Below are 72,089 nucleotides of genomic sequence, written 5' to 3' on the forward strand. Positions count from 1 at the left end.
TTTCCAATCACATATTCACACAGAGTGATAAAACCAGATTTAATTCTTTTCAAGAATTTTCTAAGACTTACCATTAGATCAAGCTGCAGGCTGCCTTTTCTGTGTTTTTCAGAATAAGGTCCTTGTTTGAATATCCTCTTGGACTATAACTGGAACATTAGTCAATCGGCTTCCATGTCCAAAACATCATATCATCAAACATCATGAAATGAATACGCAACAAATAAAGTGCCAATGCATGCATTTGTGCATGTTTACACAGACACACAGACACAGACACACACACACACACACACACACACACACACACACGCAGATGCAGATGCAGATGCAGATGCAGATGCAGATACAAACGAACAAACAAAATCACAGATGCAGATACACACACACACACACACACACACACACACACAGATGCAGATGCAGATACAAACGAACAAACAAAATCACAGATGCAGATACACACGCACACACACACACACACACACACACACAGATGCAGATACACACATACAACACAAAAAAAGAAGAAATGTGCATGGTGCCAAATGCACTAGATTTCAATAGAATAAACGATCAAAACAGGAAGTAGCTCTATGGAGGAGCTCATTAATATAGACAGACAGACAGACAGACAATTCAAAGACTTCCAACAATACACTAAATGTCAGAAGCCCCTCTTCTGTTACAGGTGGGCGCGTGTGTGTCCATGTGTGTGTGCGTCTGAATATTTTCAGAAGTATCCTGTCCGTCTGCACACCATTATAATAATCTGCTTTATTTTAAAATGTCCTTTAATAATGTTAACCTCTACAGAATCATGCACAGAATTACATTTGAACAGAATGTCTCAAACCAAGGAACCTGTGACTTAATTACATTACACCTGCCTACTGGCTCAAGCTAAAAACATTCAACTGCTTCTCTTTGTGGGGTTGAGTTATCTTCTCACCACCTACATACATTCATAAGCTGATTAATCCTTGAAAATGATAACGTGTGTGTGTGTGTGTGTGTGTGTGTGTGTGTGTGTGTGTGTGTGTGAGAGAGAGAGAGAGAGAGTTATATACAAGGGGAGAGAGAGTTGAAAGATGAAAGCTGGTTTCCATCATTCAGCACGATAGCAGGATAGTAGCCCTCACCAGTAAATGGATTACGGTACCTTATCACAGACCTCTCGATGAGTGTGTGTGTGTGCTTTTCACAGTTGTCACTTAGAGATATGACCAGAGAATTATTCAGGTTGGAGGGGTACTGCTCTTGTTCACCTGTCCAACTCACGTGCCTCAAAATGATCACACACTGTACAGCCATCCTCACCCAGAAAACGACCGTATGGGTTGATTATGCAAGCAGCTTATAACAACCCACAATTAGGTTTCTTGATATGCGGTGAACTCTTGTGGCTGTAGTAATTATCGCAATGGCAAACGAGAAAAGTGAGGTGACAAAGTATAAGAGCATGAAATTCAAACAAATACAGGACTTTCACTCAGGAGACTGGGGTTCGTGTCCCATGTGAAACCTAAAGTCAACTGTCATTTTGAAATTGACCGAGTTTTGGTCTGTGACGCAATGGCGTACGTGACATCACATTACGTCCTCCTTTTAGTAGTTTTATGTGACTCATTTTAAGCCAATCCCTGATGTTTTACCACTAGCCCAACCATAACTATGTTTTTTTTGTTGCCTAAACTTAACTAGTCCAGTTTCACAATGTTTAGTATTGTGTTTAAAACTGCGCCTGTTACGTTAAATACCACCGTCACATGATTTCCCGACACCATTTGGCATTAAAAAGAAAAGTTTTTTTTTAAGTCTTTGGAAATCAATCTATAATGTTGTTTATTACATGAGGGTATGTTGTCATATACAGTGTTCTTTAAAGGAGAATTCCGGCCAATTTTTGCACGTTGCTGCAGCTACGTGTACAAGCGTCCACTGAGCTAAAACGGCAGTTGTTGGGGCAAGTTTTAGAGCCACATGAACAGGGCCCTTACGTGACAACAAGATGCGTTTTCAACTCAGACATTGTTTAAATTCACCTACCCTGTCTTGATCCTGCCGGTGGGTAGCTTGGCCTGTTAGCTGCTAGCTGTTAGCTGGCAGCTAATGTGTTCAGCCAAGCTTTTGTGAAAATCATCACGCAGCAGTTCCGTGTGTATTTGGAGCTTATCCATTTTGAGTGTGATCGATCTTGTGTTAGTGAGTAGGTGGCTTGTCAGTGTCGATCTGGGTGGTAGTTCCCTTAGCTGGGCAAGTAGCCTTCGTCCCCGCCTTCCGCAGCGGACAAAAATCCCCCGAGCGCCCGGTGGTCTGGTGGATGTCCTCCAGAGAACAGATCATGCCTTCGTGGCGAAAAATTGTAGTTTATTTCCCCCTCAAAAATAGGTAATTGAGCACTGTAGCCTGTAGCCAGTAACGCTATTACTGTGCAAGCCACAGACATCATTTATCCCGTTTCCATGTAGTTACATAGTCACTGATATGGTCATAACCACTACAATGCACAACCACAAATATGAACCTCGTGGGGGCAATAGAGGAAAAGTCAGGGGATCACCATAGTCATTAGGAATTTTAACCCCTGGGGACCCTGAATGTCTGTACATAATTTCATGGTAATCCGTCCAATATTTTCATCAAAATCTCTGGAGACCCACCTCTCGAAGGATGCTGATAGAGTGGCTAAAAACCTAACAAATACTATCATGGAATTAATTCCCTGGAATAAAGTTCTATTTGAGTCAGCTTTCCAAGCCCTTTAATAAAGCTCAGTAGTGCCTTTCAGCATCCTAGGACCATGACCTGGATTATCTTACATTTTAACTTGAAGTGAGTGATGCTGATGAACAAGATGTCCTTTCTTCTGTTAGTTTTAAGTGACCTACTTGCAAATCGAGAGCTATATAGTCACTATTTGACTTTTTTGTGCATGTTGTATATGCTGTGGTTGTGTTTAAGAACAAATATGAACAAAAAACATTAAACTTCAGAATTTGGACTGTCTCCCTATAATGGCAAACATTCTAGAAGTGATCTGACTTGTCCTGATTTGACTCACCTCACCATTACGAAAACATTAAAACAAATACTAGATAATGTGTAACTACTGAGGCCCTGATATCCCAGTGTGAGACGTCTAATCAAAACATAGTCTCCAGAGTGTGAACAAGTGTGGGAGACTATAAATAAACCAGAACCAAACTGACTGTCTTTCTTCAAACACACAGCCCAGGCTGGGATCGCGCAAGCGTGTCCAATCTAGAGTGCCTAGGCGATGCAAACATCTTTAGAGGATGACATGTCAGTCAAACGAACAGGAAAACAATGTAGCGCGATGAGGCATGGTGGAGACTGACTGGTTCAGGTGTCATTCAGCGCACATAGGACACAAACATATCCAAGACACAGATGCACGCAGTTGGAAATGTGTATATTTGCACCAACAAATGCATTTGCACAAGTGGTGTGCATAACTACATGCAGAAAAATGGACACAAATATTTAAATAATTGTACCCAACTCATCCATGTGTGCCATAACATTCACTCATGCAAATAGTGAAAGGAATGCTGAGAAAAGTAGCCTCTGGAAGGACACAAAATCTGAAGGAGATGGAGAAGAGAGGGTGGGGAAAGGCACAGGGCCAGGTAAAGAGACAAATAGAAGGAACGCTCTTCAAGAGAGAGAGAGAGATTGACTGTGAGAGATTGTTGTCACAATGAGAGAGAGGGAGTGAGGTACACAGTGGCAACAGGGATTGAATTACAAGGTTTTGTTTTGACTCCTACTCGCTGGGAATCCAGCAAACATCAGTGTGTGAGTGGCAACAGCACGGCAGGAGCAGTATGTGTGTGTAGTCCGTTTGTGCATATACTGTATGTTTGGATGCAGTATATTGTACAGTATGCGTGTGTGCTATTTCAGCATGGACTGAAAGCTCTCATGGTAACATAAAATAAATGACAAGCTCCATCTCCTAGCCAACACCTAGATCAGTCATCCTTTCATTAGTACAGCTAAGACAGGTGCGAGGATATAGGAGAGAGACAAAGTAAAGGACAGGAAAGCACAGGGGAGACCAAAAGAATAGACAGGCAGAAAGACTGTGATAAAAATACCAAGACAGAAACAGATAGAGACGAAGACAGACAGACAAATATTTATGTAAAAGAGAGATGAGAGGGGAAAGGAAGATGAAGCCACCAACCTGCCCTACATCCTCTTCTCAGAGTTTCATTGACAATTGAAAAGGGGAGGAAAAGTTGACGTTTCAAAGTAGACATCTGGTGGAACAATGTGTAAGAGGGAATAAGCAGCCGAGAATCAGAAAGAAAAAGGAGAGCACAGAAAACAGAGACTCCGGTGTGAAATTAAATGCAGGAAAAATAGCCATAGTGTATGGAACTCCTCAGATCTTACACATGACATACAGGAAGGTATGAACACTAGGATTTTAGTGTATTTAAAGCATTGATATGCTCATTTACTCTGCATCCAAGTCATAACAACAGTATCTACACTAAATGGACCTTGTGGTCAGATTATTTTTCTGGTTTTTGAGAAGAGACAAACTTTCATGTTTATCTGATTGGTATCTGGGTCATGCTTTCGGGTCCAATCCTGCATTTACTGAGACATTACTGTTACATATTAAATTACTACATTCATACTAAAACAACTATAACATTAGAAGATACTCACCTGATTTGTCTACCTCAGACAGTTTAAGCCTCAAATTGTGCATTAGAAAGGGATTTCTTCAGTGTGTACTGTTTCAATTGATATATAGGGACCTGATTATTGCTTTAAGACAGACTTGTAAAACATTGTGAACCTATCCTTTAAATCTGTGGTTGTGTATCAATTTGCTCCATTCTTGTTTTTAGCACCACTTTCACCAGGTGTATTGATGTATAAAATGTTATAACTTTTATAAACTTTTATTTTTCACACTCATATTTTATGTAAAACCCATGCCAGTTGCCTCAAGATCTACATGTAAACACACACATTGATATGTCTGACCTTACAAGACCACATTACCTGCAGCACTATGCATGACAAATGTAGCTGAATGGAGAGAATGTGGCACCAAAGGGTTTGCAGTCTATTTTCCGCTGGAGACAACCATGCCAGAAATATGGATTTGGCCCTGGTACTGAAAGGCATTTTACACTAATGCTTCCATGAAATGCCCTATGCTGTAATTTATTACGAAGACACCACCTTTTCTCCTTACTATGCCATAGTAATAGCAAGCTGAGAGAGATGTCCACAGACATGCGTGAAGAATAAGAAATGCAGGTGAAGAAAGGTCAAGGGATTAGTTAAAGTCGGGAGGAAGAAACGATAAAAGGAAGGTAGAAACGAAAGTAACAAAGGCAAGATCTTTTCTTGCCACTATTTAACATCTAATGTTTACATTTACATGTGGGTGAGGCAGAGCTAATCTTCAAGTGATGTCACTGAACTTTTTAATGGTAGCAGCAGAATTACAAACTCATTCATTTACAGCATTATACACTATCTGAGAGAGGAAGAGTAGCGTTAATGTAACACTAAGAGAGGCTAATTGTATCAGTAATTAAATACAGAAATATGCAAGCTGATGATGGGTACGCCCTGCTTGGATTTTGATATTAACAGCACAGGAAGGTCATTCAAATGAGCATTAACACGTTCAAAGGGGGAGTGGGGGTGATCAATAATTTCGAAATAGTGCCTTTCAAACTAACTGCCCTTGAGCATCCTTATCTGCTCTCTTTCTGCCTGAACATGATCACATCCCTGCAGCAGTCTAACCCTGATTAGCCCTTTAAAAGGAAATCTAAGTAGTTATAGCTGCCATGGCTAAAATTAGGCTGCTCTGTAAAAGGACAAGCTAGACAGCAATGTCTTATGGCAGTTTTATGGTTCTGCGGAGCTTTCGCCGTGCCCTTCGTAAGTGGCCTGATGTTTATACTTGTGCGCTAGTGTGTGCGTCAAGCCGGCGTGTGTGTGTGTGTGTGTGTGTGTGGTAGAGCGAGGTAGAGAGAGACAGTGACGGTGATTAGCTTCAGAACGAGTACCGACTCTAGAGACTAGGGCTGAACGATTAATTGCATTTGCGATAATATCGCGATATGTTAAAACGCGATTTCCTAATCGCAAAGGCTGCGATTTGGTCACATGACTCGCGAGAGCAATCAGTCTGCACTCCGCAGAGAAAGCATCAACTTAGCATGCTAACGCTACACTGTACCTTGAGCTGATTTCTGTCATTCAAACAACTCTGAGTTGTAGTTTAAAACTTTTACAGCCATTTTAATAGAATGAAGGGTTTTATTCTGGTTCGAGTCCATACGTGCAGTTAATGGATACAGACACGCAGAACTGAAGGCTCGGTTGGCAACTAGCTCTGATTAGCGGTTAGCTCCGGTTAGCATTATAAAGATATGGAGTGGAGGAGCTGCCACTGAGAGGGGTAACAATCAGCTTTCACAGCAGCGTGGCCGCGGTGTTTCAACGGTTTTATTAGTACAGTTAATCCCATGGCAAGAACACCAGCAACTAGCTAACGCAACGATAGCCTCTCTGAACAAGTGCACACGGCAGCACGCAACTTCACGAGGGGGAGGGGCTGGAGGCAGCTCCTCTCTGTGCACTGTAAAAAAAAATACACTGTTGTGTGTGTATGTGTGTGTATATACTATATTTTTACTTTTTTAACTGTCTAGTGTGTAATTGTGTGTTGTTCATACTATAAAATGATTTATTGTTTGTCTTTGTTGAATAATACAGAAGACAAAGAGCTTAAAAAAATAATCGAATCGAAATCGCAATATTTGGGAAAAAAATCGCAATTAGATTATTTTCAAAAATCGTTCAGCCCTACTAGAGACTCTAGTGAGAGAAACAACGTGTCTCCCCTGTTCTTTCTGACCACGGTGGGAAATCTTTAGCAGGAAAAGTTATGGAGAAGGAGAACCAGGAAATGAGTTGGGGGAAATGCAATGCTACCAAGCCACGGCCGAGCGACGTGCGTCGCTGCGATGTGTAGTTACATTTTTCGAGAGGTGCACGTCAGGCTACGGCGTAGGGTCCGACCATAGACTGTATAATATTAATGGACAGAGCATGTGTGACGTCACCCATTGGTTTGTGGAGATCAGCAATCCGTCCTCGAGTTTGCGTTTATGGGCGCAGCCATCCTGGTTGCGGATGTGACGTTTTTAGACGAGAGGGAGGAGTGAGGGAGGAGCCATAGACTGTTGGGCGGTATCTGACTGTGGAGTTGGCAACGCTGCTTACACTCTTCGTTACCTTACACATTCACTGGCAATCTGGATGCAACTGCTGCTGAAAGTTAGCATACATAATTCGAGGTAAGATATAGCTTTGCTAGGTTTTAAATATATCTTTGTCCCATAGTTATATTACATATAAGAGGAGTCACATTGTAAAGTAAATGTATCTGAAGTTACCATGTAAATTGTCTGTAACGTTAGCTAACCACTGGTAAAACATGCTAACGTTAATTTTCTGCAAATCGAAGTTTACCTAATTTAAACGTAGTGTCAGCGAAATGCAAAACGGGGATTGTCAATGCTTATCATTATCTAATCTAAGTATTAGCAAATGTATAACCAAGTTTCTTAGAACGTTTGGTTAACTGTAACAACCATAATGCACCAATAATGTCTTGCTACTGTTTGCGCCATCAGTCTATGGTTGGCGCATTTAGCCTTTTCATGATTTTAAGAGCTAACGTTAGCAGATATAAGTTCATTTAACTAAATCAAAGTTACACCAAAGAACAATAGACTGTTGTTGATTCATATGTATTCTCCCCCGATAATTAATGAAGTACAGTTACATGCTAGTGTGCATATATATTTAACTATGAGGGGCTCAAATGGAAATTGATGACTCTCTTTCTTTCAGAAATAGGAGTGTGGAGAGACACGATGGCATGTGCACCCACCCAATACCTCAGAAATAAGTCCATCTTCTCAGGCATCACCCAGAGATGCAGGTGGAGGGCTGTTAACAATCCGGGGAAAATCGACAAGGCTCGCAGGTTTTTTTTTCTTTTTCCACTGTGCATTACAGACAACCAAAAGACTGTCACACTGTGCTCACTGTAATTGTAAAGGCAGCTTTTATTTCTTTATCCAGGCATTTGGACTTGACTGAACAGAGTGCTGCACAAGTGCTTTAAGCTGTATATGTTAAGCTATATTTTTATATTGTGGTTTGTAATGTCAACCATTTCTACTGTAATTAACAATGTGGCACCAGTGATTCAACTACCTCTTTTTATTATGCAGACATGTCTCGTGACAGTTAAGTTTGCCTTTACCTTGACCCACAGCAGTGTTTGTGTGGGGAATTTACACTGGATTGTAAAAGGTGAACTACATTATTTAATTCATCAATTTAACCCCTAACATAATCTTAAAAATATTGCCAGTGTTTGTGGTTTATGTAGTTTTTGAAGTTAATGCCCATTTCAATGTGAAATAAAGGTCTTTCTAAAGCTACATTTGTTGTTTTTCTGAAGCAACTATAGGAACATACACAATATTGTAGTCATACAAGAAGACATTGGTAATTTGATAGAATTTGTAATTGATTAAAAGTGTCTATTTTGGCTTTAATCAACAAAAAAATGATTTCTCAAATGTTACCATACTTGAATGTTGACAAAGAAGGATCAGGGAAATTGTGCTTTTCTTGTGTGTCTTTATGTACTTGTCAATTTTAATCACCATGAAAACACTTCACCAAAATCCTTTCAGATTAATGTATAGGCATATACTCAATTTTGACATACATAGTCAAGTGTTTAGTAGGTAATTGAAAATGCACTAGGTGCTGTTTAATCTGTATAAGGTTATTGCAAGTTCATTATAACAAAAGTATTATCACAAATTGTTGGTTGATTGTGGTAGATGAGAGGCAGCTGGAACACAGACTCCCACACTCTAGACTCCTCTCCTGCAATAAGAGACAGACAGAGAGAGGAGAGACAGAGAAGCTACCTAGGAGCAGCAGGCCTAACAGTAACACAAGAGGACACATCTATTACAGGACTCACATTTTGAACCTCTAAATACCAATGACTGCTAAAGTGCTAAAAGTTGGTCTGTCCTTTCAGCAGCAGAAGCTGAACCAAAAATGATTTTCTGGCATCATTATAATCAGAACACATTTGAGAACTTCGGATGTGGTCAATGCAATCTGTTTTCCACAACAAGATGAATGGCACCAAATACGCTGCGCTATACACCAGGTCTTCCTTCTATAGGCTCTGGTCATTCAGTTTTCAGTGTGGATACCTTTGTAAAGACAAACATGTAGTTAAGGCATGGTAGATCACAATGAATTATATTACTATATGAGCTTGTACATAAAGGTATGCTTCAGTTGAGGACATGCAGTATTAAGTAAACATACTCCTACATGTCAAATTTATCTTAGACAATGTGTATTGTACGCAACACGTTTTTAGTGATATGTACATTTTAGTAATAAACAGAATTTGTAAATATAGATTGTAACATGTGACTCATCTTAAAACAGACTAATGTGCTGACAGAAGGTCTTCAAATAGATTAGCAGACACAACTACAGTAAGTGGAAGAAAGACATCAGTGTAACAGCATCAACAACAGTGGTTAATAACTCAGCCTGCTTGTTAGGTACATTAACGGTCTGAAATAATGTATTTAGAATTTTGAGAAAATAATATTGAACCTGGTGCTTTATACAATACATTTGGCTGCAGAACTGAAGACTTTTCAAGATAGAACACTTATGTAACTTTACAATAATAAATATATTTTTTCATGTGCGACATTTTATCGCAAAAACGGGTATTCTGGCCTACTGCCCAGTCCGTCGACGCGCTCCAGCGCGGCTTTGTCCGAGGTGAGGGTGACCTCCGGGTAACGTTGCCCAACTCTCGGGCGGGGTACATATATTTCAGTATATTCAAGTAAATGCAGTCTCCGCTTGTCCCGTGCGAATGCCCCACACGAAACTCAGATGTGAGGGGGTACTTTCTAAATCACACAGCGGTCCCAAAATGATTATACTCCCGTACGAATAGGGTTTATATGAATTTGCACTATAACGTTAGCTATATCAGGCTTTGACTTTAAGCTAACATTACCATTATATGCGCATCGATTAGCAATAACATCACATATGGTTAAAAACAGATCACCGGCGAGACCGTTGTGCATACCTACTGTATACGACTGTAACGTTAAATATATATATTTTAATCCGTTTATACGGTCTGGTCTGCATAACGTTTTTGTTAGCCCGCTAGCTTGGTTAGCAAGGTGCAATCTAGCTAGCTAACTGATATTAATTGGGATGCTAACGTTGGCTAACGAAAAACAGTATTATAACAAAATGTAACGTTACTTACCGGAAAAACTGAACTGCCGACTCCTTTGAGTGTCTTGTCGTACAACCGAACGTTGAACAAGACATTATTAGGCGACCAACTGTCACAGTCACGAAGACGAAAGCTGGTCAACCTCCAAAGTGAAGTTTACGTGCCATGGATAAGCTTTGCTAAACCTCTGTCATGATTGACAGGCCGCGAACTGTCAATCACATCATAGCCACGCCCTAAAACACCCCCTGCTTTATCGCCGATTTTAAAATCAAAGAGACCATAATTCAAAAAATGAACATCATTCTGTGTTGCACAAGACTTAAAACTAGCGATTGAGAATATAAACTCTTAATTGAAATGTTTACTGAGGTAATAAATCAAGTGAGAAGTGGGTCATTTCGCCATAGACTTCTATAGAAACGGACCTCCTTTTTGCAACCGCACGTCTCGCCCCCTGCTGGAATTCAGATAGAATGCAGGTTTAAGGCACTTCCGCATTTGCCGCATTTTGCTGAACCGGATGCTCTGTCCACTAATATATACAGTCTATGGGTCCGACGTAGGTTTGTCGCTTCATGTGCGTAGCAACGGCGTAGATTTTACACAGAAGTATAAATCAGCCTTAAGTCTTTGTTTGTGTGATGACTAAAGCAGTCAGAAATGCACTTTTAAGTTTGTTTTCTTACAATTACAGCTGCTGTGCATTCATTTTATCTATTATTTTTTTCAGCCAAAAGCCAGAGTACATTAAGTTAGGTATAACATTAGGATAGATAATAATGTGAGTATAAACAAAGTTTATCCCTAGAAACGGATGGTTCCCTTGGTGACATGGCAAGTTGAGGGTGCTATTCATTTCAGCCGCCAAGGTCAGGAATATAACACATTTTTGAACAGAAACTTGTTTGTGGATAATGCCATAATCCATCATCCTTTGTCTCTCTCCTCTCTCTGATGTACAGGACCATATCTTGGGAATAGTATGGATGAAATATGCATCAGGATGTGATCAGCATGTAAAGGTCTTAACAACCAACTGAACCAGTTCTCTCATGGTGCTCGAGACAAACAGACAATACATTTAGGATACTCACAGCAAAATAATGGTTCTTAAATGGTTCTTCAAAAGGTTTATTGGTTTCTACAATGAACCATCAACAATGTAAGAACCTCTTTAGTAGTGGTTCTTCTGTTAAGTCATATAGTTCTTCAAAGTATTAAAGGTTCTTCATTCTATTAGAGTTATTTGATGGTGGGTGATTGCATAAATTATGGTATTAAAACACTCATTTGGTTGGCTAACTTATTGAAGAATTATAAATTGGCCAATAAGACATTGCACAGATAACAAATAAATGCCAAAACTTTTCCAGCACAGATAATTATTAGGAATTTCACTAACACTCATGTGTTATGTCACTAATTATTATTTCAAAGAAATTATCATCTTTTTATCTCTCTCTCTCTCTCTCTCTCTCTCTCTCTCTCTCTCTCTCTCTCTCTCTCTCTCTCTCTCTCTCTCTCTCTCTCTCTCTCTCTCCCACTAAAACACACGCACACACACACACATACAGACAGTAGTTTATGCAGCTAGTTGGATTCATTTGGAGAAGTTGAAAATGGAATCATTATTGTGGTTTATAGAGAACATTATTAGCATGAATTAAATAAAAGAAATCTGGCATTTGATGTGCCAACTAATTTGCCATACAATGCATACCCGTATTTTCCCACCCCATGTGCTCCTTATTGTGCGGTTGCAAAGCTGCATGAACAAGTCTGCTAGGAGCAAAGTTTTAGATGTATCAAGCTATTTAAAAATGTGTCTGTCTTTATTTAAAATAATACAAGGAAGGATTGGAAGCAACCCACACTATAGCAACACCCTGGAAAGCAGACACAGCCTAATAAATGGGATTGACTAGTGGTACAGTGGTATAAGCCAATCCCTGGAGTGTTAAGCCACTGTTCCACCGGCACATTGTAGTCCTAATAGCAGGTGCTGCTTGAAAATGGTTGACAAATGTCAGTGGAAATGACAGTAAAATAATAATAATAAATACAAGCAGTAAAACAACTGGAGACTAACTCACACGAGAAATAAAATTGATGAAAAAGTAATAATAAAGAAAATAGATATAAATAACAATCAAATAGATAAAAGACAATAACAAAAAAACAAACAAATAATAATTAAACAATCATTAAAATAAATAGTGATACAAATTCTAATAGAGGATGGAGAGGACCAAATGAGCATTGGCCAGCATATTGCAGCGATCAAGTGAGAGTGCCAAAAGATGAGGCCCAATGTGGATATAATTTGCCAAAATCTTCAGAAAAAACAGAGCACACTACATTTGTCAACATACTACTGAAGTGGTCCTACAAGAATTCCCGTGCCTTACTATCCCAGTCGTGGTGAGTGTTTTAACCAACACCCAGCATACATGTTTATCCATCCATCCATGCATCCATCTTCTTCCGCTTATCCGGTAACGGGTCGCGGGGGTAGCAGCTCCAGCAGGGGACCCCAAACTTCCCTTTCCCGAGCCACATTAACCAGCTCCGACTGGGGGATCCCGAGGCGTTCCCAGGCCAGGTTGGAGATATAATCCCTCCACCTAGTCCTGGGTCTTCCCCGAGGCCTCCTCCCAGCTGGACGTGCCTGGAACACCTCCCTAGGGAGGCGCCCAGGGGGCATCCTTACCAGATGCCCGAACCACCTCAACTGGCTCCTTTCGACGCGAAGGAGCAGCGGCTCTACTCCGAGCTCCTCACGGATGACTGAGCTTCTCACCCTATCTCTAAGGGAGACACCAGCCACCCTCCTGAGGAAACCCATTTCGGCCGCTTGTACCCTGGATCTCGTTCTTTCGGTCATGACCCAGCCTTCATGACCATAGGTGAGGGTAGGAACGAAAACTGACCGGTAGATTGAGAGCTTTGCCTTCTGGCTCAGCTCTCTTTTCGTCACAACGGTGCAATAAATTGAGTGTAATACCGCACCCGCTGCGCCGATTCTCCGACCAATCTCCTGCTCCATTGTCCCCTCACTCGCGAACAATACCCCAAGGTACTTGAACTCCTTCACTTGGGGTAAAGACTCATTCCCTACCTGGAGAAGGCACTCCATCGGTTTCCTGCTGAGAACCATGCCCTCAGATTTAGAGGTGCTGATCCTCATCCCAGCCGCTTCACACTCGGCTGCGAACCGATCCAGTGAGTGCTGAAGGTCACAGGCCGACGATGCCATCAGGACCACATCATCTGCAAAAAGCAGCGATGAGATCCCCAGCTCACCAAACTGCAACCCCTCTCCACCCCGACTACGCCTCGATATCCTGTCCATAAATACTACAAACAGGATTGGTGACAAAGCGCAGCCCTGGCGGAGGCCAACTCTCACCTGAAACGAGTCCGACTTACTGCCGAGAACCCGGACACAGCTCTCGCTTTGGTCGTACAGAGATTGGATGGCCCTGAGAAGGGACCCCCTCACCCCATACTCCCGCAGCACCTCCCACAGTATCTCCCGGGGGACCCGGTCATACGCCTTCTCCAGATCCACAAAGCACATGTAGACTGGTTGGGCATACTCCCAGGCTCCCTCCAGGATCCTTGCGAGAGTAAAGATCTGGTCCGTTGTTCCACGACCGGGACGGAATCCGCATTGTTCCTCTTCAACCTGAGGTTCGACTATCGACCGAACCCTCCTTTCCAGCACCTTAGAGTAGACTTTACCGGGGAGGCTGAGAAGTGTGATACCCCTGTAATTGGCACACACCCTCTGGTCCCCCTTTTTGAAAAGGGGAACCACCACCCCGGTCTGCCACTCCTTAGGCACCGCCCCCGACTTCCACGCAATGTTGAAGAGGCGTGTCAACCAAGACAACCCCTCCACACCCAGAGCTTTAAGCATTTTTGGACGGATCTCATCAATCCCTGGGGCTTTGCCACTGTGGAGTTGTTTAACTACCTCAGCAACTTCCACCAGGGAAATTGACGACAATCCCCCATCATCCTCCAGCTCTGCCTCTACCATAGAGGGCGTATTAGTCGGATTTAGGAGTGCCTCAAAGTGCTCCTTCCACCGCCCTATTACCTCCTCAGTTGAGGTCAACAGCGTCCCATCCTTACTGTACACAGCTTGGATGGTTCCCCGCTTCCCCCTCCTGAGGTGGCGAACGGTTTTCCAGAAGCACCTTGGTGCCGACCGAAAGTCCTTCTCCATGTCTTCTCCGAACTTCTCCCACACCCGCTGCTTTGCCTCTTTCACGGCAGAGGCTGCAGCCCTTCGGGCCCTTCGGTACCTTGCAACTGCCTCCGGAGTCCTCTGGGATAACATATCCCGGAAAGACTCCTTCTTCAGTCGGACGGCTTCCCTGACCACCGGTGTCCACCACGGTGTTCGTGGGTTACCGCCCCTTGAGGCACCTAAGACCCTAAGACCACAGCTCCCCGCCGCAGCTTCAGCAATGGAAACTTTGAACATTGTCCACTCGGGTTCAATGCCCCCAGCCTCCACAGGGATGCACGAAAAGCTCCGCCGGAGGTGTGAGTTGAAAGTCTGTCGGACAGGGGCCTCCTCCAGACGTTCCCAATTTACCCGCACTACCCGTTTGGGCTTACCAGGTCTGTCCAGAGTCTTCCCATACCCTCTGACCCAACTCACCACCAGATGGTGATCAGTTGACAGCTCTGCCCCTCTCTTCACCCGAGTGTCCAAAACATACAGCCTCAGATCAGATGAAACGATTATAAAATCGATCATTGACCTTTGGCCTAGGGTGCTCTGGTACCAAGTACACTTATGAGCATCCCTATGTTCGAACATGGTGTTCGTTATAGACAATCCATGACTAGCACAGAAGTCCAACAACAAACAACCACTCTGGTTTAGATCAGGGAGGCCGTTCCTCCCAATCACGCCTCTCCATGTGTCTCCATCATTTCCCACGTGCGCGTTGAAGTCCCCCAGCAGAACTATGGAGTCCCCCACTGGAGCCCCATACAGGACTCCATTCAAGGTCTCCAAGAAGGCCGAATACTCCGAGCTCTTGTTTGGTGCATACGCACAAACAACAGTCAGAGTTTTCCCCCCCACAACCCGCAGGCATAGGGAGGCGACCCTCTCGTCCACCGGGGTAAACTCCAACGTAGCGGCGCTCAGCCGGGGACTTGTGAGTATCCCCACACCCGCCCGGCGCCTCACACCCTGGGCAACTCCGGAGAAGAAAAGAGTCCAACCCCTATCCAGGAGTATGGTTCCAGAACCGAGACTGTGCGTAGAGGTAAGCCCCACCAGACCGCACAAGTTCCGGCTCCTTCCCCCACAGAGAGGTGACGTTCCACGTCCCCAGAGCCAGCGTCTGCTGCCCGGGTCTGGTCCGTCGAGGCCCCTGACCTTCACTGCCACCCATGTGGCAGCGCACCCGACCCCAGCGGTTCCTCCCACAGGTGGTGGGCCCATGGGTTGGAGAGAGAGGTGCCACGTAGCTTTTTCGGGCTGTGCCCGGCCGGGCTCCGTGGCAAACCTGGCCACCAGGCGCTCGCTGACGGGCCCTCCATCTGGGCCTGGCTCCAGACGGGGGCCCCGGGCTTCCTCCGGGCAGGGTCACTCCATCTCTACCTCGTTTTTTCATAGGGTATTTGAACCATTCTTTGTCTGGCCCCTCCCCTGAGACCACTTTGCCTTGGGAGACCCTACCAGGAGCACAAAGCTCCAGACAACACAGCCCTCAGGTTCAAAGGGACACACAAACCTCTCCACCACGATAAGGTGATGGTTCCAGGCGAGGATACATGTTTATAGCATTGTTTTTAATATCAGGGAGTGCATCACAATTTCCTGGTATTTTTGTCTAATGACAATACAAGATACAAGATTAGACAAGTTTCTTATCTTGTTTACATTGGGTATAGTTTGATTATTTTCTAAACATAATAGAAACGTTTCTCATTCTCTGAATGGCAACACTGATCCCATGAGCAAAGGTAGGAGCAAAAGAGTAAGTTATTTATCATCCAGGATGTGGACTTTCACCACAAATCACAATGTGGCTGCCAGAGGAATCAGTCATGACTTTGCTGCTACCAATCCTTCTTGGTTTCTTGCCATTCTGATTGTGGGCCTGTACCTTCTGGGGGTGTTTCGACAGCGTCGACCTGGAGAACCCCCTTTGGATAAGGGGCTTATCCCCTGGCTGGGTCATGGTTTAGAGTTTTGCAAGGACACAATTAAGTTCCTGGAGAAGATGAAGCAAAAGTACAGCGATGTATTCATGGTACAGCTGGGAGGAAATTACATCACATTCATTATAGACCCTTTATCATTTGGGGCATTTGTAAAGGATAGTCAAGAAAAACTGGACTTCAACATGATTGCCAGGAAGCTGTTGCACCGAGTCTTTGGTTACAAATTGTTAGGGAATGAGCACAAGATTATCATGAAGAGCAGCTACAAACACCTGAGAGGGCCGGGACTGGAGGTGTTAACACATTCCATGATGTGTAATTTGCAGAATGTGATGTTGCAGAACATTGGCTCATCTGCAGTTCAAAAGACCTGGCTGGAAGACAGTCTGTATAAGTGCAGCTACAATATTGTTTTTAGGGCTGGCTACTTATCCCTTTTTGGCAATGTGTCACACACGTCTGAAGGAAGTGTAGAGAAAGACAAAGCTGAATTAGAAGCCTTATTTGACAAGTTCTGTCAAATATGTCTTATGGAATCCTGGCCCCAAAGAAAAAGATGGAGGCAGAGAGGCTAAAGGCATTCTTCTGGAACACTCTGTCAATGCAAAAGATGAAGAACAATGACAACATCAGTCGCTGGGTGTGGGACATGCAGCAGACCAGACAGGAGTTGGGTAAAAAGGAGTCAATGATCGATAGGTCCATGCTTGTGGTTCTTTGGGTTTCCCATTGTTATGGGTAGCTCCCTCTCCAACCTGTGTTGCGGGTTTTTTCTTTGTCTCTGTTTGTCTGTGTGTCTCTGTGTGTGTGGCCGTGTGTTCCCACTTGGAGTGCTGGAGGCGTGTCCTGGAGGAAGTAGGTCAAGGGGAGTGGCCGATTCACCTGCACAGCCGTTTTCTTCTCAGCTGCAGCTCATCTACTACAATCACCCAGCAATACTTAAGATCTGGCTGATTCCCCTGTCGGCGCCAGTTCGTTATCAACACTCAAGTGGTAACTTGGCTCTGTGTATCTAGCTCTAGTATCCTAGTTAGCTTTGTTGCGCTCTCCAGCTCTAGTCCTGATTTCCGTTAGTTGATACTTACCTTGTGTTTCTGTTGTGCAGTGTCTGCTCCAACCAGCTCCTGCCTCTGCTGTACCTACAACCTCCAGTCTCACCACCAGCCTAATTCTCCGCCTGTGGAAGCCACTCCAGCCCAACTCAGCCTGTCTGCCTTGATACTCAGCCTCCCTGGATCCTCCTCTCTCAGCTCGGTTCCGCAACTCAGACAGCCAGGAATCCCCTCGCTCCTGCATTATCCTCACTCTTCAATTGAGTATAACTGTTTGTTTATTAAAACCTTTACAAACCACTCTGTGTGTGTGTGTGTGTGTGTGTGTGTGTGTGTGTGTGTGTGTGTGTGTGTGTGTGTGTGTGTGTGTGTGTGTGTGTGTATAATCTCTGCGTTCTGGGTCAGAACAAACCCTAACACCCATAGCTGTAGTCATGTTATAATTGTGTGTGTGTGTGTGTGTGTATATATATATATATATATATATATATATATATATATATATATATATATATATATATATATATATATATATATATATATATTATATATATATATATATATATATATATATATATATATATATATATATATATATAATGGGCTGTCAAAATAACAAATTAGTTAATTTTGATTAATTAATCTGAGAAAAAATAACGCGTTAAAAAAAAATAACGCAGATTAATCCATTCCAGCCGTTCTAGCCACCATTGGACTGTAAAATGAAGGAGGGAGACGAGAATGTGCTGCCTGGATCATTAATTGGAACATTTACTTGTAAAAATCTTCTTCTTGCCAACCCTGGCTACCGAAATCTGGTGCCACTGATATGTCTGCGCTCTTCTCTCTGATGCTCTGAAACAAACTACAACACAAACACCGCTGCACGTGACGCTAGTTAACACTATACTCGACAGCAGCTAACGTTAGCCTACCGCTAGCTAGTAGCTGGATTAAAAACGGTTAAAATGCTGACCGCTAACGCTAAACGGTGTAAAGTTTGACTGTTTTAGCCGTAGGAAAGACAACACAGACGGTGCGTTCAATGAAACTGGTAAACTACAGCCTTGTGGTGCATTTGAAGTTATTGTAAATGTCTTTTCCCACCTGGTGGTTGTTTTTGTCGTTCAACAGCAATTTACTAGTGAAATAAGTTATTGTTATACATTATTATTAAATCATTTAATTTTGACCATATGGCCTTAGCAATAAACAAGGTGTTCTTTAATGTCACCAATTTTTTTTAATCAATTGACAGCCTATATATATATATATATATATATATATATATATATATATATATATATATATATATATATATATATATATATATATATATATATATATATATATATATATAATATGCAGCACTAGTGTCAGTGTTCAGTTTTTTAAGCAGTGAAAAGTACAGTATACTTTATTCAGATTCTAATAATTCTATTCAAGATGAGGCCTAGAACAAGTCTCCAGACCAGAGAGTGAGGGAGAGCATGCGGAGCATCACTCAACAAATCATATGGCTACATGATTGTGGTTAGTGTTCCTATAAAAGGGCCATGTCAGTAAAAGCGTGATAAGGAAAAAGATAGATGCTGCAGCCAATAGTATTCTTAATCTAAAGGTACATTTATAGAACTTATTCAGAAATCTAATGTTTCTTTTGGAGACATCTCTATCTTTGAAGGCTGAACGGGGGGGCTTTTTTCCAGATTAGAGCACTAGCCCCTCCAAATGTCTGTGCACGTCCCTGCTGTATAATGACAATCTGCGCAAACCCACAGTCATCGGTGTATCCCGATAATCTGAAAGCATTGCATCATCTCTTTGGATTGTTGGTGGTGGAGGAAATGGTTAATGTTGTGATCAAAATATCACAGAAAATCATACGATAACACAAGATAGAGACAAAATATTGATTTATTTTGGGCTGTTGAATTGCACGTCTGGAAGTAGTTCTCTCCAAAAGAGCTAAGCACTGTATTATGAAAGATTTTGAAGTACCTTTTTCCCATGCATTTTAGAGAAATGTAATTGAAAATAATGTAAATCATTTAATACGAAAATAAAGGTAAAAATGTAAACACTGTTTGATAGGCTGCAATGTCTTTAAGGGGTCATGCACTGGCACTTAGTCATCGGACATCATCTTAAGATGATTCAGCTGAACTACTTTGTGATTTCAGCATCTGATAAAACATGAAAGAAATATTTAACTTCCATTAGACACCTATTTAATCATCACCTTGTTACATAAGTTGGCAACTACACCGCAATTACTGCTTTGATTATACACAAATAATGTTTAAAAGGCTAACAGTTTCTGGAAACACCACCATAGAATTGATCCCAAACAGGCACATCATGCTAGTCAGTTAGTTAAATTCTGAGAGTGCTGGGTGCACAACAAATGAATCTGCCGCATAATTGTGTCTTTATAGTGACATCATCACTCCAATTACAGACTGCAGAACAGATACCTGCAGTCTTCAGATGGCTGAAAAGAGAGTCATCAAGGTAAATGAAAGGCTGTCAGTATAGACTGCTAGCTGTTGTGTCTTTATTCTATGTAGCTGGCATTAGTCAGAATAAAAGTTTAAAAAAATTCCCGGTGTGTCCAGACTTTTTTGACTGGGGTGGACCAAGTGAGGCACAGACTTTTGCAGGCCACTCCCTGGACACACCCCTGGTGATCAGATAGTTGAAGAACATTGAGTGGAAGTGGAACAGATAACCAAAACATACATAAAGGTGTTGTGATTTTAGAGAGGTTTTGTGGGTGGGATTTGATAAGGTTGTTCTTATAATATACACTTTTCATAATACCATGTATATTCACGTTTGGTTCAGTTACTCTGCAGACTCAGGCCATTGTTCTTGAAATAATAAGATCTTCATATTGCACCATCTCTGCTTCTTTAAGTAATTTGCCAACTTGGGGAACACTGTCACTGTTGATGTTTAAGGCCAAAGGATCTGGCTCCATCGTGACTGCTGCAGATGACCCAATGCTGATAGACCTTTGAACATTAATGATTGGACATGCCATCACTTTGCTATAACTAGCTCCAGTCCCCTTATTGGGTGAGAGAATTGTTGTCTTAAACTTGAATATGAACCATGTACGTGAAACTTTGACTTTAACAAATAATGTAGTACTGTATAGTACTATTTAATCAAAAGCCAGCTACCACTAAGCAGTAACACATTGTATTGTATGGTATTGGTGTCAGCAGAAATCGTCAAAGCCTGTGCTGGTGCAGTGCTGGTCAGACTAATACTGTAATAGAAAAATCCTCACTTTATTGTTTTGGAAGTTTGCCCAAACTGTAAAAAACATATGGGCATATATCTAATCAGACATTACCTGTCTGTGGCTCCATCTTTTGCAAACCAAGCTGCTAGTGTGTTTGTTTTTACTTCAGTAACCACATTTTCATAGCCTGACAAGCCAGACCCACATCAAGATGTTGGGTCTGGGAACTCACCATTGGCAGGGCTCAATCCGAGGGGCGGGATAAATGGTTGTCTTTCAAATTCCCTCTGCACGCAATAGGATAGCTAGTTGATAGATTAAACTTTTGCCGTATCCGGTCGGCAAAACTCCGAACACATCTTCCTTTTTTAAGAATGACTTCAGTGCCGTTCTTTATTCTTTTCTCAAAGAAAAGCTTAATTCCAAGTCTTCCAGAGTCGCGGCCAAAGCCGTTTCGAAAGAAAAGCCGAAAGCCATCTTCTTTGTTTTCTTCTTTGCCGTCATCATGTTAAGCCCGCCCACCGACTCTATACACGATGTGATTGGCCTGACTAGAGTTTGGTTTTTCCAGCTCGCAACCCAACGAAGAGATGCTAGATGACCCTGGCTGCAAATTACATTTGCTGCCGCTAGGGTGCGTCAAAAAATTTCTAGGCTAACATTTTCAATGTTATTAATAAAATCTAATGTCAGTCCTTGCTGAGATTGATCCCCTCTCCACAGTGGTGCTTTGTCAGATATGTGATAATATTTAACCATTTCAAACAAAATCTCCCTAAAATGTATTAAGGCAATACCACCCAAGTTGGATTTAAAAGACAGGCCTACCAGCCTTCAAGTCTGCCTGTTTTGGGTTAGTTTTCCCTTCAGTCACCTCCGTCTTCCCCAATGCCCACGCATTTCCTTGCCATCATTGCCATTCTTCTTCCATCCAGCAGGTGCCCTCGGACTTTTCCACCTATCACGGTGACCTGGCTGACTACATCCAGCTACTTCCTACTCTCTCACCTGTTTCCACTTTCCCTCATCAGCCCTGCAGTACATATACCAGACCGTTTTGCTTCATTCCTTGCTTTTGAGCTACATGTACCAGGAGGTTTCTTTACCTGTACCTAACTGGAATCTTTATCTGTCTGCACCTTTTTTATGCCCCGGTTCCTGTTTGTCTGTGGACTCTAACTTCTGTTTGGACTTTTCTCCCCTGCCAGTAAGCTCACTTACCTCTATGTTTGTTATTAAAACTAAATACATCCCAACAAACACAAATTTGGATGTGTGAAGTGTTCTACATACAGTAAAAATAAAAGTAGGCCGAATCTTCGGTTTCGGTCTGGCCACAGCACCTCTTCTACATTGCATACAATGTTCTCCCTGGTCAAGCAAAAGGGGAAGCTTCACCTACAGTAGCATCATACAGCTATATCTGCACACATGCATCTTCCGCCGTAACTTGCAGAAGAGGTATACGTTTAATGGAGATTGCGTTACTGTGAATCTGCTCAAGTTTGGTTGTACTGTCTGCCCAGCCTCCCTAATTGTTGAAACAGATGGCCCGACTCTCATCAGAGATTATAGCTCATCTTTGTCTTGCTCTTCCTCTTTCTGATCCTCCTCCTCTTACTGTACTTATACTCCTCCTGCCTCTCTCTATTATATTGGCCAAACAGAATAGCTCACCTGTGGCCCTTTTATTGCTAAAGCTTTGATTGCTAATTCAACAAATGTGCAACATGTGTTTGCCTATTGGATGAGTCAGAGTGGATAGTAGGAAAGTTTAAATTGTGTGTAGTGTTTTGAAAAAAGTGTGGTTTAGAACTTCAATCTTAGTGTAAAGCAGGAAATGTGCTTGTATTTTAGCAGAATTGGTTTAGGGGTATGGTACATGAGTTACAGGTTGTGGTCATTGTGTCTCTAGTATCTGTGTTTGTGTGTTAATAATTTTGAAAAACTGTAGTACACCAATTTCCAGTGTCATTTTTAAAATCAACAAAAAAACGATGTTACCCTTGATGACATATTGTTGTCTAATAGCATACAGCTTGAAACAGTATTTCTGTGGAATGCTTATGTCGATTTCCAAATTTGTCAGAACAAGAACGATGCATCTGGTTTTTTGCCAGATAAGTCAGAAGTTATGTTACAACCTTCTCCTGTACTTAAAATGGGTTATATACTCTGTCTACGGTAGTTTTCTGTCAAAAACTGTAGAGGAGTGTATTAAGTGAAGTGCTTTCTGGTCATGGTACTGCTATAACTGCAGAGTGCCATTTATTGTGGAGCAAATGAAACAAGCATCCACTTGAAATTATATTGAAAATCAAGTAAGACTTCTGCTGCTTTTTTTTATCTATTTACAACATGAAGCAAATGTTGTCTGGCACAGTCCACGTGCCCTGCCAGTCTTCTGTTGTGCTAAAATTGTTGGCCTGTAATTGACAGGAACAATATACTCTGATTAAGACATTGATGCAAATAAAATAATCTGGTAAAGGTGATATTTGACGGCTGCAATAATCAGAATATTGCCTCAGTCTGATTATAGTGCATGTCCACGTAGTTTCAGAGACAGAAATCTCATCAGTGGAAAAGGTAATTGTCAAACCCTGTAGATTATTATAATTTGTTTTATGAAAACCAATCTAAACGATTTAAACTTGACTTTAAGGACCCCAGGACAAATATTTCTCTCTTGGTCCATCCTCCATCTCTTTGTGCCTCATTTTCTAACCATCCTTGCCTTCATTTCTCCCCCACTTTGCCGCTTCTCCTCCCTTGCTACGTGTTCTGTCACTATGACTTTGTGTCATACTTGATCTGTGCTCGGTAATCATGCAGACAACTATATGTAATTAAAGCTACTTGTGTGGGAGAGGGGTTGGTGCAATACTCAGCCTGGGCCCAGGAAGCCCCAGCTTTATAAGGGAATCAAACAGGAGATCAGAAATGCAGGTCAAAGTGGGGGAGGTGGTGTGGAGAGGAAAAGAAATGAGAGACATCATCATCCGGGATGGTGTTAAATGAGTGTGTTCAGCTCTGCTCTGTCACAATGTATCAGTGGACTGGAAAGATGATAAATAGTAGCTTTTGCTACAGTGTGTACAATGTATTTAAAGCTATAGTGCGTAGTTTCTGCCGGCCCCATGAGGAATTCTAAGTAATGACAACAAAACTGTCGGAGCGTCCACATGTTACAAGCCTTCCATTTTCACGTTTGTAAATTCAAGTCTGATGTTTTATGCCAAAATTGCAAACAGTTTTGGCATTTCTCACCCCTCTGTCTTGTATTTTTCCATTTCCTGCCAATGAGCCTTGATGGAAAAGCGTCAACATCTTAGCACTGCTGATACAAACGCAGGTCCATCACTCTCTTCCGCAGAGTTTATTGTTGATTATTTGCTGTTTTTGAAGCATGTTATACCTTACTACATTTATGTAAGCATTGTTAAAAAAGTAGTAGTGAGCTCTTACTTGCCATTTAATGTTGTTTGACGTGACATTGTTTAATTTTTACATTGCTCTGTATGCTTTCAGCATATATTAGCTTTGTAATTGTTCTTGCACAAATTTCTTTTTGGCACACTGAAACCTGCTTCGCTTTAGCTGTTGGTTCCATTGTTGCAGGTCTTTCTAAATTATTTTATTCAGATGTTCTTTTGTGCATGTGCATTTGTGCGTGTGTGGTATCATCTCTTTTTTTTTTGGCTTATGTACAGGATTCAGGAGGAGATTGACAGGCTAAGTGGACAGAATGTGCAAGCAGACATCAGAGCCAAGCAAGAGTTGGTAAGCTGCTTTTTGTTTTGCATGAAAAAAGAATTAGCTACGAGAACAGGGAAAAGGACACACACGTACACACACACACACACACACACACACACACACACACACACACACACACACACACACACACACACACACACACACACACACACATATACATACATACACACACACACACACACACACACACACACACACACACACACACACACACCAAAAGACATAGTTGGACGGGGAGAATAAAAAATAGCAAACTGCTTGCCTCACTGCTTTGTTGCTCTTCTAACCAGTCAAGCATGGTGGTTCAGAGGCTTACCAGCTCCAGCAGAGTTTTTCTCTCTCTCTCTCTCTCTCTCTCTCTCTCTCTCTGTTCCTTCTTATTCAATTTATCAAGGATTGAGAAATGTCAAATACATATGTAACAGGGAGGCGGGTTCAGGTTTTTCTTTTAAAATCAAGAAAAATAGAAAAAGGGCCGACAACGCCACCTAAATAGTCTGTTCACCTCACAACAGGTGGCCCGCATCAGTATTAATGTGTCCTCAGGGAAGGGGCAAGGTCCAGTTATCATCAATTCACAGATCAAAACACTACAAAATAAGAGCATGCAAAAAAACAACGTCCACAGCAATACAACAGATAACTCATGCATATAAGTAAATAATTATGAGCACTGCAAAACACAGTTAAAATATGCAAACACAAAATATATAAAATAACCTTTTCACTTGACCTGCTCACACATACAGTTTTCTTTAATTGACATAACATATATTATATCCATGGTGTTGCATCCTGCACTTTGTGTGTACATGTACTTTTGTGTTGTTCTGTATTTTGGGTTGAGGATTATAAAGGTGAAGTAAGATTTCCCAAAGAGGTTGAGACTGAAACAACCTGCAGCGATAAGATCGAGCTGCCTCTGCTATAATACATATGAGGTGATGCCTGTTATTTTGTCATTTCCCTGGCATAATCCCATTGTGCATGCTCGTGTTATTATAAATGCACAGTGGTAGCTCTCAGAAGGTCATCGGTGGATTTGTTTGGATATAATAACCAATGAGATGTAAACAGCTGATGGGAAGACAAATATTCAGACTATATTGCCTTCTCATGCATTGGAATTGCTTTAAATGTAGCAAAGAAAAATACATTATCAAATACAAGAAATGTGTCCCCCACACACGCGTCTTTTTTAATCTAACGTTTTCTTTCAAATAAAAATAATGAAATGGAACAGAGTGAAAAGTGACCTAAAGCCGGGTCCTGCAGAAAGCGCACGATCAGTTCTCCCTACGATGAATAATAAAGATCTATAACAGGTAGAAGTGCTGCGTTAGACTGAATACACTGAGTGCAGAGCCTCAGCCACAGGCTGCCATCTACACCATTATTAGACCAAGTATAATGCCGGATAGGAAAGGGGAAAAGAAAGATTGGGAAAGACAGCAAGAGTAAAAAACAAAAGTGAAACCTCCGGGAATTCATTTGCAAAACTTTGCAGACTTATTGTGGTAGGTAATCTATGGCAACAGAGTGCAGGATCTGCAAAATGTGTCAAGAGTTCATTATTTAAGTTAATGAATTTCTGACATTCATTGTGTAACACTTCCTCTGACATGGATCTCTTCATCAGGAGCCAGTTGTGCAGCTGTTCATTGAAAATTAGCCTTTCTTGTCTTTTGTGCAAAATGTCCTCTTTTTGTTTCCCGAATGTTCTATTCTTGCTGAGCTCTGGTAGAGAGAGAGAGTACCAAAAGGAATGAGTATTACATTACTAAAAACACTAGATACCCATTTGATTTGACTAACTCAGACTGCCGAAGTGTCATATTGGCTTTGTTTGAACTTTAAAATGCATTTCCCGCTTGGTCAATTCCATTATAATCACATTAGGAAGGGATCTCTACATGGTCAGTATAGAAGGGAATAATGATTGCGGTGGCCAAAAGGTATTTTACTGTACATGTGGGCATGTGAGTATTGTTTTAGGACAGACTTGAAAAACTTTGAACTTAAAAGGACGGTCCTTAAAAGCAACAGTGCGCAACTATTTTATATTAATGAACATCCGTTACATTCAAGCCATTGCCAAATGAGTTGATACAAAGTTAATAAACCTATCAGCTCCACAAAACTCTCTCTGTAATTCTCAATATGTATACACCAGATTACATATTGTGTAGTCCGGTGACATTTGCGCGCAGCAGCTTGAGTGATGCGCTTTACGTCACCACTGAGAAAGGGAAACAGCAGCGTTCAGGTTTGGAGACGAAGAAGAGAAAAATTACAAGATAATTACCTCTTCTGAAGAGTCCATCATGTTTTGAATGATAAATGCTACTAGCAACTGTGTGGAGGAGGGGTGGGGGTGGTGCGCGATCACGAAGGCTTGCGTCATGTGGATGCACCGTAAGTGTTGTTGTCATTGCTTGGAATTCCTCATGGTGGCGACAGAAACTACGCACTATAGCTTTAAGTTTCAGTAATGCAACCTGATTTTGTTGGGAGTTACTAAGAACTTATGAAGGACTTTTTAACAGAACTGACTTATGTCAAAGTTCAAATATTAAGGTCCTATCATGTTTATCATATAGTGAAAGCCATTATATCGAAATATGTACAAATGCAGATATCTCTTCTGGTATTTCAATCAGCAGTTTCCCATGTTATTTTCAATCTAATCCTGGGCTTTCTGTGGGCCGCCATTGTGTTTTTATTGGATTAAGGATTGGCTGTTTACTTGATTTTAGAGTAAACTCCCTCTTCCCGAGTGACATCTGCCTCTGCTGTTTCTCTCTTTGCAAAGCAGCCAGGCCCTCTTGAATTAAGGGCCTCCTCTAAAAGCCAAGAAAAACCATTAGATGGAGAGCATTTGGATGCCTCAATTTCCTCTGCTCCTTTAGTTATTTTTGGAAACAAACAAACAAACTCTGGTACCCAGCACAGCACAAAACAAACAACACAACACTGACATTCAAAGAACACACTGACATTCAATTAAAAAAAAAAGCTTCACCTCACCAAACTTGACCTTGACCAGTCATTTCCTTCTATCCTGCAAACATGTTGAGACTTGTGTGCAGCTCAATTAGCTCAGGTTGCTGTATGGAGTTAGTTAGCGCATAGTTATCAGCCAAAAAATAATCAACCCACTCAGATATTTCCCTTCTGCTGTTGTATTCCTCCTTTTTATACAGCTAATCTGAGTTATTTTCTCATTCAATGGCTAGCCTTTTCTGCCAAGTAATCTGATTGGACAGAGAAACACTTTGGGCATGCCTTTATTCCCAGCTTGTGTTTGTACCACCGGTACATGTTGTCAACCTGTACAATTGATATCAAATATTACAGTTTTATATACAGGATAAACTGCTGAGATCAATTTTGAACATCCCTGTTGTGCATTGTGTTTTGTGCTCTCTGATACATTTGGAGTGCATCTTCAAGTAAAGCTGTTGTTTCAACAAATGGTCCATTTCCCATGAATTTAAAAACGTAATTTAAACTATAAAAAACAATATATTTAATAAGACTCTAGTACACTGAGTCTTGCAAGGAATGTCCTCTGCACTGATCATTTTAATCAAACAATATTTCAAATATTTAAATGGATTTTTAGTTTTGACTACATTTACTGCCTGATTAAATTTGAACTATCTTAGTTTAAGGGTCATGTCAATTCAGAGATACTTCACTGCACATTTGCATTGCTTCCAGGTTCAACAATTAAGGCTTATGAATTTGTCTCTGATATCCTTTTATTATGCTAATAAGACAGGTTTGCCTAATATATTTTGACACGACATCTGCCGAGAGGTTTGGAATAGAAAGATGAAAAAAGATCTATCATTTGGATAGAACAACTCCCTTCTTTCTAACCCTAAGCCTGCAAATTGAGCGTTTCATTTCACAAACTGCACGTGGAGTTTGCTTAGTTGTCATGGAGATGGTTCAGTCTTTGTCACGTGACCTAAATAATTCAAATTCATTCAGTGTCTTGTCCAGGGCAAACTGTTTTACTGATGTAATGGTCCCCACAGCTGTCGCATGGGATGTCATACCCATCTGCAGCTTTCCTCTCTGGGGAGTCCTGCATGTTGCCTGTAGTGTGTAGCAGCAGAGATCTTTTGATTCCTGACTTTAGGACTAGCGCTGGACATTCTGACAGCCCAGCCGTGTAATGCATACCCACTGGCATGCTTTTGGTGGGGTTGGAGTGGGATTCTCATTAACAGTTCTATGTACCCAGTGGTGCTGAGTGCACCTTTTTCTCTCTGTCCTCCTCTTCACGAGTAAGAGCTGCTCTGTGTGTGAGGGGTCCTCACCCCTGAGCTTTAATGTTTTAATTTGGTGGTGAGTTACAATTAGGATCAGGTCTAGTGGGTTTTCTCAATCTTTATCATCCTGCCAGCCTTCATATGAACACTGGTGTCTAATTTCTTTCTTCCTTTCCACTTGATGTTATTGTTGGTGAAGCTGTTCATACTGGAGCAGTGCAGTTTGGTGACCGTGTTGTCCACATATCAGTTCCTGGTGTCAGGTGGGGTAGGAGCCATTGTGAGAGCAATTTAATCTGTTTAAAGTGTCCCACACACAAATTAGCTACATACATACCCCACTGTTCCTTTAGTTTGCTTTTAAAAAATACCCAAATGAGCATTTTAGGTTTTTTAGCCATGCTAGTGGCATGAGTGCGCTTGGCACACCTCTGACGCACTGGGCAGGACTGCAATCTGTGTCGCACCGCACAGTTTACGAAAAATAGTAACTTTAGTCTTATTTCAATCTTTATCTTAACTTTTGTTCTTAAAGCTACAGTGCGTAGTTTCTGTCTCCCCCATGAGGAATTCTAAATAATGACAACAACACTGTTGCCGCATCCACATGATACAAGCCTTCTGTGATTGATTAAAAAAAACATGACAGACTCTTCAGAAGAGGTAATTATCTTTGCTCGATTTTCTTCGTGTGAAAGTTGCCGGATGACACCATTTTCTAAACATAGCCATACTGAGAAATACAGAGTTTTGTGAAGCTGAAAGTTTTAATTAGCTTTGTATCAACTCATTTGGCAATGGCTTGAATGCAACAGACGTTCATTATTATAACAAAGTTACGCACTAAAGCTTTAACTTGTTTTTTAAAAAAAACCTCAAAAGCAGAATCAGTTTGTTAGCACCACCTCTTGGCCAACATGAATTTATGTTTTAGATAATGTAACTACAGTCACTTCACAAGCCATTTAAAGATGGGCCAAATGGGCCTTGCAACAAATTCTTCTAAAGCATAGTATCCTGCCATTTGCCCTGATTCCCCTGCTGCTGTTCTCATTTTGGCTGGGATTGCAGTTGGTAGAAACAGTCATGCATCATTTTTTGAGAGGGATGTTTTTTCTGAAGGTGAAATTTGAGTAGGAGGAGAGAGGTCATAGGTGGAAGCCTGTGTAGCATCCCATCTGCAAGTTGCTGCATGTGCTTAAGGTTTCATGAGAACTGAACACCCATCTCCACCACCATACAGCAAATTAAAATAAGAGAGAAAATCAGTCCCAGTGAAATATTAAATATTAACTTGACTGTGACTTACAACATCTATCATTTGATAGACATTGTAATTAAGATAATGAAGTTTAAATGCATTAGTATTTCTATTTAAAACATTGCTGCTGTGGAACAGATTTTTTTTTAATGACAGTCTAATGTGTTGAAGGTTTCTGCTTCATCATCATTTAAGTCCCTTTGTAAACTTGGGCAACTTGTGCTGTGTCAGCGTTTAAAAAACAACCTAATTACCACTTAATTAAGCTAGATGTTTTTTTATGGTGTGGTGAGGTGATATTTTACCTGATTTATTCCTGAACAGGTACTAATGTAACATTTCCAAGTCAAACCACTTCAAATCTCAATCATCATTTTGTGAAAAAGTTAGTGTATAGTGTCAAAAATGTTTAGGAAGTGGGAAGTTTTTAAGCTCGACATATTGGATCCTTTTAGTAATCAAGGCTACTTGTGACTGCATTATTGCAGATTCTTTTGGAATAAACATACGTTTAAATTTCAAGTGACAAAACCCTCTAGCGAAGGAAGAAATTACGAGTGCAACAGAGGAAGTAGGTGACATTCTAGAGTCACTCAGTCTGCGGGTGCATCCGAAATCTCATACTCTGCACCACAAACTCAATATGGATACTATAATTCAATGTACTTTTGTGTGAATAAACAGCAGTGTGTATCTTTTCGGACACACTAAGCTGTAATTATGTAGAAATATAAATTAGATGGTTATTGACATTACAGAGCTCCTCGGTTTCTGTCCGTTTGTCTGTTATGAACGTTGTCGTTACTACCGCATTGCATTGTGGGATATTTATGCCGGCGTAGTGTCCAGTATTGCATACTGTAATATTTTAATGGAAACTGTATGCAATTTGTGTACTATTAGTTTCATACTACTAAGGTTTCGGACCTAAAAAATCTCACATACTGTTTTAGCCTACTAAATAGCATGTTAGTATGGAATTTCGGATGCAACCTGCGTATGGAAGATTGGCTCAAGAAAACATCAGACCTTAACATGGGAAACTGCTGTTTGTTTTTCGTGTCAATCTGACAGTCTACCTTAGTGTTTATTATTGTAACCAGGGCAACGGAGGTATTTTAACCCTAACTATAGATCATAAAACAGATTTATTCTTCAACGGTGATTTGTAATGATTTTGGAATGCACAGGCAAATGATATTGTCCTGCTATATATTATATATTTTGTTCTAGAGGGCTTGAACAAACTCCTATTACATTTTTTTTTTAAGATTTTAGTACAGCTATCTCATTGTTTAGCTGTTACAGCGTCTTATATTATCATCTATCAAAAGCGTTTAAACTTGGGCCCTGTCCATGAAGATCATATGGATAATTATATTTCATTCACTGAATAGCTGTAACAGAGGTAATAAAACTATAGTGAGAAGGACATTTGTGAATTAGATGAACAGCAGCCCTAATATATTGTCTGAGCTGCTGATCGTTTCTCTTATTTTGTCTGTAACCTTTAGAGAAGATGTGACATTAGTGCCTTCAGATATGGTTTATGACAAATATGGTCTTTCCCATTCATCTGTAGCTTAAACACTGCCCTCTTATCTCTCCTTGGTTCCCTCTCATAGTCCCATCCCTCTCTCTCTCTCTCTCCACCTTAGTCTCCCCCTCTCTTTCTTTCATATTCCTCCTCCCTCCTGCCTGTCAGCTACCTGAGAGTCAAAAAGTACAATCTGAGTTTGCCGAAATGGGCAGAGAAAGAGAGAGATGGTGTAGAATAATAGTGGTTTCCATTTTAAATGGCAAAACACACAGGTGATCATTACCTCCTCACCAAAGTCTGCTGACCTGAGGTGATAAGGGACAGTTCATCATTGGAAACTCCTTGTATGACACTGAGTAATTCCACCTTTCACCAAACATCTGGGTCCCATGTGCCTGCAAGATAATGACTGCTATGGAGAAATTTAAACCAGTGTTTCTGACTGATCTCTGTTCCGTTGTTGCCTGAAAAGGTGCTGCTGATATGGTAGTCAGTTAATCCAATTCCCCTTGGGAGGATAGTGTAGACTACAGTTAGCTGTTACTTTAGCAACAAGTAATGTTAGCTTAAAGCTAACGTTATCTGTCCAAAACTCATTAAATCACTTCGGTACTGCATTCACTGTCATCAAACTGGTCTTATAACTTTTATGACATCTTAATGACAAGTCCAAACTGTTTCCCTTTACTTGAGGTCAAGGAAAAATGTTCATGATACAATTATAAGGGTCTCATGACAGCCAATGTAAAAACCAACCACTTGAAAACAGTTTAATGTATAATGTTAACACATAAAGCTAAATAGTTTCTTAACATTTTGATAATTAGGCCTGCCATGACATATTTATGACAGGTTATGTTGTCTAGGCTAATGTCAAGTTGTCATTACAAAGACATTGACAGGTTACATTGTCTTGCTTAATGTCAGGTTGTGATAACACAGATTGTTGTTTTTGTTATCATAACACAAACATCTCGAACAATGCTAACTTTGCATTAAAAGTGTCATAATTTACCGAATGACTCTTAATGACAACAGCCATGAACATTCAAAAAGACACCTTCATATTCATGACAGGTGTCATTTCATAGTTATGACAGTGTCATGTCAGTCTTATCCACACCCCTTCAAATAAAGTGTTACCAAACAATTTAGAGAGGAGAAGCCTGCACTCATCATGCTCCTACCTGGTTCGTGGATACAGCATAAAAGAGAGTTTTGATTCTAATTTACTCATCCACAACAGTTAGCATGTAGGGTTTAATTCAGGCCACCTGGGGAATATATTTATATTTAGGTTTAAATGTGCAGCTCAATGAGGCTTGTCTTTGCACAATTGGGTCCAAATGCATTATCAAACAGCATGGTGAAAAACAAAACTATTATTGCTCAGTTTCGATCTGTACCATCAGAGCGCTGAAAATGGATTAGATGAAGATCTATAGCGAGTAGAGAGCATTTACTATACCTGAGCAATGGAGCTCATATTGCGTATTGTATTTAGGGAGGATAATGGGAATGATGAACTGTTAATGTGGAGAGACAGATTTACAGTGATAATCATTTAAACCGAAAGCAGCCAGAATCCTGACACATTAAACGATTCCTTCACTGTGATGCACCCAAAACAATTTTTCGCTTGAGTGACCGTACTTGCTGGTTCTGCAATCTGATTAAGCTGACTCTTGGTCAGGGAAGAGACGAGAGGGGGTCTCTGTCTTATCGCAGTACTCTTTCTCTCTCTCTCTCTTTTTAAACCATCCGTTCAATCTCAGGTTAATAACAGTCATCTGTAAGGATAATTGTAAGATTGATCTTGAGATGCATGGGGCTAATGGCATCAATTTGTTCGATTAGTGTTTGTTCTATAAAATGGCCCCTTGGAGATACAGGAAAGTTGCCACTGCCATCAGCAGTTTCAAAAAACAGTATAGATAATAACACTTTTGAAATCTCTTTATATTGAATAACGAAAATGCTGTATGTATGCATTTATGGATTGAGCATTGCATACATATTCACAGAGGCACTCACAAACAAAAAAACAGATGCACACCAACTGACATACACACACACACACACACACACACACACACACACACACACACACACACACACACACACCAAGGTCCAACACATGATGCCAGGTTGTGACCTGACATTGACTCAGGAGAAAGTGATGCAGACTTTAGTGCTCATAGATGTGATTGAAATCTTAAATTAGTCTCCGAACTGGTGATAAAATTATGCCTAAAAGGATGCTGACAACATGAATCATACCCTATTAGCCTTTATTAATTCAATTTCAATTCAATTCAATTTTATTTATAGTATCAAATCATAACAAGAGATATCTCGAGACACTTTACAGATAGAGTAGGTCTAGACCAAACTCTGTACTTTACGAAGCCCCAACTATTACAGTGGTTGCCTCAAGAGCAAGCATTAGCAGTAGCTATTGCGACAGTGGCAAGGAAAAACTCCCTTTTTTTGTTAGGAAGAAACCTCGGACAGACCCAGACTCTTGGTAGGCGGTGTCTGACGGCACCAGTTGGGGGAGTGGTGAATGGTGGCAATAATAGTCATAATAAAGATAGTGAAGCAGTGATCACAATGGTAGTCATAGTAGTTCATGTCATAGTAGGGCACAGCAGGGCGTTACGGGGTGTAGTGTGGCACAGCAGCCTGGGTGGACGCGGTTGGACGCGGCAGGACGCAGTCGGACACTGCGGGGAAACGCAGAGCGTAGCAGGGTGTAGTAAGTCCATAGCGTCAGCTGCACCCAGGACCCCGGTGTAGGTGCCACCCAATTCCAAGGCGATGTTCTGGGTGAAGAAGAAGCAAAGGGACTCCGGGGAGAAAACTCCCCAGAGCTAGGTTAGTAACAGGCATTTCTGGGACTAAGATGCACACAAAAGGAGACAAGTGAAAAGAGAGAAGAGGGAGCGGCTCATTGTGTCCTTGGAAGGAGCTTCCCACAGCAGTCTAGAGTTATAATAGCATAACTAAGAGAGGCAGGCTAAAGAGAGGGGCCCTGGACCGGGCTCGTACTCTCCCCTGCCGGAACGGGCTTGTACTTCCTGCCTCCCTCTACTCTACTCTACTATGCTGCAACTCCTCACTCCCTAACTATAAGCTTTATCAAAGATGATGGTTTTCAGTTTATTCTTAAATGTGGCGACGGTGTCAGCCCCCCGAACCCAAGTTGGGAGCTGGTTCCACAGGAGAGGAGCCTGGTAGCTGAAGGCTCTGGCTCCGATTCTACTTTTAGAGACTCTAGGAACCACAAGTAGCTCTGAGTTCTGGGAGCGCAGTGCTCTAGTGGGACAATAAGGTACTAAAAGCTCTTCTATGTATGATGGTGCTTGACCATTTAGTGCTTTGTAGGTCAGGAGAAGGATTTTAAATTCAATCCTGGATTTTACAGGAAGCCAATGCAGAGAAGCTAATACAGGAGAAATGTGATCTCTTTTGTTAGTTCTTGTCAGAACACGTGCTGCAGCATTCTGGATCAGCTGGAGGGTCTTGAGGGACTTATTTGAGCAGCCTGATAGTAAAGAATTACAGTAGTCCAGCCGGGAAGTTACGAATGCATGGACTAGTTTTTCAGCATCGTTTTGAGACAGGATGTTCCTGATTTTGGCAATGTTACGAAGATGGAAAAAGGCTGTTCTTGAGGTTTGTTTTAAGTGGGCGTTAAAGGATAGATCCTGGTCAAAAATGACTCCTAGATTTCTGACAGTAGTGCTGGAGGCCAGGGCAATACCATCTAGGGTAGCTATATATTTAGATAATGAAGTTCGGTGGTGCTTGGGTCCCAGCACAATAACTTCCGTTTTGTTTGAGTTCAACATCAGAAAATTGTGGGTCATCCAGGATTTTATATCTTTAATGCACGCTTGAAGTTTAGCTAACTGACCGCTTTCGTCTGGCTTGATTGACAGATATAATTGGGTGTCGTCTGCGTAACAGTGAAAGTTAATTGAGTGTTTCCTAATAATATTGCCTAGAGGAAGCATATATAAAGAGAATAGAATTGGTCCAAGCACTGAGCCTTGAGGAACGCCATGGCTAACTTTAGCGTATTTGGATGGTTTATCGTTAATATTAACAAATTGGGATCGCTCAGAAAAATAGGACTTAAACCAGCTTAGTGCGATTCCTTTAATGCCAACTAAATGTTCCAGTCTCTGTAAGAGGATGGTATGGTCAATAGTGTCGAATGCAGCACTAAGATCTAATAAGACAAGTACGGAGACAAGTCCTTTGTCAGCAGCAGTTAGAAGGTCGTTAGTGATTTTCACCAGTGCCGTCTCTGTGCTATGATGCATTCTAAATCCTGACTGAAAGTCTTCAAATAGACTATTTCTATGCAGAAAGTCACACAATTGATTAGCGACTACCTTCTCAAGGATTTTGGAGAGAAACGGGAGGTTAGATATAGGTCTATAGTTGGCTAAGACCTCAGGGTCGAGGGTGGGTTTTTTCAGAATAGGTTTTATCACAGCTACTTTAAAAGACTGCGGTACGTGACCCGTTAATAAGGACATATTGATCGTATCTAGTAATGTGGTGTTGACCACGGGTAGTGCTTCTTTAAGTAGCTTCGTTGGAATGGGGTCTAAGAGACAGGTAGTTGGCTTAGCTGAAGAGACCCTTAACATTAATTGTTGGAGGTCTAAAGGATAAAAGCCGTCTAAATAAGTATCAGGTCTTATCGTTCTCTCTAGCCCTCCTGCGCCCAATGGTGAGTCGTTGGAAGCTGTGGGCAGAAGGTGATGAATTTTTTCTCTAATTGTTATAATTTTATCATTAAAAAAAGGTCATGAAGTCATCACTGCTCAGAGCTATAGGAATAGATGGCTCAATAGAGCTGTGACTATCTGTCAGCCTGGCTACAGTGCTGAAAAGAAACCTTGGGTTGTTCTTATTTTCTTCTATTAGTGTTGAGTAATAGTCTGATCTGGCATTTCTGAGGGCCCTCCTATAATTTTTTAGACTATCTTGCCAATCCACACGAGATTCTTCCAGTTTGGTGGAACGCCATTTACTTTCAAGTTTTCGTGAGATTTGTTTTAATTTGCGAGTTTCTTAGAGTTATTAGAGTCAGATAGGAAAATTCTGGAAATGACAAAAAGCAAAATCAGAGACGTAAGCAATACTTTTATATGATGGGAATATTAAATAAGAAAAATCAAAGGCCTGTGATTAGACTATTATTGCTTTATTTGGAATATACATAACCAATCTCAATGACTATTTGGCACTTTTGGGCCAATTTGTAAAATTCTGGTTTTCCTCCTTTATACACACTTTCAATTCAGGGAGCTGCTCAGTAAACAGCATTTAAAGATCATAACATTGGGAGAGTGATTTACTCCTGATTCCATAATGTGTTTAACATAAAGACTTCACAACATGGGTCATGTGACTGTAATGTACAAGTTGTGAGTCCAAATTAATAATAAATTTGTAAATAACAAAATAATGGCTGAATTCTATTTAGCTGCTCCAGTTGAATGGGAATACTTGCTATCTCTGGTTTTGTCCTAAAATGTTCCCATGATTGGCCTAAAATATGCTTTGCTTTGCTTTAGGTTTATTAAATTACTTTTTACTAAAATGTTTGCAGGGAAAGTATGCTAATAAGAGACAGAACTTTCATAATTTCAGTATTAATCTGATGATTATTTACTGTGACTTGATTTGGCTCAAGCTAATAAAGTTATGACTAAAGGTATGTTAAATGCTCACATTTCTTTCAAGTCTGACAATTTTTATAAGCCATACTTAAAAAAAATGTGAACCTATCCTTTTATAGTACTGTACCACACCATGAGTCTTTGCCAGAGATGCTCACAAGTCTTTGAGCACGAGTCCAAGTCAAGTCTCAAGTCTCTCGTGCTCAGAACACCGCAAAGCTATATATAAGAAATTCAAAGCATGTAATATGTTATTATGACTCATTTATCTATTATCATACAGTATCAGCTTTGATTAGTTGTTTGGTATATAATCAGTGTAAACAGAATTAATAACTGACCTATTTTTCACTTACAGAGCACAACCACGTAATGTGTACTGCGTCCACAACTACTGACAGCCTAGAAACTACTGTAAGTCAACACATCCCCCAGACTCTCAAAGCCAGTGTTACATTAACTAAATAAAACTATAACGTTGCATGATCAACAATAAACCTGTAACCGTTTTGCAGCCGGCATTAATAATTAACATGGTGGCAGACAGCGGGACGTAAATGATTACGTAACGTTAAATCCCACCAAAAAGTTTGACAAACAAACAAACAAATGCTCATTCATCTTTTCATAACATCTAGCGAACGGCAGTCGGAGTCCTTCCTACGTCGTAGCTTAAAGTGCCCATATTATGAAAAAATCACTTTTTCTGGGATTTGGGGTGTTATGTTGTGTCTCTGGTGCTTCCACACACATACAAACTTTGAAATAAATCCATCCATGCTGTTTAGAGTGAGATACGGTTTCTGAATGTGTCCTGCCTTCAGTCTCTGGGTGAGCTGTTCAAAATCAGCACGGCTTGTGACGTCACAAGCCGAAACGAGCAGGCTAACCGCAACCATTAGCTCGTAGCATTAGCATGCTAACGCTATGGCTAACGCTAGCATGCTAACGCTAGCATGCTACCTCGTTCTCAATAGCAAAGCACTGCTACAACACACACAAGTTCACCATAATCTACAAAAGAACTACTTACATGTGCGCCCTCATTTAGAAGTCTCCCAGCTAATCCTGCCTTGTAACTGAGCAAAGTTGTAGAAACAGCCTTTCTTTTACTGTCTATGGAGCTAGCTAGCTGACATGATCTACATCTGAGCTACTGGGCATGTGCAGTGCAATCAAAGATAGTACAGAAGAAGAAGAAGAAAAGAGGTCTCACTCTGTAGCTAAAACAGAGACCAGCTGAAAAGAGGATCTGCAGCAGTGAGAGAGAGCACTGCAGTACAACACAAATATGGTGTTTTTTGAAAATTAAACCATGTACACCTATTCTGGTACAACCTTAAAATACAATTATGAACCTGAAAATGAGCATAATATGGCTGCTTTAAGCAAGAAGCAAGCTAACGTTAGATGGCCAATGCTGAGCTAAACCTGTTTGCTAACTTATCAGGGTGTGTTTTCAGGTGCCTGATAAAATGAGATGTGGTTGAGTCAGAATCCTTTATCTTGATACAACATATTTAGCATTCAGCGATTCTTTGGGCCTCGTTGTCTGGAGTTTTTGAAGCCAAAGCTTCTGATGAATGGCACTGCCGGTGTGGTCGACATGTTTGTTTGTTCTCTCTCACGTGTGGCCGCGCGCAGCAGATAGATACGTTATCTGTTACGTGTTACGTAGGTAGGTTAGGGGTTACGCAGGGAGGAAAATAACATTCAGCTCATCAGATGTTTCCTAAAAATAAAGATTGTTCACGAGTTCTGCGTCTTGAGGTCGAGTCTGAAGTCTTTTGAGGACAAGTCTCAAATCAAGTCTGAAGTCACTTTGTGTGCAACTCGAGTCCCCATCTCTGGTCTTTACTGTGTCTAATGCATGGTAACCCTTCCTATTACTAATAGGAATGTATTTAACTTTAATTACCCACTACTAGTGTGACTAATAGTAATAGTATTAGTCACACCTGTAGTGGGTAATTAAAGTTAAATACAAAATAAGGATACATAATTTACCACATAATTGAAGCCATTATACTAGACAGGAAAACACTTAGCACATGGTGATTTCGTTAAAACTCTAATTGTATGACTCATCATTTCAAGTCCTTAAACTGTAGGATTATGGGGAGGGGGGGGGGTAATTGTATACTTTCAAGGATTTACTTCAATTGAAATAATTAATTTTTAAATAATTTTAAAATAAGTTTAAATTTGTAATATATGAAATAGCTATGTGTGAAAACCACATTTTTTTGTTTTACCTGAGATCTATACTGTAACAGAGACTTATGTAGACTAGACTTGCAAAGAGACTGACTCAAACCTCACTGAGTCATGAAATAACACTATAAATCATGGAAGTTTTAGTGCTCAACGGTGAACATCCAGTACAGAAACAGACATATATACAAAGCAAAGAAGCACTCTAAAAGCAAGGTGTTATGTCAGTAATCATAGATATATTTTTGATAACGGTAAAGGTTTTCAGTATGACAGCAACAGACATCAAATGTCATGGTTACTTGTAAACACTGATGGACTCGGCTCCAATCCAATGACACAACTACTGTATCTAACAACTCCCACACACACTCAGCCTCACTCTCTTTCTTCCCCTTACACACACAAGCACACAATGCTCCACACAGGCTTCAACTACCTTCTATTCTGGTCATCATAATTATTTGATGACACAGCTTCTGGTTTCGCAACCATTTGTACACAGGATCTAGCTTTGAATAATTTAGCACAGGGAGCTAAAAAGGTGGTCCTTTAAAACAGCAGGTACATTCAAACTTAGGAGGCAGGACACACAGAGAGAGCTTCATCTCATCTAGTCATCCACCCACTCGTTATACGCAGCTCTTCAGTCAGGCTCTTCAATCAAGCTGTGTATCAATCCATTCTTTCATCCATACATACATTCTTTTATCTCACCAGGCACCACAGTGTCTAGCTGATGTCAACTCACCTCAGGTAAGGAGCTTTCTTGGATGGGTTGACAGTCTCTCGGCGCCCCCTTCTTAATCAGCCACCATGGAGGAATTCCAGAGAAAACTGAATCAACACTATGAAGGCACCAAGCCCAGAAAGGTGAGTTATTTACAGAACCACTTTCTTACAAATTCATGGCTTTTTGAAGTAAGTAAAAAGTGTTGAGCAAAAGACGTATTGAGGGCATTGCAAAGCATTCTTTTTAAATGATTTTTATGCAGTTTCTTTAATACCAGTGGCATGCTTTAGCACATAACTAGCTGAAGCTGGTGTGCTTGAAGATAGTTCTCAGGTTCTAATTGCATCTGATGTCAAACTGAATGAAGCAGGATGTTAGCTTGTATGTATGAGATGCTGCAAATGTTTGTATGCAGCCCTCTTGTCTTATCAAACAGCATTTTTTTCTACCCATGAATCTTCTTTTCTCTGCTAACAAGCTATGCAAATGGAGTAAAAACATGTCACCTTCAACTCCAAACCACAGGTGAGGTTCAAGCTGGCGTCGTCCTACAGCGGTCGGGTGTTAAAGCATGTGTATGAGGACGGTCAGGAGCTGGACAGTCCAGAGGAGAAATACCCTCACAGCTTCGTTCACCGCAAGATCCCTCCCAGCCACCTGGAGGTGGAGCAGCTCTGTGGGTTTGAGGATGCTCATGGGGACCAACCGGGTGGGTTTTTATGATTGTGTAACACACTACCACTGTGTATTACTTTATATGCACTGAGGTTTGTTTGTGTGAGCTGTAAGCTAGTAATCAAGGAGGTCAACAAGATTTTCACATTACATTTGTATATGGTACTCCAGCCTATATGTTAGAGTGGTTTCCTTGAAATTGTTTTGGCATGTTTTTGCTTTCATAGTAATATAATTGGTGTGCATGTTTGAGCCTCTGTTGTACAGTGTGTTTGTACTTGTGTGTGCACAGTAGAACTGCCAGTGTGCTTACAAACATGTCAAACACTAAGAGTTGCAGCAATGTTTGTGATGACGATGATGATGATGGGGAACATCTCAAGGCTACACAATTACAGGCCCAGATCATACTGTGATCGGTGTGGCATTTTTTTTTTCTGATGGAGAAGTAGAACATGCTGAGCTGAAACCACCACGTTTTTCTCAACCAGTTGTACAAACATATTGTCTCTGCAGTGATGATGCAGTTCACAATCTATTGCTAAAATAAAATATGGCTGATTTCTAAGAGCAAATGGTATTACAGTCCACTATTTTGGCCGTTAATATGCAATAAATTATATTTGGAATAGGATGAAATGCTGAAATTGAGTAATTGTTTGTATGCTTATGATATACGTACATATCTTGTGTATGCTTATGATAGTATACATTTCTACTGTAGTGAATGCATTATCAGAATTAGTGTAAAGTGTGCAGTTAGTAGAATAGTCTGACATTTTGGGGAAATGCGCAAATGTGCTTTGTTGCAGGGAGTTAGATGAGAATTGATACCACACTAGGGTGACCAGACGTCCCCGGTTTCGGTGACAGTCCCTGGTTTCGTTGACCTGTACCCGGCTGGAGCTGTCCCTGGAAATGTCCCCGGTTTTCACTGTGACTGACAAACCCGAAATTGGAATGAAAGAAAGAAAACATTGACCAAACGTGTAGTCGTGCACCCTACACACGCAGGCTCAAGACAGCCAGAGCAAGTGCTGCTCAGAGCTCAGAGATGTAGAATGCCCATATTTTACGATGCTAAAATTATTGTTTATTTACATAGTAGTACATATCTGGTGGGTTTAGCGAATGCAATTTCATGGACTTTTTATGTTTAAAAAAAGGATCTTACTCTTTAACAGACAGGCCGACCTACTTAGAAATCCTTTCCATAATGTTATCAGACACTTAGAATATTAATCTGAGCCTGTCAGTGGCAAAATGAGCACTTTTATGAACGTGAATACAAGCTGGACAATTGTCCTATTAACTTACTATACATTGTAGCTTGTTTCGCCGTTGCCGACTGCAGCAATCTCGTTTAATACTGGACCAATGTCAAAGGAAAATATTTCCTCAATAGTTTTAATTGTATCCAATAGGCTACTCAATGAGCTGTTGCAGAAACAAGCCCAGCCTGAAGCAATAAAGCAAAAGCTGTCAGATAAATGTAGTGCAGTAAACATTACAACATTTTCCTCTGAGGTGTAGTGGAGACCTTAAGTAGCAGCAGGGGCGATTCTAGGATCAGACCTTTAGGGGGGCTCAGCCCCTAATGAGAATGTGACACGGATATAGTGCATGCAAAAGTGTTAACCCCCTTGCTGTGACAAATGGTTTGCGAGAAAATTAAAGGAGAACTCCGGGCAATTTTTTCATTAATCTTGATCGCTATAAGTATGTGAGTACTGTCGATAGCAACAAAAAATAAGCTGAATCGGTGCTAGCAATATGGAGCTGCTGCAGCTAATGCCGAGAGCTCCCACTTAGCTAAAACGGCAGTTTTGGGGGCATATCATAAAGAGTGCCTTTGTTCCTCTTTAACAGACATGAAATGCAATTAAAATGTCTGTGCAACATGAACAGGGCCCTTACATGACAACAAGATGCGTTTTCAACTCAGACATTGTTTAAATTCACCTACCCTGTTAGCTGCTAGCTGCCGTCTGGGATGAGTGAGTGTGTTCAGCCAGGCTTCAGTAATAATCATCACGCAGCAGTTCTGTGTGTATTTGTAGCATATATATCCATTTTGTGTGCGATCCATCTGGCGTTGGTGAATAGTAGTCTCTGCAGTGGCGAACTGTGTATTAGTTGCCTTAGCCAGGCTAGCAGGCCCGACCAGCATCCTTCTACTTCCTTCCCGCCTTCCCCGCCTGCCGCGGCCGACAACAATCCACGGGCGCCCGCTGGTCTGGTGGATGTCCTCCAGAGGCGAAATTTTTGGGTTAGGGTTACTAGGACTGTAGTGGTTATGATCATATCTGTGACTATGTAACTACATGGAAACGGGCCAAATGATGCCTGTTTCTTGTACAGTAATAGCGTTACTGAAGGCTAGCTCTAGCTCCATAGTTACGTTACTCCAACCTTCTTCCCTTGTGAACACCTCCGCTCTTCACTCTTCACACACTATGCTCCGATCTGCACACTGCTGTTTACCTTTTCCTGCTACAACTGAATTCCCGCGGGACTTCAGCGCAAGACTACAGCCAGCCTTCTGTAATGCTGTTACTTTACAAGAAACAGGCATCATTTGGCCCGTTTCCATGTAGTTACATAGTCACTGATATTATCATAACCACTACAGTACTCAATTACTTATTTTTGAGGGGGAAATAAACTTTTTTCGCCGCAAAAGTTTCGCCGTGAAAGCATGAACTGTCCTCTGGAGGACATCCACCAGACCAGCAGGCGCCCGTGGATTGTTGTCGGCCGCGGCAGGCAGGGAAGGCGGGGAGGAAGTAGAAGGATGCCGGTCTGGCCTGCTAGCCCGGCTAACGCAACTAATACACAGTTTGCCACTGCTGAGACTACTATTCACCAACGCCAGATGGATCGCACACAAAATGGATATTTATGATACAAATACACAGAGAACTGCTGCTTGATGATTAATACCGAAGCCTGGGTGAACACACTCACTCATCCCAGACGGCAGCTAGAAGCTAACAGGGTAGGTGAATTTAAACAATGTCTGAGTTGAAAACGCATCTTGTTGTCATGTAAGGGCCCTGTTCATGTTGCACAGACATTTTAGTTGCATTTTGTGTCTGTTAAAGAGGCACAAAGGCACTCTTTATGATATGCCCCCAAAACTGCTGTTTTAGCTAAGTGGGAGCTCTCGGCATTAGCTGCAGCAGCTCCATATTGCTAGCACCGATTCGGCTCGTTTTTTTTTGCTATCGACAGTGCTCACATACTTATAACGATCAAGATTAACGTAAAAATTGCCCAGAGTTCTCCTTTAACATTGAACTTACATGAAATGTTATCATATTTGCATTCTGCATAAATCTCTGCAACAACACATGCATCAGTACAACAAGCGGTTCCCGGGTAATCCAGTTTTGAAATTGCAACAAAATTTCTACATGGTCTCCAACTTTGGGCACAAATTATAATGTATTCTCATGTAAACTATTTATGTCAGCACAGACATTTTTGTAAATTGCTTAGCCAGTGTATCCCACTATAATGGTTATTATATTGCCAGATTCCAGACAATCCCACTTACAAATATGAATATATATTTCTACTGGTATGCTTCCTAGTGACATTAATGCAAAAATATGAAGAAAAAACTATTCCACCTGTGTGTGCATGGTTAAAATTCTGAAGTGCAAAATAGTTCAGGCTACAGCACAAATATTTCCATCCATAGATAAGAATAACCAAGTCTAACCTCTAATTTCTTTTCAAAGTGCACCAGATTGATGCATTTAAACGTTAAAATAGACATTTTCTTACAGGGGAGCATGCCCATGGACCCCCCCTAGGGAGGCTTGTGCCCCAGTGCAGCTCTAGGTCTAGTGAGGGGCAGTGTCCCCATTTTAGGTTTTACAAAGATAAAAACATCACCTGTTTTGGAGGTATTTACGCTTCTGAGCTGAAAATGTCTCCGGATTTTGTCTCTTATACCACACTCATATCTGTACGGTAAAAATGAAGCAACAGCAAGCAGCCGCTTCACTTAGCTTAGCACAAAGACTGGAAACGGGGGGGAAACAGCTAGCCTGGCTTTGTCCAAAGGTAACAAAATCAGCCTACTAGCACTTCTAAAGCTCACTAATTAACATATCTAATGTGTTTAATCTCTACAGAAACTGAAGTGTAAAAATTACATTTAGCCCTCTGACAGGGGGTTATGTGTCAAGCAATTTCTTCTTCAGTAACTTCCTGTAGTCTGTGTTGGTTGCCCGGCGACTGGTCACGGAAATTTAAGTCTGCTCGTTTGAGTAAGTGTAAGTAGAATGTTAAAATGGAGGATTTTGGAAAAGCTAACCTGGGTGGTCACAGTTAGTCAGGTACTAATCTCGCAATGCCAGACCCAGTGCTGCGGAGTAAGGTCTTGCTCCTCCACACATACACTGAAAGAGAGAAGGAAAAAAAGAGTTGTTTGCATTTCTTTAAAACAATCACAATCGTCTTGGCCGGTGCTAAACTCTGGACTCAGCGACGGAGGCTCTCTATAATGGTCTCGGGAAGGAACTTTTGGTGAAACATTTGTACCCTGCAAAAAGAAAACGCCACATATAATATAAAATGAAGTTAACTATTTACACAATATAGTAACATGAGCTATTTAAATTAGCTGATTCCCTGAAAGAACCAAGCAAGCCTGCCTTGTTGCACGATCCAAATTTTCTTCAAAACTTGCCATTTTCAGCGCTTAGCTTGCTATCTCGAAGTTTGTTGTTGTTCCCTGAAACGAACTGAGTTTTGCAAGGCGAGGCACATCCGGCAGAACATCCGGTGATTATCCGGTAAATGAACTGTTGTTGATCCAGACTAGTCAGGTACAGACTGGTACCTTATGATTGGTCATTGTAGGCTGTTGTCTCAGAGTTAACCAAGACTTCAAAATGTGTAAGACATATGCACCGTTTGTGGATGAAACATAGACATGAATATCAAATCTCTTGTAGAAGTTCTCACTTTATCCTGACAACATGTTTTGTTCTGTACCCAGGTGTCTATCCTCCAACAGGGCTCATTGCCCAGAGAATAAATGTGTACAGAGGAATGGGAAGCTACAAGCCTGCTGCAGGCCAGACTGAGGAAGCAGAGGGAGATGCCAAAGTAAGCCATGCTGCTCGCTGGTATTGATTTTATAAGTTTTGATCTTCAACAAGATCAGCTAAGATTAGATTTCGCACTAGCAGTGTCAGTTTGGGCTGTCTAAATGTCAAGTACTGACAGTTTTTCTTGTCTGAATTCATTCTCGAGTGCAGTTTAAATGAACTGGAATTGAAAATGTTTAGATTATGATGAATGTTAATTTAAATGTCCAACATGGCAACAGTTTATCTTAAAAAAACAACAGTTTGGTAATAGAGATTGTTAAGTAACACCAGAAACATTGTCATCTCAACATATGTACTTATTTATGGATGTGATATGTACAATTATTTTCTGCTATTTCAAACAACACCTACAGTACAGAAAAAGTTGGTTAACACCTTAAAATTATGATTAAGTGTTTATGACACCCTTTGAATGAATAAGTTACTAATTTTGGAACATGATCACTATGCAGCATCTCTTTGGATATACTTACATAAAGGGAACTATATTAAGAAAGTATCACAACTCCTTGGACATTTTGTTATCTATTTTTTTAAACCCCACAGAGCACAGAGAAGTCTACATATGCTGAAAAGCAAACTGACACACCAAAATAAACACATACACAATTACCAGCCAACGCAGTCATTTGACAATGAATTCATACATCTTTAGAACAGAACAAGCAATCAAGACTTAAAATAGAAAATGAGAAGAATCCTTGGGTAATTAAAGCACCAACTGCATGCTGTTCTGTAAAAATTGTACAACAATTAAAGTGGAACAAATACTATACAAAACAGCTACAACATTGCTCATCTGAAAGGGAAAACGCCACAGTTACCGAGCTGCTGTGGCGGTGGCTTCATTAGTGCAGCAGGCTGAGAGGGAGGTCAGCTACATCGCCTGCTGGCTTTAGTGTCAGTTTCATTCTTTTATCCTCTAAACAAAGGCACGCTTGGCCCTGGTGACCAAGGCCAGTATTTACCACATTTATCAGTTTAAAACAGCAATTTGGATTTAGTTTATTCTTTTTAGGGCATTATTGAAAGGATGGCACAGTGGTCCTGGAGGAGCTATTGTAACCACGATGAAAGGACAGGTTTTAGGGATAGTCGCACATTCATCGCCACGATACAAAAATGCAACCTAATGTCTCAGATCATTTTGAAAAGTTCCAAAACACTATGGCCAAGAAATGAGTTGGTAAAGTCATAAATGCCAGGGATTAGCAAATGAATCACTAAGTCAAAGACAATCAACAATGCAGTCCTGCCGATATGTAGTTAAAAGCTGATACATTTTTCCCATAAACATGATTTTTTTCTGATTCACTTTCCCCATAGACAATGTTAATTGACTTAATGTTGGAGCACTTCTACAGCATGGATCGGCATTAACTCTTCCAGTTAAATCACTAGTGTAAGAGGTAAACAAACTGTGATTAAAAAAAAATCTGGTTCATAGAAAGTTAAAGGTACAAGGCTGTGTACATAAAAACTGTGAGACTGTAGAAGTTAAAGGACAATTCCGGCGCAAAACGAACCTAGGGGTTATTAACAGATGTGTACCCACTCTGTCGCTTAAAATTCTTACCAGTGATATATACGTTTCATCTCTGGACCAACTTGGTTGTTTTGTTCCCATGGACAACTAAATGTAGATTACATAGATCCAGTTAAATGCAATAAATGGTTTGCTAGTATTCAAGATCAAGTCTTTCCCTCCAGACTCTTGATAGTCATACAGTAGGAAATCTATGTTAAAAAAGGTATGTATTTTCCAATTTCTCCACCACCAGAAGCCAGAACACAGCTACAAAGTATGTTGTGTTTTACACAAGGGGCGTGACTCTTCAGCTGCATTCAACTAGAGAACCTCTTCTCACCCACACATAAAGCCCACAGCTAAATGTGGGCACGCTCTCTCAGTTGCAGGAATGGAATCTGGGCATTGTGGGAAATATCTAACACAAATCTAGGCTAATTAAAATGCTTAATTTTGGGATGCACCAGCTGTTGTTAATATTAACTGACGTAGGATTATCTGACACGTGCTGTTTTCTTCAGTCTTCAGTGTTGGACTTTGGTAAGATAATCATCTACACCAGCAATCTGCGCATCATCAGAGCACCACCGAGGAAGCCTGAAGCGTTGCGGCACCACACAGTGCCCCCTGTGGACTTGGATGGATACCCAAAAGCCAGGGAGAGGGGGAGCAGGAGGAGGGCTGAAACTCTTTGTACACAGGATGGGGAAGAGAAGGAGGAGAAACATATTAGTGACACAGAGACCAAGGTAATGATCCTTGGCCAAATTATTCTCTCTAGTATGGTGCGTTTTTAACACCTTGCTCCTGTTTCTTGGTATTCTCTGTCTCAGTCTCCGTCACCATATCCTCCCCTTCCTCCCCGCTCTCTCTATCTCTGCATATGTCTACAGCTATCCGTTCTTCACTTTATCTGTGCTTTCAAGAGCATAACTGCAGGATTGTCTGTGCAGCCATATTGTTGCAATTTGAAGAGACTGTTCTCCCCCGAAAAACGCCAACATAAATCGTTTATTCAAGCAATTCACTCATAGTAGTTTACGGAACAAACGAAAAAAAACGGAACTATGTCACGTTCTGCGTCACGTGCGTAACCGGAAGTGAAATAACGTAACAGATTTTAACCAAACGGCAACCTCCGGTGCTAAAAAGTGCCAAAAACAGCAGTTCATCGAGTGGCCACTTGAGGCTGGCTCCAAAAGGCCCAACTTTACCGCAGAATTAAACTTGTTTAGAGCCTGGTACAAAAAAATGGTTTTGGTCTCTATAGCTGAGTTCACCTTTCATAACTCCTCATTTAAATTATATCCAGGCTTAAAGTTCCGCTTTTAGTAACAGGTGGCTGCCGTCACAGGAGGCGAGAATAGACTGTAGGTTTCATTGGGCCTGCCTCAGTTCCATTCCCGCTTCACCTCTCTGCCCTTTTGGATTAGCCGTTAGCCGACGTCAGGCACTGCCAAACCACTATCTTTTTTCTAAACTTAACTACGTAGTTTTGTTGCCTAAATGTTGCAAAAAAACGTTGAAATCTTAATGATGTGTCTAAGACCGCAACTGTTACATTCTCTGGTTTAGTTATGGGGACGCAAAATGCTCCTGTGGGTGGTATTTCCTGCCACCACTAAGAGCGCTACTTTATAAAACGCTTCTATGGGTCGTATTAGATGGTAGGAATAAACAACCTATATCGTTTTATGGTTTGGAGGACTTGTTGAATTTGAAACTGTTCACAGATGGGTGTTTATTCTCATCCTACAATCTCCTCTGGTTCCTTGTAACTGCCACCTCATTTCCCTGCTTCTCTTTTCTTTTGCTGTTGCCCCCTCCCGCTGCAACAACTGCCACCCCATTGTCCTAGTGTTATCTGTCAACTGTGAACACATACTGATGAGTCCACAGTTTTACTCTGCCCTTGCAGCATTTGCTTGCCACTTGCCAGCCCGCAAGGATACCCAGCTCGCTATTATCCCCTCCCGTTCACTTCCTTGGCTGATTACTGTTCTCTTCCCCTCACTCCCTCCATTCTTTTCTCACCTTTCTCGTTATTTTCTTATTTTCTCTGCCTCTAGATGAAAAAAAGTTCATTCTCAGCTTTTTTCCCATTATTTGGCAATCTCACTCCTCTTTGTTACTTTCTTTACTTTATCATCTTTGCCTTTGTTGCCCAAACTCCAAAGTAGTTAATGTTTCACTGTTTTTGTTTCTTTATTTCTACAGACTTAGATTCATACATAGTAGGAGCAATTTTGCAACTGTTTACCCAGTCTGGACTTAGATTTCATAACAGCTGATCTTCACAATGAAATGTGTGACTATATCATTAAACCCTACTTGCAGCGTAGGTTTAGATGCACCGAAACTCTACACTAAGGCAAACCAGTATTCATTAAAAGAAAAAGCTTGTGTGCAGTGAAATGTTGCGAGGGTTGAACACTTTCACCTGCTGTTTGTGGTGCATTTCAGTCAATGGTGGTCCAATGGTTACTAATTATCTGATTAAAGGTGTAACCAGTAGTCGTAAAGGAGCTGTACTTGATATTCAGAGCATTTAGTTTGTGGCCCTTCAATTCTTAAATACACTTTTCTAGTGGTTTACGACATCCATTAGTGTGTAAAGATTTACACAGATTTAAACTTCTGTTTGTATCCACCCCTTGTGTCATCAATAATCTACAGGCAGCTGCTTGTTATTATAAATTTAGTTGTAATGATCAGCTGGCTGTATAAATGACCGGGTGGCTGTACATTATCCTGCAACACAGCTATTTATCAAAGGCGTTTAATTATAAATATTAAAATGCTCATATTATGCTTTTTGGCTTTTTCCCTTTCCTTTATTGTTATATATTTTTTGTGTACGTTATAGGTTTACAAAGTGAAAAAGCCCAAAGTCCACCCCAAAGGGACTTACCATCTCCAACAGAAAACACTGTTCACAAACTGCTCCAAACAGCTCTATTGTAGTCCAGCCTTTACTTCCGGGACGAACGTGCGTCACTTTGTAACACACGTTATAATGCTCGCCTAGCTGCTAGCATGGCACGCCCTCATACTCTGCTTGTGACTGGCTAGTAGTCCTTACCTAGGTACTGCGCATGTGCGACTCCCAACAAAGATGGAACAGAAGTGAGATGTCTCACTCTGTAGCTAAAACACAGAGCTCAACACACAGGGTGAAAAGAGGAGCTGCAGCAATGTGCAGTACAACAAAAATATGGTGTTTTTTGAAAATTAAACCATGTAAACCTATTCTGATATAACCTCTAAATACAATTATGAACCTGAAAATGAGCATAATATGAGAACTTTAATGGAAAAATCCTCTGTCGTTAAGGTTGTTTAGTGTTTTCGTTATTTATGAACTGGCTAAAGGTGTTGCAAGTTAATCAGCTTTGAAACTGTTGCAGTGTAATCATTTGTAATTTATGTTAATGTAAAATGGTGGTTTATTATAGATTATTGATGCATTTGACTCTACATTTAAATATACATACAGCAATTGTTAAGATATGGCTGAAAAAAAAACTTTCAGTTCTTCTACTTTTCAATTCAATCTCTATCCATATGTTGTTGTCTTGTCTTTCTCACCCATTCCAACCTCTTCCTCCCTTTCTTACCCTGTGCCTAACCTTACAGTTCCTCTTTTTCACCTCCTCTTCTCCCCTCTAATGTGTTTATTCTGTCTCCAGGAGGCCGACAGCTGCCAACATTGTGGTGGTTCGGGCTGCGCTCCCTGCTCTCTGTGTCATGGTAGCAAGCTGTCCATGCTGGCGAACCGCTTCAATGAGTCCATCAGTGATCTGCGTTGCCAAGCCTGCTACCCCCATGGTCTGGAGAAGTGCCAGTCCTGTTCCAGCAAATAGCACTGTTTGGCTGACACCCATGTGAGAGAGAGAGAGAGAGAGAGAGAGAGAGAGAGAGAGAGAGAGAGAGAGGGGCTGTGAGTGTACTCTCCATGTGCTATGGGTTTTAGCACAATTGTCTCAGCGGCAATATTGCTCTAATCCAAAGTGTTCTTGGTGGGGTGTTTCGAAGCACTACTAGGAAACATAAGCCATCATTGGAAAGGGGAATTATGAATTGTGCAGCTGGCACAAAATCATAAAATACAATTACTGTGTGCAGTGTACATGGTTTGCGATAACACAAACACATAATCACCTCATTGTTGTCACATTATTTTGCATCTGCACCCTTCTTCCTGATAAAACCGGGTTCCACAACAGAGTTATCAGTTTAATTAAAATGATGCAAACATGTTTGCTTTGTATTTCATATAATGGAAAGGCTGCCCTGTTCCTATCTCCTCTCTCTATTCACCAGAGAGAATAACACCGTTTATATCCCAACATGATGTACTGTATGAGGGTAACTGATGCCTTCTTCTTCTTTCAAAAATGGGGAAAAAGCGACTGGGAGATAAATGTTTCAGATGGAAGGAGAGAATATGAACTGAGGTGAGAGTGAGTAAGTCATAGGAGACAGTTGCATGGTAACAACATTAATCTATTTTGATCAATGATTAAAGTGCACAATCAAACAATGCTGAAATGCACTCCTGCTTTAAGGACGGTAATAGGATGACACAGAATGTGTTCATAGCATTTTGAATTTAAGCTACTGTAATAAATGAGTAAAGAATATGCAAAAACACAAAAAGCCACATTTTAAGTAAAAAATATTGACTTTGGGTGGAGTATCACTTTAAGATGAGATAGAGATAAGAAAAGTGTCGTTACGTGTCGTAACTCTTTCTGACGCCCCCACCACTAGCCTGGTTAGCACAGATCCTGGAGGTAACCGGCTCCATCTAGCCTACTGCTCCCAATAAGTGACAAAATAACGCCAACATTTTCCTATTTACATGTTGTGATTTGTATAGTCACAGCGTGTATAAATAACAAGGTCACATGACACACAGCCATCTTCTAACCGTATACATACTGGGAACTATATTCTCAGAAGGCGAAGCACTGCTACTAGTGATTAGCGCAACACCTGAAAAGCACCATTGTTATTACTCTGCTCATCACCACGGGGCTTCTCAGGTGCTGCGAGCAAATCACTTCGCCCAAGTAGCAGAAGTTGCAGTGCTTCGCCTTCTGAGAATATAGTTCCCATTTTGTATAGACCCTTTGCACGTGACATCACGCTCCACTCGCACAAATTATGAACGCCATGACGGACGGCGGAAGACCTATGCTGTAGACGGACGGCAAGCTAAACACGTACGTTTTCGTTCATGTTTGTGTTCTCACATGCACAATCTGCAGAGTAATCCTCACCAACACAAGCATGTGTATGTATTGCTTTTCTGTTTTAAATGAGTGATAAATAAAATTATACTCAACCAGCTAGCTAGCTGCCGTGCTAACCAGCTGTTCCTGCTAACAGGTCCAACCCGATGATTACCCACATAACTAACATCGGTTATTCACGACCTAGCTACATATCCAAAAAAGAAAGCTGTTCCCTTGATCATTTAACTTAACACACATACAAAATAAAATATTGGTTAAATTAAAGATGACATGGCATGGAAACTAGCTTCAAAAAGGCCAAAAAAACAAGTTAAATGCGGGTCTGCGGAGCTCCTACCCCGGCTAGCTGACGAGCTAGCTACAGCTAGCTTTGGACTGCTCACTAGCAGTTATTTTGTCACTTTTTGGGAGCAGTAGGCTAGATGGAGCCAGTTACCTCCAGGATCTGGGCTAAACTAGACTAGCGGTGGGTGCGCCAGACAGAGTTACGACACGCACGGAGATGTGAAGGGTATGTATGGACTTATCTAACTCTGGGGGATATGATGAACAAGCTAAAGTCCCAATAAGTCGGCGTGTTCCTTTAAATAAATGACAATAGTAGGCCCGCTCAGGAGGTTAAATGGTGGCAATTACAATGTTGTTGTTTTTAAATTAGTCTCATTCTCAGGTTATTGCCATACAAATTATTTTCAAAGCTTTACCCACACAGTATATGAATGAAATAAAACTCCTAATTTTTATTGTGTCCAACTGCTGTTTGAAAGTTGTGCTATATTTATTTTGTATTAGATTAATAACACAACAGGATTATCATAACAACACCCCTGACTGATATTATTTAATTATTAAAATGTAACAAATGTAGTCTATAAAGATAACGAAGGTCATAGATGATCATCATGTTTTCTTGCAGTGTGCATGAGACAAGGATTCATTCTCTTGCTATCACATCAAAAGTATTTGATATGTACGGCTGTAATCCGGCAAAAATGTAAATGCTCCCTGTAGTCGAAGCACCATCATAATTCAAATGGCAACGTCTATGACTGTAATGTGTGAAAGTCATTCCTTAAATGTTTGATGTTTTCACGCTGGGTTAGGAATGTTTGTTTGTGTGTTCCCAGCTTTAAAAAAAAAATGAAACATTACAATAAAAACAAATGCAACACACTGCATAATTCCTAGTCATTACATTTTTGTCATTATAACTGCAATCAACCACAATGTTTTGTGCCATTCCGGGATGATTTAACTGGAAAGGAAACACAAAAATATCGCCTCAATAGCAATCACCTTCATGCAATTATGCATTTTGTCTCTGACGGCGACAGCATCTTCCAGGATTACATTAACCCATTACAAGATAACATAAATTCTCCCTGTAAGGTTTAAACATTAGATAGTAATGTTAAACACATCATTTTTGCATTTGACTTCCGTTTGTAGATGGGTGAGTTACCAGTTTTCATTTTTTTCAAAACAATACAGATAATAAAGCCCTTCTAATATGACTACTTGCTCCATAATCAGATATGAACTGCACTGAGCCACAGGATGTTTTTCAGTGGCTGCTGAAATTGCATTTCTTTCAAAACTATCCTTATGCTGCAAGGCAGAGATGATCAATCAAAATCAGTACTAGCAGTTGAAAGCACTGACCAAATCCTCTAAGGTGTCAGGGACCCAAAGTCACGCCAGAACAAGCACCCCCGGACCATTACAGCCCACTATCCCTGCCCCTATACCTATCTTTCTGCTGGCATTTCCATTATTTTTTCTTATTATGTTAGATAGCCTCACACTCTGTTAAAGAGCAGACTGTATGTCTTATCAGCAGCCTGGCCAAAAGCCCCATCAGTAATCAAATGCTTGCTATTTCTGGGATGAGAGAAACCTCTCTCTCTGTCACTAGTCTGCTAAAAAATCTGCCACCCGTACTGTCAAAACTGAGCTTTGTCATTTCAGCTCCCATTCTCACTTAGTATTCCACAAGGGAGCCAGAGCAAGGCGAAACTGGGTCACAGAACTGTTCTTGGCCTCCTCTGTCCCATGGGATCTACAGTGATAAGAGAGCAGGTAAAAGCACACAAGTGTTTACTCTGGCTTCATAGTGCTTCAGAAAGGGGAATTCAGACAGAATTGCTGGAGCATGAAGACCACACACTTTGTTGTTCCTATTCCGAAGCTTTATTTAGGCCAGGAGCAGAGATTTAGTCTGATATCAGCTTTATTAGAAACAACAGGGCAATGTTTCAACACATCAGGCAAATGACAACATGACAAAGTGTATATGGGCACATAATTGGTTAAATCATGCTAATGTCATGGTCAACTAACTAACCCATTTCAATAAGAAAACAAATGTTGCAGAAAGAGAAATCCCCAAAAAACTGATACGAGAAAATAAGAAAATACTTAAATATATATTACAAAAACATTTTTAAAAGAGGTACAGTATATAGCATAACATTGACAACAGTGTACAATATTAAATGTTAAAGGTAGGAAAAATATCCCCCCAAAAATTAAACTCCCTAATTTAGAAAATGACCAGCCACATAATAAATTTACACAAAATCTCAACAGATAAATGCATCTAAGTAAGAGTATGATTTATGACAAAATCCTCATTGCAGACCATTATAAATCTGGAAGGTTTCACATTGAAGAGGCTGTTTATTTTTATAATCCACACCTCTTTTTAAGGGCTTGACCTCAGTGCAGTGTCCTATGTTTTCTATAAAACACCTGGAAAATGTGCTTGGTAAAACACATCAATACATTTAACTTGACTGAATAGATTGCAATGTTTTGTTGTATGTCTATTAGTAACACAGAGCTCTTAACCTATCTATTCAGTTCTTCAAAGCAATACAGCAAATATATTGTAGGCTTTTCCAGACATTCACTGGACGTACTACAGTGGGTGGACACATGCCCATGCCACAATATCTGCTATTCCTGTGATATATTGTGGAACATTACATCAAATTGTTGTTTATTTGAGATCTCCATTATCAAATAATGGCCTGTTTAATCACAGCAGCTAGCAAACAAAGGCTTATGAATATAGAAGGAAAGATTTTCCCTTGGTGGCAGCATCATCATTTATGATGCTTTATAGATATATATGTGATCTCTTATAGCCCATTTGTAATATACGACACAGGAAGCAGACTGGGAGCAGACTGGGTACATTAATCATAAACTCTCATACAGGAATATTCTGCACAGTGTGGGGAAGTGAGCCACATTTAATCTGCAACCGTGTCTGTATAACTCTCTCCCTTTACATTACTTTCCTTTTGTTTCTGAACACATATCGTTATAATAAATGAATCTTTCTTCACCAGAAACCCACATTATTAAGCTTTTATTTTGCCATTAATACACAGTTTAGTGTTAATTCTGATCTACAGACCTTTCACACTGCCAAGAGAGTGAACAGCAACAAAGGCTAAATATAATCATTTTACCACATTGCCAACAGTCCTCTCACACATTAGCATGTGTCTGTTCCCTCAGGTTGGAGCAGCAGGGTGGTGTAGTGATTAGAGAGACTGCCCTTCAGTGAATGGATCAGGCTTCAACCCTTCATTACAGCAAGCTTCGACCCTGCTGAAGCATTGTTTGGCAAAACGCTCCTATTAGCTGATCGTGACCTCTTTGTGGGAGGAGGAGGGGCAACACTGAGGGCCCAATGTAATTAAGAATCTATGCAACAGAGGAGATTAAGTTTATAAAATAAATAGATATAGATGTTGTCATTTTTCTAGTGCTATGTGTGATCTTAAATTGTGCTTTTATTGTATTCATTATTAGTTTGTCTCACATTCCTTACAATATCATCCAAAGAAAGTGTATAAAGAAGCTTTATCCTGACCTCAAGGAGGATCAAAGTAGGCCTACATTTATTTTGGTGTAAAAAAAATATACATTTCATGTAATAAATTCATGAATGTTTTTTAACATTTCACACCTGACCAAGTTCTCCATACAGGAAAATGTGGCAATTGTCTGCTGGAAGGTGCCACATTGTCGGATCAGTTCGGAATGAGAATAGGCTGCACAACACACCCACGTGGGGCCCCAAGACTATTTGCTGACGCTCATAAACGTCACAAAAATTTGAAGAAAAGATAAAATACAGGCAGAGGACAAGGGTCTTTGCAGATACAGACACCACAAACACTTGTAGTGGGTTATAACAAGTAATGATTAACAGGGATTATTTTTGTATTAGTCTATACAGTCCTACATGTTATAAGCTACCTTTAATCTCAAGTAGGCCTGCCTAAAGTAGGCTACACTACTTAATGTATGTTACTGAGTAAAAACAAAAGTAAAACAAATCCTGTGGTCTAGCAGTTTGTAAAAAAGTGCAACAATGCAATATGATGAAGAATTTGGTTATAGCATTATGGGTCATGGTTCGCATTATGTAGGCTACCTCGGCATAGTAAAAAAAAGAAGAAAAAAAAGTTTGCATATCAGATATTAATCAGTGATATAATGCTCCACCCGCCAGCACGTTAAGTGACCCAAATCAAACACACCCAACAGGTGCATGCTGGTGTTAGCTAACATGCTAAATGCTCAAATGCCCATCGATTCTCCACGCTGTCTGCTCTCATACACTCAGGGGCTTTTACCTGGACATCAATGCAGCGTCTGGTCTGTCAAACCCAAAGAAGAAGAAGAAAAACTTTTGCCTTCTGTGAGGTGTATGAGGCCTTTGTGAGGGACATAGAGGCTGAGTGGACTGGTAATAGTGGGACAGAGAGGATGGACTTGTTATATGCAGTTGAGAATGTTTTCAAGTTGAACCTGGAGGAGGACTTCGCGGTGCTCGAGGCTCACAGAATGATGTCCAGACAGGTAAGTAACGTTAAAACAAGCTAACTGTGATGGTTCTTCAGTGAAGGACGTCGTACGGTTTTGTGTGAGCTGCCCGTTATGTAAATACTACGTATAGCTCCCTTTTTTCCGTTAATATGTTTGTGGCTGCAGCCGCTGTGTAGTTTTTGTTATTTATACCTTAATGCTTAGTGCTTCTTTCACCCGCTGCGTGTCAACGTGTTATTGCCAGTCGTGTTTGTTTAATTGTGCCCTCTTTTTTGTTTGTTGATTAATTCTAGTGAAGATACAGTACAATGCAGAAGGCGGCTGTATAATTGGTAATCTGTTGTATACAGGCTGCAAATTGCAGTGTATAGAAAATGATTTTTTCTTTTTGTTTTGATATGCTCTGTGGTCTAGGCTATATGCTGACATGCACTTTATTTTGTTGTATGCTATAAATACGTCTCATATACCATTATCATCATACATTTTTTCTTTACCCTCCCTCAACCTCATTTAAACTTTTCACTTTTAAAAATGTAATGTTTACCCAGAATACATTTTAAGTACATTTTTACCACACTGTTTTTTACTTATAAACGTATTTGAGTAAAATGTAACAGTACTTTTACTTGAGTAGCCTATAATATTCTAGTTCTCTTTTCAATCCTGTTTATCACAGTGTGCTGGGGCTATGGAAACACTCAAAATACTAAGAGCATTCTTTGTCTGTGGTGTCAAAGAGACACTGAAACTGTGACAAATCTTTCAAATTACATTCCTGGATTCCACCTCCAAGTTTGTAGAAACTTCTAATGAATATAGTATATACATTTCCAGTCTGCACACCTGCTCAGAGAGAGAGAGAGAGAGAGAGAGAGAGAGAGAGAGAGAGAGAGAGAGAGAGAGAGATTAAAGAACAAATTAAAGTATCCCCATTGCTTTTCAAGCACACTCAAAGATACCCCATTTTACTCCCTCCATTTCCCATTCTGGAGGATTGAATGGCAAATGTGTTCATGTGCATGACAGGAGAATAAAAATCCTAAACTACCAAAAGACACAGAATGTATTAATGTTAAAATGTATGGAGATAATTAACTTTTATCATGGTGATGCCTGAAATTGTAAAAGATTGGTCTTAGTATACTAGCATGAGTTGTGTGCATGCCGTAACGCTATGTAGTAGTGTACATTTGACTGGCATAAAAAGATACAGACATGTTTTAGACATGAAACTGTAGGTTCATTCAAACAGAAATGGCTAAAATAAGATTAAAATAAACTGTTAATCTGTGAATTAAGGACTCCATTTACCTAACACCTTTTAAGCACAGACTAGTTCCAATAGTGTTGTTTGTCAGAGAGTTGGTGTCGTGAATAATGTCTGTCAGGATGATGCAATGATGGCAGTATGCGTGGTGTTGTTGTAGGGACGAGGTTGAGGTGGATGGTTGGGCATAATAAGCAATGCCACACGGGAGACTGCTGTCCACATCTTGTTTCCTACCAACAGTGACCGTTGGTTTCTTTTAAGCATGACTGTGACCTTACCTCTTGCCTTAACCATTTGAGTCATTTACCAAGGCAGTAACAAACAACCTATTTTGTTGTTTTGTTTGGAGGACTTGTGCAACTTTGGTGTCCTCAAATTGTAGTATGACAGTGGTAGAACCCTGGGATCCCAGGTTCTTGGGCATGCAGATCTAAATGGACGAAACACAAAACAAAGACTGCACCATTTCTCTCCAGCATTGTTTCATTTTTACTGAAAACAAAAATGTAGGCCTATGCAATCACAATATTTTGAGTGATGCAATAATCACGAAACTCTATATAGTCTGGTTTTAAGATTGAACATGCTGCCATGTCTGTTTGAAAAAAGATATAGTAAAAAGAGTGTTACCAAACATCCTATGTGAGGGTAACTTAGGTAATCTGCATTATTTTCTCTACTGAATCTTTCCTAACTGAATCTTCATCACCATGACATTTTACATGATGCTGTTGTTGTGCATCTCACCACTAAAAGGAAATAAAATAAATGGAAAAATCAAACCGTCAATCATCAACTGAAAGGATGAAGCCGATCCTCAAGGCTGCTGCTCAGAACACTTACAATTGCAAATGTTACCAAGTAATTTCACAGCCATTATTTGATTTGAAAATTCTAGACACTGCATGTTTTATGGTGCAGGCGCAAAGGGAGGACAAGAGCAGCTAAAACATGCCTGTCCTGAATCCAAAGGGCAAGTTTAATTATTTAATTTTAAAAGGACATTAAATGTCCCCCCAAAGCAAACACAGGCCAGTATAATCACAATCTCAGACAGAATTTCCTTGATGCTGCACCTAATGCAAAAATGTCTTCACACACTTAATATTTCTCAGTCAAATTAGGTGTCTAAGGAAAATAGATCTCCAAACAAAATAACGCCTCCCAAAGTTTATCCACCAGGAAACTGAAATTAATTTCTCTCTTGGTATATTAACAGTGTTATGGGTGAAAATAGTGTAACTGCATTGAAATGCTTAGTGCTCCATTTTGTTTCTCTTTATTCCCTTCTGTTTATAAATTACCCAGTGTGGAACAAACATACAAATACCATAATGGAAAATCTACCAATTATAATTCTTTTCTCCAGACACATGAATTCCTCTGGACACCTATGCTGATATTGACTTGTTGATTAACATCTGTGTTATCTCTGCCTTAAAGAAAGAAAGTATGGCATTTTCTTGCATATTTTTTTTATTCTTTCAGACAATCATATCAGAGGAAGAAAACTATTCATCCCATAAATGGTTGCACACTTTTACTTGGCTAAATAGGCACTGCTCCTGAAGGTGCCCCCCAGTGAATCTAAGCAGAAGTGTATGATTAAGCGGGGAGCGCAAAAACACAGCCCCACTATACAGACCAGAACCCAAAAGACACATAACGCTGAGATATGGGATATACAAAATGCTGAAAGTAAGAGATATGAAAGCTAAGTGTGGAAATAAGGACGGGAAGAGATGCAGTGTTGGAGGGACAAATCAGTCAGTCCAGTCAGTGTGCAGCAGGCAGCAGCAAAGCATTACCAGCAGAGCTAAGGGCTGGTCATATTATGAAACACGGCTCATTGTCTTCAATGAGTGTTATTGGTGTTTGTATGTCAGCTGATGCTGATCAGCTGGAGGTGTGCGTGACTACAGTGCAGAGTTGCTGCGATGCTTCGTTGGTAATCATCTCAGTAACTCTCTCACTGAGCAGATATTATTGTTTGTTTTATGAACTCTCTGCTGATTATATAAGCTTCCAACACCACCTGTCTCGCACAATGTACGAAGGCTGTTATACTGTATTTCTGCCTGTTTGATATTTGTGCTGCTGCTTATAATTAAGTTGTCTTTATCTGCTTCGTCTATTACACAATTTCATCGCTTTCTGTGACTGTAATTTGTCTTTCATTTACAGCACATATTTGTGCACACAAGATAGATTTTATAATAATTTATAAATAACAATTGGTCATAAATTGACCTGTTTTGATTACATATAACTAAATGAAAACAATGCAACTGTTTGTTTTCACAAATTAATCACAATTTGGCACATATTGCCTTTTTCAGGATGAAAACTACAAATCATCTGTGTGACATATCATATGGTGTATATGTCATTCAGAGGAATTTGATTAGCTATCTTTTGTCTTCTTCTCTACCCATGACTCTGTCCTGCTTCTCTCCAAACCCAATGTCACTGCTGTAGGGAAGAGCACTGCTGTTTCTTGCAAGGCTTCACTCTGTATGTGTTGCATTTTGCGCTCCTTACAATGTATTTGCAATTATTACAGTTAGAAATGTCTCATACACCAGAAATGGAATCCATTGGCTTACTACTGTGAAGAAAGATACAATCCATGGCTCCTTCCTGGGCGGAAAAGCCACTACTCAAAAAGTTAATATTCAGTTTCAATTCAATTCAATTTTATTTATAGTATCAAATCATAACAAGATTTATCTCGAGACACTTTACAGATAGAGTAGGTCTAGACCACACTCTATAATTTACAAAGCCCCAACAATTCCAATAGTTCCCCCAAGAGCAAGCATTAGCAGTGGCTATTGCGACAGTGGCGAGGAAAAACTCCCTTTTAGGAAGAAACCTCGGCAGACCCAGACTCTTGGTGGGCGGTGTCTGACGGTTGGGGTTATGACGGTACAGGATGTAGCGTGGCACAGCAGAGCATGGGTGGACGCGGTGGACGCAGCAGGACGTAGCCGGGCATTGCAGGGAATTGCAGAGCGTAGCAGGGTGTAGCAGGTCCATAGCCACAGCTGCACCCAAGACCCAGGTCTTGGTGTCGCCCTAATCCGAGGCGATGTTCTGGGCGAAGAAGAAACATAAGGACTCCGGGGAGTAAACTCCCCAGAGCTAGGTGAGTAACAAGCACTTCTGAGACAGGATGTGCATAAAAGGAAACAAAAGAAAAGAGCGTGTCATAAGAAGATAATATGCATAACATAGTGGTGGCTGTAGTTCAAAATAGAACATTTTATCTTTGCAGACATGGTAATGCAACCATCATAACCATGAATAGCCCTCCTAACATTAAGAATTGAAACTATTTTGAGATATATATATATATATAGGACAATCGTCCAGCAAAATTTGTTATCGTGACAGGCCTACCAGTATATTACTTTTATGACTATAGCATATTTTCAAGGATGTATAAATTAAATAAACTTCAGCTGGAGTCCGATTTACCGTGGCAACACTGTTGACTGCATCAGTGATCTCTTTCCATTCCGCATTATTTCTACAGCCTTTAATACCAGTTTTCAGGCTGCCAAATAGTACACACGTTGGTGCAAATGAACCTGAGATATCAGGGTTTCAATCTCCACCTCTGAAAAGTGCTGCTTCTCAGCCGGAATACGTCTCACCATGTTGTAAATTGTAGGGGCGGGGTCTCAAAACTAAGAATATATAGGGGCGTGAAATTTAAATTACGATCGTTTCCAGCCGCTGCATTTATCAATGTACGACCATTCTTACGCTCTGATTGGTGTGATACGAACGTTTCATGAATCATACGTGAAGCCTGTCGTAAGATGATTTCTGCGCTCATATCTGTGCTGGTTTCTACGTTAGGTTGATAAATGAGGGTCAATGTGAGGTTCTAAATTATTTTAGCTTTTGTCCCTTTTTCAATGAAAAATGTGTACAATTTCATCTGTAAAACAATTCCTTAATTGTAGCCCCATGTCTAACTGTGAGACAGTGTGAGTCAACCAGGCTATCAGTTGCCACCGGCTGTCAGTGCCACAGAATAATCACCATAATCCCACCACACCAGCCATGGCAGCCCCTGCCACGCTGCTCGGAGGGTGCTCATCTTTGAAGAGCTGGAGTCCAATCAGCAAAGGAGATGGGGGTTAGACATCAATTTACACCCTGTTGGGCTGCTCTCCAACCTATCTTGGATTGAGACTGGAAATGGAGAGAGAGATGCTGTGATGGTGGAGGCAGCTGCAGCAGTAGATTACATTATGAGAGAGAGGCTGATTGATACAGAAGGATGGTTAATTTGGGTGACAATGGCAGTTATAAGAACAGTTTTCAAGAGCTATGGGAACAAGTGTGTGTGGTGTGAATGAACGTGTGGGTCTGTGTTTTTCAGGATGTGATCATTTCACAGCATTGGGACTACTAAAATTGTTGTCCTGTGGTTTTTACAATAGCTATCTTATTGCTCATTAACGTCACCTATTAGATTCTTTTAAGTTAGGACTTAAGGAAGAGCAGGTCAAAAGCCACAAATGACACAGGTCATTTCCTGTGTTATCATTTATTAACACAAAGCAATGTTGACAAATGTACACTGCATTTTATTAGGTGCCTATAATGTTGGTAGCAAGCAGGTAGCCATTTTGACAAGCTGGTGATGTTCTCCAACCGTTCCAGCAGCTGTTGGCAGGAAAATATTAAACCCCACCTGGAGTTTGTTTGTTGACAGTCTGGTGTGTTGTGTCTAAAACACAGTCTAAATCATCTTTGACTGTTAACAATTAGCCTGAGATGGAAAGTCCTCACAGAGGGTTGCTCTGCTAGAGCAGAGACAAACAGATGAAACAAGGGCTCAATTTAACTTAAATTCCTTCCAGTCTTTAACTTTAGAAAACTAATCTCTGTGTGCCTGCCAGTTCCTTTGATCCATTGGCCCGCTTCTTTCTCTGCTGGCTCCTTAAGTGCCACCTCTAAGTGATTTATATGCTACTAATTTGTTGGCACGTGGAGGCGGTGACTCCTCTGTTGCCTTCTGGTTCGCCCTTATATCCAGTAAAAGTGAAGGAGGGAGATAACTGACAGGAAGTGCTGCATTAAAGGCAATCAGGTGGCGACCAACTGTGGAAGTTAATTTTCCAACTGCACCTCCTGTGATATTCGTTGGTATAGTCACCATGGACAGTAGTCTCTGAGAACAGTTATGTTGTATCTTGTTTGCCTTGGATGATTGTGGGAGGCACTATCCCCACAATCTTGACCTTTTCATTTCTTAAAATACACTCAAACTTTGAACAGATGCCGGATGACTCTTTCTCTCTGCAAATACTCTCTTTGTGTATTTGATGTGGCTAGTCCTCTTCATTTTTTTTCTCCTGTCAGTTGGCCCAGTTGAATTGAAAGTGAAGCGAATTTTCAAGCTGTTCTAAGTTTCCAACTTTATAGCCTGCAGACTGCTTTAGAGGACATCCTGGATAGAATAAAGTGAATTCTAAAGCAGAAGTGACAGTGACTTGTTTACACTGAAGAACCACTAGTTATCCCTGTGACTGCTGACTTCATTATCTGTCTAACAACTCCTTTGGGAGGTAATGGAAGTGTGTGTGTGTGTGTGTGTGTGTGTGTGTGTGTGTGTGTGTGTGTGTGTGTGTGTGTGTGTAAGAAAGATCTCTTGTGTACTCAGAAGGACCAGAGCTCCCTTCATGGATGGCAAGATGGGGAAGGACTTTCCACAAACTCTTCTGTGACAAGATTGGTCCTGTGAGTCAGTATGTATGGCCTTCAGGTATTGCTAAAGGCAGAATTGGTAACTATTTCCAATATACACTTTTTTTTATATACTGTATCGTTTTGAAATGGTCTTTACACCCAGACAGCAATAACTAACTTATGGGACGACCACAAGGTTGCAGCCTTTTAAGCGGTTGTTGCAGTAATTTTAAGCCGACCAGAGGATGGCCCTCATTTGGATACAGAGGATTGCGACGTTGCGGTTGTTACGTTTAGCCGATAAAAGGTGACTGTCAGCCGGGTACGATGATCTGGGCTTTTATGACGGTCAACATAGTCAGCATCTAGCTACTCTGCTGCGCTGCTCATCTAGCTAACATTGACATTGTGGGAGTGATGACTCCCTCCAGTATTTTGAATTTGGACTGCAGTAACCATTTTAAACGCTAGCTGCCAGTATTACATATTGCACCTTTAATACATGAAACAAACATAAATGCTATATTTCCATAATCGCTGGACGCACCGGAGGACCGAGACACAGGACCGTGGGTTAGCGGTTAAACTGAGCGGAGGACAAAGCTCAAGCTAACAGGCTAACGGCTTATTAGCTAGCCAAACACAGGGCGGTAACATCTGCAAAGATTGGATCTTTGAGCGCATTAATCTGCTCGGTGTGCGTCTTATAACAAACAGAGTGAGCAGCCGCCGGACTCTAACATCTGTTGATCCGTGCAGGATTCACTGTGAGCGGACTGTTTAGAGACGATGTGACCGGCAGGTAACGTTAAAGGTTATCTGCTACTGTAGCAGAGCTGCAAGTAAACGCTGAATTGAGCTGTGTGTTTTCAGTGTTAAACACTGCTGCAGGTATTCATGCACGACTGATGACTAATTATAGTTCGCCTCAAACTTTTTATTTGTGTATTTATTTAATTTGTATTATTTCTTCCCCAAGCTCATAAAATAAATTTGGGACGCACATAAATTGACAGGGTCGTCATAAGTGTACAATTAAATATCTGCCTAACGGTAGAGGATGGGTTGTTTCATAGTCACATAGTCACACACAGTCAGTTTTGTCCTGTAAGTATCTGTTTAGTTTTTTTTAGGGTCTGGAGGTTTAAGCTGGGCTTGGACAAATGTAGGCATCTCAAACAGGCAGACATGGATGTAATGATAAAGATTGTTTGTTAGATTCTTTTATAGCGGCTTACTTTTTTTCTGTTGGTTTCAGGTGTGTGTGTGTTTCAGTAAGTGTAAAGACTTGGATAAACTAGTTCTTTAGAGTGCATGACCTGACTGTTTATGTTCTGTGAAGCATAAAGCTACACCGGGATAACCACATGTCTACTATGTCAACGTCCTCAAGACCACTAAGATTCCCAGGCTGCCTTTACCTGTCTACGGCTCCCATGTAATTTCTGATTCACTTATGCAACTTTATTTTGCACATTACACAGTGTTTCCACTATATACATTCGGTCCGCCGCTGAAGGAGCGATTGCTGCCACTCCTTCAGTATTATAAAACATGTCATGAAGTGGTAATTACACGACTCTGTAGAGCTGTCTGCATCACTGAACTCAAGCGAACAGTCATCCGCTCTCACAGGACGTCATCACTCGCAAAGTCATGAAAACCAAATAAACAGCGCGAGTACAGCAATTTCTCCTCAGGCAGAGTGACAAACAGCGGTGAAAGCCTCTGTGGCTGATTTACCATGAAAACCGTGTGAAATATATGACAGCTACAGTCTTTTAGAAAATAGTTATGGGCACAGACTTTGATGAATTTACCGTTTATCAGACCTCAGATGAGATGAAGAAGCTAACGTTAGCTAACCCTGCGGTCCCTCTGACAGCATTTTGTTTTATTGTTAAATTGTATGTAAAATGAGCGGTGATGTTTAATTATCTTTTTCACGTATCGTTATTCTAAGGTGCCGTGTATGTGCTGGATTTTTCCTTAGCAGAGGTTAGCTACCAAATAAGCCCACTGACGGCGACGTTATTGTTCATATTTTGGCACAATGTATAGTAATGACAGTATTAGTGGTCATAGTGAGTGAAAATGTGATGTGAGATGCACGTCATATTATGTATCTGGAATTGTTCATTAGCTGTGTAACATTTATGTGTGATATCTGTAAAGCTGAACCGACTCGCAGGAGTAAAACAGATTTTATTCTGATTCAAAGACTCTTTCTGTGAGAGAAAGGACACTAACATTATATCCTGAAATGTAATTGTAAGATATACTGTATGATGCTTTTCTGAAACTATTGCAAATAACCTCCCCCCCCCCAAAGGTTAATGAGTAATCGTGGTAAATAATCGTGATTTCAATATTGACCAAAATAATTGTGATTATTATTTTTTCCATAATCGAGCAGCCCTAGCATACTGTAAAATTGCCTTATATTGACCATATCTAGGGCTATCTTTTGCCAACTGAAGGGGAAGATCTGAGGACAGCCAGAGGGGAAACATCCCAGGTATACATTCACAAACATGCAAGCTAAGGGGGGTCCCTTTAGGTAGGAGAGCAATCCGTATGCCTGGGGAGGAGCGTAGTGAGCAGAGGGTATGGTCCAACTCACTGGTTGCATGTGTTTCTCAAAGTGAAGATTTTCTGTTAACAGTTCAGTTGACAACTTTGTGGTTGGCAGAACTGACATAGCTAGTCTTTTGTGGGTGCTTCTGACAGGGATGTGGATGCTCTATGCCAAAGTTATTGCCAACGGACCTGGATAACTGTATGAATTAATTTGTAGCAAGGCTTGTTTTCAGGGAATTGGGCTCAGGTGTGTCTCATTCCATGTGCTGATTGGATAGAACCCTCACCTCAATCACACCAATTGGCCTAGGAGCAGCTTGCGGCACTGGACTCGGTGCAACTCTATCTGGGCCAGCTTGGGGCAATTTCCACAGTTCAGACTGATGTTGTTCCCTTTGGGGCACATAATACCATTTAACAATGTCGGGCAAACCGGTGTGGCTTAAGTCCTGTATTAGATGAACAAGCTGTGCTTTGTAGTGCACATGGATCTTTGCAGTCAACAGCAAAATCAAGCTGTGGTTCTGTACTTTTTTCTCTAAAAATAGAACTTTTTGTCAGTGGTGATAAAAAGAGTATTGTCCATTAATTTTCCACGTCACGTCCGGTCGGCTTGTCAAGCAAACACCCAAGCCCCCAGGAACCATGCCATGTCTTAATGCAACCATGGGCTTAGCGGCCAACGGTGGAACTGCACCCCTCTGACCCAGAAAGACATTTCCCATAGACTTTGCATGAAGAAAGAAACTTCTATATTTTCAGCGGATAATTTTTTTTGGGGTACATCAACTTACCAGCCCGAAGACTTAAGGGTCCTTGTTTAAAACGTCACGTTTTAAACATTTTTTATTAATTAATTCACTAGTAGCCGAATCCAGAGTTATTAAACTAGGCATGATGAATGCGCATAATGAACGCGAGCAGACCCGCGGGACTGCGCCTGTCCACGTTGCCTTGCACGCCCCCATTTCACATTCTGCTAAGACCGCTGTTCTGCGAAGTGTCTGCCTTCCCTCGGAATTGTCGGCAAATTTGACAAATTATCAAGTTTTCATTTGACTGAAAATATAAGTTATTGTTACATTATGTTGTTAATAAATGTTTTAAATTTGACAATGTAGTGTGGTACATTGTGAACCAAGGTCAGATATTATATTGCATAAATGTCTAGTCTAAAAATGGCATAGCAACCTGGGCTTTAAAAAGAAAAAAAAAAAGAAAAAAATGTGAGAATCGAACCGTGACCTTAGAATCGAAAATGTAATCCAAATCGAGGATTTGGAGAATCGTGACACCCCTATTGTCCATTAGGGGGCTTGAACGCGACGCTTCTTCGCCCTGATTAGCATTTTACAACCAATTTATGTTCTTCAGATACCTACAAATGCAGGAATAGATGGAATAATATGTTCAACATGTGACAGGCTTAAGTTATGTGTTGTATTTAAAAGAGCTGGCTGGAAGGTCATCAGAGTGCAGTTTCCGACAATGGTCAAAAGAAGAGAAATTACTGGAGATGTGAAGGGATTTATTTTCTGTGTGGGTGTTGTGCAAGCTTGTTGGAGGTGTATATACATGTGCATATTGGGCAAATTTCCCAATTTCAAGTGACGTAATCAGTATATTCCATCAGTGGTGAGGGACCTTACGTCCCTGGTTATCACTGTTATGGGCCCTGAGCAACAGAGCGAGACCAATATATAATGCCACCCCTGTGCCCTGTTTCTCAGAGGGAAGACCGAAATCTCTGAAGAAACGTCTGTCTTCACTTTATAGCTGGATTTATGTCTCAGTGGGTTGTATCTTTTCCAGTTTAATGACATAAGACTGGAGGATTCCCGTCGGAATCTTTTGTCCTGCATGGAGCCTGTTTATCTTTGCTCAAATCAGACGCAGATTGATTTGCCTTTTAACCTCCATATGATGAATAAAAATTGGTAATGTTCACAGTGGCACAGTGATCAATTGTGCTGTGGGTTACAAGCACTACAGCACAAATGACTGACAGGTCTGGATGATGAGAGAAAGCTAGAAAATGCCATTTACAGCATTCATAAATGTGCTGTGAATAAAATGTATTTTTCAGAGCTATGATACTAGCAATGCTCAATTCATACCATTTTTAAACACTTTCCTTAGTTGGGACCAAATCAAATTGTAAATGTAGCTTACTTAACGAAAAAGTCCTTTTTGATTTCAAAGCATTTACCAGTTTCTCTGCATTCTGTGCTCTATATCCTTCTTTCATTTACAACCTTATTTTCAGCAATGAACATGTTAGCCAGTTTCTGCAGAGATGCAGGGAACTATAATTTGTCAGTACGCCTTGGTTGAACAGATTCATATTTCCTGTCTGTTTCTTTTTAATGCACGCCTCCCCATGTAGCGAGTGACAGTGCGGAGGATCAGGACATCACTGCAGCCAGGAACACAGGTGATTAACGAGTGTTTGTGGAATCGTGCTGAGAATATAGTTAGGGTGTGTTCATGTATGTGACTATTTGCTGTGAAAGTGTGTCTATACCCGTGATATGTGCACATGCTTAAGTGCCTATGCATCTCTATTACAGTCAACAGCTTTGTTTTCAACACATCCATAATTCTGTATAAATGACAGCTGTTTGTAGTGTGAGAAGATTGTATAGTGCTTAGATAGAAGAGATAAAGGCAAGGGCAACTACCTTCTCTTGAAAGATACTCAATCAGTATGCTGTATCTTAATTAAACCCTGCATGAAATCATTGAGTGTATTAATTATGGGTATATTTTTATGAGATAATGAAGGATGGCACCTAATTAAAAAAGAAAATTTGATCAAAGCTTTCGCAGTTTTTTATTGCGACAGAACTGCTATGTTCACATTTAAAGAGACTGAGAAGCAAAAATGAGTGGCGATCTCTCATACAAACGATTATTGCCATTTTCAATATTCAGAAACAATATCTCTATTTTTTAACAAACATTATTTGAACTTTTCCCACACTGAAGTTTACGGTAACTCATTTAGACCCCTTCCCGCAATTAGTTGGAGTTACCAGTGTAATAACAAGGACATCATCCCTCACTGGCTTCCCACTCACACCCACTGCCAGTTTTGATGGTTACAATGTCTGGCCAGTAGTCTCGCTTTGCCAGACCCTCCTCCACACGCTGCGGAGGAGGGTCTGGCTAGTCCACATAGCATTCTGGGATGGGAGAAAAATGTGCTCTGGTTTATTGGCATTTTTTTAAACCAATCACAATCGTCATGGGCGCTGCTAAGCTCCGCACGGTGCCACTGCAAAATAGCCTCAGAAAGGAACTTGTTTTGGTGGAACGTGTACGTTCAAAAGTTGTTAGTGGTGTCACAGAAAACTCTGATTGGACAGATAGACTAGCGAGCTAGTCTCAATTTACCCTGCAGAGCTCTGAGGAGCAGTTAACCATAGTCCTCATAAATCCACCAGAGTTTAAAATTCCAACAAAGAGAAAGCGGAAGGGAACGGACATCGGCGAAAAGACACGCATCCGGTGGAATTTCCTGCATCACCGCAGCAATCCCGGAAGTGGAATGTCGAGGATATAGACTACCTGGCCAATGCTGATAAAAAAATTGTCAAGAATCCAGTGTCACATCTGGTCTTTAACCAGCCTAAGACAGCTCATGTCACTCCACTTTTCATTATTCGCCACTGGCTCCCTGTCGCTGCTAGCATTAAAGGCCCTTCACACCCATGGTCCAACTACACAGGTGTTTTCACTTATTTGCCTGATTAGACTGCACCTGAGGACCATAGCCGTGTACAGGCTGTGCTTTATTAAAGGTGCACTATGAGTTCCTGCATGACGTCACTTCTGTTGACGTTCCAAGTAAATACCAAACAAAAGAGAGCAAGCTCGCCCCTCCCCCCATGTTTCCGTAATTGTCATGACTAACTGACAAACTGTCACTAACCCCCACCCCCTCCCCCACCCATCTTGTCGGTGATTTTCTGGAACGTGGTTTGTTGTATTTTGGTGCACAGCCTGTGCCCCTAGTGTTTGTTTGACGTTTACGCCCCCTGTGTTGTCTTCCGAGACCGGGCTTTTTCACAGTGTATTCAGGGGGCAGGCAGCTAGCGGATCAAGGAGAGATGCCGACGATTTGAGACCAAAATGAAATCACGCTGAAACCATGCAGGAACTCATAGTGCACCTTTTAACATCTGCCTGAACATTTGACCCGTTTTGTTGCAACTATTAGGGTGGAAGAGGTCAAACATTTGTCATTGTTAGTGGTTTATGAACTTTGGTGACCGTAATTCCAAATCTCAACCCAACTTGAACCTGAGCATGAGTCTAATTAGCTAGACTACGTGAAAACTCCTGTTAGGGTGTGCTGGGCCATTGAGTTTAGATCCTCTTAGAGAGTGGCCACTAGCACGGCACCCTCCTACTGTACCTGAACTCCCTTTTTCAGGTTTATGAGCATTCTCGTTCACTACAATATGCAAATGATTGACTACTAGTCCAGTTGTCACTGACACTGGAAATCTGAATCCAAACTCTTCTTCCATGTGGTTCCTTGAGTTACCTAACTGAAGTCGGTCAGAAGAATCCATCTAAATTTACGTCTTCAAGAATAGCTTGAAGACGTAACTCTTCTAGAAGTGCCTACTCGCTTAATAGGCTCTTTGCTTTCTGTTTTAGAGA

At 40.8% G+C, this 72,089-nt stretch overlaps 1 protein-coding gene, 1 long non-coding RNA gene and 1 pseudogene across 2 annotated transcripts; all 3 read left to right on the top strand.

Annotated features, from left to right (window-relative positions):
- The first annotated feature begins 16,480 nt into the window (after positions 1-16,480).
- Positions 16,481-17,339, top strand: LOC116036967 (annotated as a pseudogene).
- A 4,648-nt stretch (positions 17,340-21,987) lies between these two features.
- Positions 21,988-52,573, top strand: LOC116037122 (glutaredoxin domain-containing cysteine-rich protein 2). The gene is made up of 6 exons (XM_031280926.2): positions 21,988-22,109; positions 40,403-40,555; positions 40,941-41,124; positions 46,105-46,214; positions 48,269-48,496; positions 51,437-52,573. The coding sequence occupies exons 2-6, from the start codon at positions 40,499-40,501 to the stop codon at positions 51,608-51,610; spliced, it is 753 nt and encodes a 250-aa protein (XP_031136786.1). The 5' UTR covers positions 21,988-22,109; positions 40,403-40,498; the 3' UTR covers positions 51,611-52,573.
- Positions 52,574-53,520: 947 nt separating this feature from the next.
- Positions 53,521-54,181, top strand: LOC116037085. The gene is made up of 2 exons (XR_004101785.2): positions 53,521-53,678; positions 53,721-54,181. It is a non-coding gene; the product is annotated as an uncharacterized LOC116037085 (long non-coding RNA).
- The last annotated feature ends 17,908 nt before the right edge of the window (positions 54,182-72,089 follow it).

The sequence above is a fragment of the Sander lucioperca genome, chromosome 13 (genome assembly GCF_008315115.2).
Source record: "Sander lucioperca isolate FBNREF2018 chromosome 13, SLUC_FBN_1.2, whole genome shotgun sequence".
Lineage (NCBI taxonomy): Eukaryota > Metazoa > Chordata > Actinopteri > Perciformes > Percidae > Sander > Sander lucioperca.

What these genes read in the sequence shown, in the direction of transcription:
- LOC116037122 (XM_031280926.2), top strand. Translation starts at nt 40,499, where the DNA reads ATGGAGGAATTCCAGAGAAAACTGAATCAACACTATGAAGGCACCAAG. An exon ending in AAGCAGAGGGAGATGCCAAA is followed by an intron (nt 46,215 to 48,268) that starts GTAAGCCATGCT and finishes TGTTTTCTTCAG; the next exon opens with TCTTCAGTGTTGGACTTTGG. An exon ending in TTAGTGACACAGAGACCAAG is followed by an intron (nt 48,497 to 51,436) that starts GTAATGATCCTT and finishes TTCTGTCTCCAG; the next exon opens with GAGGCCGACAGCTGCCAACA.